Source organism: Bubalus bubalis, chromosome 12, assembly GCF_019923935.1.
Source record: "Bubalus bubalis isolate 160015118507 breed Murrah chromosome 12, NDDB_SH_1, whole genome shotgun sequence".
In the NCBI taxonomy this organism is placed as follows: Eukaryota; Metazoa; Chordata; class Mammalia; order Artiodactyla; family Bovidae; genus Bubalus; species Bubalus bubalis.
The window spans coordinates 77,812,113-77,882,862 of record NC_059168.1 but is presented as its reverse complement, the minus strand read 5'-3'; the positions used below and the strand labels follow the sequence as shown (position 1 = coordinate 77,882,862).

Sequence of the window (70,750 nt, the reverse complement as noted above, 5' to 3'; positions counted from 1 at the left end):
CCTCTCTTGAAACACTCTCACAGAACACACCAAGGATATTTAAAAATACTAGAAAACTTAAATGTCTTAGAATTTTCTCACAGAAAATAATTAGAAATTCAAACAAAAAATTATGGACAAAGATGGTCAGTAAAAAGAATGCTGAATAGCAATACTTGGAAGCTCAGATGCTCCAATATATTACAATATAGCTATTCAATGACACAACCCTTCAAAATGGTATTTTTGAAGCATGTTTATATTTATACACAGGAAAAAACTATAAGATAGCAGGTTGTTTGTTTTTTTTTAAGTGAAAAAAGTAGGCTGCAAAGCAATTTGCAATTTTAAAAGGCTTATGTACATAGAGGAATGACATGGCCATATGTAAACAACCATCAGCCGTGTACAACCATGGCAGGGAGAGGGAGTCATGATGCTTTGCAGTCAGATACAGTCTCTAAAGCATGAAGGCTGGCACTATCTATTGCCCTCCAGAGGATGGCAAGCATGTCATGAAACCACTGTTTCAGAGGATGGAGGTGGGGCTGGGGAGTGGGAGGAGCTTGAGGAAAGTTCCAGGGCCAGAGAGGGCCTCGAAAGCAAGATGTTTGGGTGTCATCAGTGATGGTGATCCTGGTCCCATGGTAGGGCAAAAAATGTCAGGGACAGTGGACCAAGGGCTGGTGGATCAAGAGTAGGACCATTTTGAGGGGCATGATCCAGGAGGCCAAGAGCCATGGAGAGGCTGACCACTGAGCCCAGAACAAGCCTGGTCACCCCAAGATGTTCCCACCCCAATGCCCAGGAAATAGGACACCTCAGGGTGGGAGGCAGTCTTGCATTAGTCCTTGGGGGTTAGATTAAACATGAGGGCACCCCAAGCTGGTGACCAAAGGAAATGGACATGTCTCTCCCACATGTTTAAAAAGAGAGAGAGACCAAAATATAGCTATAATAGACCAAAATATAGCTTTAATAGGTGATAGGATGAAAAGTGAGAATAATTTTCTATGTGCTTTTCCATATTTTCAAAAATTTCTATATCAAGTACTTCTATAATCAGAAAAATGATAAAGGCTACTTTAAAAATACTTTTAAAAAAACTTGTAATTTTATTATGTATTTATTTATTCTATTTTTTGACTGCACTGCACAGCATGTGGGATCTTAGTTGCCCAACCAGGGATCGAACCCACGCCCCCTGCAGTGGAAGCACAGTGTCTTGACCACTGGATGGTTAGAGAAGTCCTTTAAAAATACTTTTTAAATAATATGCTTTCTTTTATTTTTTGCCAAAGGAAAATACTGCCTGAGTTATTCCAAATCAATTTTTCTACTGCCAGCTGACAAGGCCCAAGGGTCCCAGCTCCCTCCTGAGAGTGCAGCACGACCACGTAGGGGCTCAGCGCTTCTGCCCCTCCTCTCTGGTAGGTCTTCTTGCCCTCCAAAGATGGGCACATGGGCAAGGGCACAGACCTCTCTCCTAAGAGGGTCTGCCCAGGGTTCCCTTGGCGCTGGTGCCTGTCTCCAAGGTTTCAGGCCCCAGCAGGCCCTGCATTCTGAGAACTTGACTTCTCTAGTGTGAGGGCTGCCAGATGGAGAAAGGCCAGGATGTCCATCTTGTGACCTCCCTGGGGGACCAGATGCTGTCAACCGAGGCAAGGGAACTGAGACCAAAGCCACTGTGACCCAGTGCCCTTCTCTCCATCCACCAGGCTCTAAGCACTCTCCTTATGGCTGCCTCTCCAGCCCTAACTCCATCCTGGGGCCACAGAATAAGACCCCTGCCCCTTCCAGAGGGAGTCGTCATTTGCAGACGTTGAGCACAATTAGAGCCTTCTCTTCTCTAGTCAACACATCCAGTACCTCCAGCCCTTCTTCAGCAGCCCCTGAGGGTCTTCATCGTCATGCTTGTTCTCATCAGAACACACTGCAAGGTTTGACCTGTGGGGTAGATGTCCCACATGGCAGCTCAAACCATCCCCTGAGGAGGCTTGAGTCCACAAGGAATAGTCTCTGGAGCTTAACTGATCCTGGTGCCTCCACCCACCTGGACACCCTCGAGCTGGGGGTTTGGTGGACAGCAGGCTCATCAGAGGGAACGCATGAGGGGCCTCTGGGAATGCTCACTATTTAGGTCCTATTCGGTGGGTGGTTTGCTTTTATTTTTGTTGTGGTGGTTGGGATATAATTGCTTTGCAATGTTGTGTTAGTTTCTGCTGTACAACAGCATGAATCAGCTATATGTATACATACATCCTCTCTCGGACCTCCCCCCACTCCCATCCTGCCCCCCTCTAGGTCACCAACAAAGCATCAAGTTGAGCTCCCTGTGCTACACAGCAGCTTCTCATTAGCTCTCTATTTTACAGTGGGTGTTTAATGTCCAGAACAAGGAGGATAGAGCCTGGCTCTACCCCACAAGTCAGAATTTGAAGTTTGGGGATCTGAAAGAGATCTTCAAGACAACATACAAGGCACTAGGAATGAGGAGAGAAGTCGGTCTTTTTATTTGCCTCCATGTCACCACGCGATCCTGCGGAGACCCTGAGCTTCTCTGGCCTCTACCTGCTCATCGCTAACATGGGGCCTTAGTTCTCCCCCTGCCTGTCTGTGGTGGGGACCTTAAGCAGGCTGTATAGATAGGTTCAGGGGTCTATAGGATCCAGGGGAGATTCTGAGCTGACCCCAGGACTTAATAACCAGGGGCTCCTCCCAAGCCGGCTGTTCCCTGAGCCCCAGGCTGTCTCTTCTGGACCCACCAACGCTTTCTGCCTGACCACAGGGTTCCCAACACTCTTGTTGGGTCCTCAGCTGTTTCATGTGAAAAGCTTGCCTTTCCAATTATATTATGGCATAAATGTCTGCTAATGACATCTCCCTTCTCTATGCCCTGAGTTCTGTGTGGGGGTTACTGGGAACAGGGAAACATTTCAGAAGGCTTTTTTTGGAGGGTGTGAGCGCCTCTCTTTAGAGTGACCTGGCAGGGTCTCATGCAACTGTCTGGTTACTCTGCTGTAGCGCCCCCTGGAGGTAAGGGCGAGCACTGCCACAGGCTACCAATGAGCCTGTCTTGGTTTTTCCAGTGGTCATGTATGGATGTGAGAACTGGACTATAAAGAAAGCTGACCGCCGAAGAATTGATGCTTTTGAACTGTGGTGTTGGGGAAGACTCTTGAGAGTCCCTTGGACTGCAAGGAGATTTAATCAGTCCATCCTAAAGGAAATCAGTCCTGAATATTCATTGGAAGGACTGATGCTAAAGCTGAACTCCAATACTTTGGCCACCTGATATGAAGAACTGACTCATTAGAAAAGACCCTGATGCAGGGAAAGATTGAAGGCGGGAGGATAAGGGGACTACAGCGGATGAAATGGTTGGATGGCATCACCAACTTGATGGACATGAGTTTGAATAAGCTCTAGGAGTTGGTGATGGACAGGGAAGCTTGGCATGCTTCGGTCCATGGGAGAGTTGGACATGACTGAGCAGCTGAACTGAACTGAAGAGACCAGACCTGGCATCAGGTGACCCTGGCCACCGACTGAGGACCGGGGGCCTTTGACTGTGGGAAGCAGGTGGGGGAATGTGTTCAGAAGCCAGGAAGTGAGGCTGTTCAATTTCCAGGTGCCACAATGGGCCATGTATGTTGTCTCGAAGACCTCTTCCAGATCCCAAAGCATCAAGTTCTAGAATCACAAGCACCTTCGAGATTTAAAAGATGGAGAATTCTAAGTGCTGTAAACCCTGAGTTTCAGAGACATTATTTTCCGAGGCAACATTCACCCTCCACAGAAAACATAGTCCATTCAAATCCAGGAGAACTCTGCTTCCCTTTGACTGAAGCCAGCCACGTTTACCCCAAGGGGTGCACAGCAACCCTGTCACCGTGATACCAGGGTGGGCCCTCCAAAGGGGGGGTGAAGATTAGTCACCCCAAACCAGGGCCTGTGCCCACTGTACACAAGGCTGGAGAGCCTCAGCAGTTGTGTTTGGAGTGGCCCTACCCAGTCTCAGACATTTGCTGCCCTTGGGCAGGGTCGCTGGGAAGATTGGAAGCTGAAGTTGGCCTTGCCCTAGGGTCAGGCCCTGTTTTTGTGAAGGAGACACTTCTGTGGGTCCCAGAGTTTTAACTGCCTTTGTCATGATGCTGAGAAGGACAGGGAAGGCCACCAGGTATGTCTCTGCATCTCTGTAGCTGAGGCAGCCTTTGCGGAGAGGCTCAGGTTCACCCTGATGGAGGGGCTTTGGGGCTGGGGGTGGGAGAGAGAGCCCTGCATGCTCTGCCCAGCCTCCGGAAGGTGTGGCTGCAGGAAGGATGAAGGCCAAGCCTGACTGCAGCCCAGGCTCTGGACATGGTGGGAGGTGGCTCCTGGCCCTGGTGGACATTGCCCTCTGACCGATGGGCAGCCCAGAACATTTCCAAGGTTGCAGAGCCCTCAGGCCCATCCCTCCATCCCCACCCCCTTCCTGGTACAGCAGCTCAGAGCTGCCTGGAGCAGGGCTCTATCTGCAGAGTGTGGGGCTGGGGGGCGGGGGAACCAGAATGGGGAGTTGTTTTCACCATGAGGTTAACATGAATGTGAAACTCTCTGAGCTCAGCATTCAAGGATCCACAGGTGACTTTACCACCTTCTCCAAAGTAACCTTCCACTGCCCTGGAACCCTCATCGAGCCCCATCCAAGTCCAGATACTTCTACTTAACCCCACAGTTCTGTTCAGCACCGAGCTAGGGGCAGAAGCTAATCCTCTCCCAGTCCTAGCACAGATGCCAGCTGCCAGGAAGCAGTCCTGAGGCTAAACCCCACTGCAGATGGGGAGGAACATCCCTGGGTCCGGGAGGTCTGGATGTGATCACTGCGGGGCCAGGGGCAATGGCTGCTCTTTTATGAGCAGAGAGCCCAGTGTGAAGCTGGATCCAGCCTCACACACCAAATCCCTTAGCTGCTGGAGACCAGGGCTTCAGAGCTGGATGCTTGGGTCCCATCAGTGAAAGTGGTCCTGTGATGGGCCCAGAGGATGACAACTGGGGAGTGCCGGGGGACCAGAGAACTGGTGACCAAGTGCTGCGACAGGCTCTGTCCCGAGAGGAAGAAGGGACTTGCTTGAGCTGAAGGCGCTCCCTCCAGCCACGTGGTCACTGGGCGAGGGGGCTTATGTTAGGCTCACCTAGAGTCTTCCCATCAGATCACTCACCTACCCAGTAAATGTGCCCAATTGTTCAGTCTGACTCTCTGTGGCCCCATGGACTGTAGCCCACCAGGCTCCTCTGCCCATGGAATTTTCTAGGCAAGAATACCAGAGAGAGTTGCCATTTCCTTCTCCAACCCAGTACATGGCCTCCCTGCAGGACAGGAGGAGTTCTGACAGCTGGGCACTTTGGGCCTCTGCCAGCCTTCAGAGTCATGCTCTTCACAGCTGGGAGGGGGAATTAAGGGGGTGAGTGCTTTTGTGGATTTCACACCCCAGCTATATTGGGAAAAAGATGACTGAGGGTCCTGTGGATGCTGAAGCCCTCAACAGCTCCAACTGGATCAGTGGGTCCCAGGGACTCAGTTCACTGCTGTGTTCCAGGTGCCTGGTACAGAGCTGACACTTGGCGGATGAATGAAGCAATGAATAAAGAGAAGGCGTCAGAGGCTATCCTGGTCTCAGCCATTCTGAGGATGCTCTTACATGAACCCCTCCGCCTTCCTACAGGATACTATGCTCAACCTGAGACAGCGCCTGAGAGCTGGCAAGTGTGGCAGCTCCTAGCAGGGGCGAGCCCGAGGCAGGATGGTCATGCGGGGGGCCTGGAGCTGACAAGCCAGGCTCTGATAGTTTACTGTTCTCCCAATGCAGGGGGCAGAATCCGAGCCCGCCCCCACCACTGAAGAGGGACATCTCCATCTGTCTCCGAGTCCATGTGATGCCACCAATCCCTCCCTCCAAGGGAACTGCCAAGGGAAGAGAAAGCTTCGTCATCTTCTCAGGATGAGACACAGCCCTCCTGTGGCATACTCTCTCCTGCTTTATGGAAAAAGGGCCGAGTCTGGCTTGAAGCCACCCACCACCAGGTTACAGAGAGCCTCAAAGGTGACGGTGGCCACTGGCCCCCAGAGAGCCACGGCCACTCAGAATCTGGGAGCCCCGAGAACCAGAAGCTGCCCCAAGATTTAAGGCTAGAGTGTCTGTTGTCAGACTTCTGCCAGGCCACATGTGTGGCCTGCTGCCATCTGGCCCCTTGGAGCCTCAGATGGTCCAAGGGCAGCGTAATCCTGGCACAGAAGCCGCACTCCCTCTGGAGGCTCTAGGGAAGACTCTTTCCCCACTTCTGTGGCTCCTGGTGTTCCTTGGCTTGTGGCAGCATCACTCCAGTCTCCGCCTCTGTGTTCCCATGGCCTTCGCCTCTGTGTCTGTCCTCTGTGGTCTCTTAAAAGGAGACATTGAATGTAGGCTCCCCTTGGATAATCTTGAACGATTTTATCTCAAAATAAAGACCCCATTTCCAAATAAGGTTATATCCATAGGTTCTGGGGATCTGGGGATTAGGATGTAGACTATCTTCTGTGGGGGCACAACTCAACCCATGAGCCAGTAATAACACACCCCAAGTCTTCACACTGACCAGTGAGGCTCTACAGGATCTGACCCCTATATCCAACCTCGGCATCTCCCATCTCACTCTGCAGCTCTCAGGCTTCAGCCCACCATGCTCCACCCTTTGGCCCTCTCTTCTCCCACCCCAGGGCTCCTGCTCCTCCTCTAGCACACCAGCCTCATGCCTGCCCAGGCTTCATAGATGCTCGTCCCTCCATCTAGGATGTTCTTTCCCCAGAGATCCACAGGACTTTCTCCATCACTTTCTGCAGGTTCAGTCAATGGTCTGTTACGACGGGACCTTCCCTGGCCACCTGGTCTGAACAGTGACCCTCTCTGGAACACTTCCTGTCTCTCTTCTGCTTTTTCTTTGCCAGAACTTGTCACCATTAAACACACACGCATTTCACTCATTGGTTGTCTGACCCCTTTACTAGATGGGGTCTTCACTGGACCCCTCTGACTCATCTCTAATCCTGGGCACTCAGCACATCAGAGGGGACTAAAATAGTTGCCTCTTATCTACTAACTCCAATAGCTCTGTTGTGACTGCCTAGAGCACTGTGCTGAGGAGGGTTCAGAGATTCAGTCCAGGCTTAAAAGGTAAAGAAGAGCTGTGATTAATCAGTGATGTCTGCCATGGAGGCAAGGGAGAAGAGTGAGTGCCAAGGCGTGCGAAAGCTCAATGAGATGATTTGGGAGGATGCTCCTTGCTCAGATCTATGTGCGTCTAAGGAGGTCTGTGTACAGAGAAAACCCTGGAGAGGTAAATGGGCCAGAAAAGAACAGCTGGTGGCACCAACAACGCTTGCTGAATGCAAATGGTGACTAGGAGGCAGCTGGTGTGGGCTTCCTGCCTGGAAGCCTCGGTGACCCTGTGGAGAGACAGCTTCTTCCCTAGGCTGGGCTGGGTCAGCTGAGAGCCGTGCTCTTCAAGGCGGTTCCTATGTGGCCATGGTGCTTGGCGGCAGAGGCTGGTCTCTGGCTCGGCACTTGGATCAACAAGACCGGGGGAGAGAGGATACTTCCCTGTTAGTCCAATGGCTAACACTCCTCACTCCCAACGCAAGGGGCCTGGGTTGGGAAACTGGATTCCACATTTTGCAACTAAAAGTTTGCATGCTATAACTGAAAAATATCCTGCATGCTGTAACTAAGACCCAGTACAGACAAATAAATAAATAAATAAATATGTATATGTATATAAGACCTGGGGCACTGGCTGGGCCTGGCTGGGTGCCATCCATAGCTGCTGGGAATAAGGCTACCCCAGGACAGCAGTGGACCCCAGCATGACCCTTCCCACAGCATAATGAGCCTCACTTTCCTACCCTTGAGGTAGAGATCATACTGGCCATCAACTTTTCAGGGAGACACCTGTAGTTGTGTTTTGCAGTAAGGCAGTGACTGACAGAGCAAGTAGGGGTCACTCACCCTGGGACAGAGCCATACACTCCCAGAGAAAGGGGTGCCTTTTTCTAATTTTCACAAAAGTGCCCCATGAGCCAGTGACAGCTCTGGAGTTCCACATCATGCAGAGCCATCCTCATCATCATTGCAATTATTCATGCAGGTAGGTCCAGTAAGAGCGGGTTGTTCCCACACCACACCAGGAGGGCTGCCTGGAGGAGGTGGGATTTGAGCTTTGCCTCACAGGGCCTGTAACAACCAGGGATCACATCCAAGCCTGTGTCTGGCAAGTGATTCAACCAAAGGATCCCGATCTGCTCTGTACTGTTGCCCTTTCCATGACTGTTTTCTTTTCTATATCTATTTTTTGGTTCCCACTGACTTCTGTGACATAAATGCAAATGACACAACAGTCACACCAGCTTCAAAGCAAAGGGAGCCAGCAGCTGAAGTCATTTCCGCGGGACCCTGCTGGGCAGGGAAGGTGGGTGGGGTGATGGTCGCCTCTGTTCATCTTGCCCGGCCTCCAGGGCTCTGCCAGGTGAGGAGGTGGGGCCCTGAGTCCTCTGAGCGGCCACCTAGAAACGGTGGCCAGGAGACAGAGCCCTGGACTAATCGACAGGAGCTTCTAGCATGGCTTACAACTGATACCTCGGGTTGTGTTTTTAATCACTGGGATCTTAGTTCAGAGCTTTTCCTGTGTGGAGGTCCACAGTAAAAAGTACAAGAAGAAGACCTGGGAAGACCCAGGTCTTCCCTATCCACTGCGTCAGGGCCCCAAAGCACTTCCACCAAACTCAGGGCTCCAGGGGTTTGATGAGACCTAAATGTCCACAGTTCTTCATGACTTTCCTCTCCATCCCGCAACACCCCTCTAACTCCACCTCTGGTCATAGTAGATTCTCCCTGTTCCTGTCCTGGCCCTCATATGTTTTGAAACTCTCTGCTTTGTCATCTTGGAATGCCCAGTCTCTCTCCTCTCCTTCCCCTCTTCCCTCTCATTCTTCTCCTGGAAAACTCCTAGTCATCCTTCAAGACCTCAGCTCCTCTGAGAAGCTTACCTTGATCTCCCTCCTCCCTGCTGCCCACACAGGCAAAGTGGTCCCTTCTTCCTCTTTCTCTACTCCATCGTGTCTTTTCATCACTGTGCTCCTTGGCTAGGTCCTCAAAGTACCCCACTGGCAACTGCTTATTGTAGACTAGAGGCAGTCACCAGGGACCTCAGCAAACTGGATGGACCCTGGGTGGGATTTGGGCCACTTGCGTGTATCTGGGGTCCAGCTAAGGGCCCCCCTCATAGCCATAGAAAGTGGCTGAGCCTGCATCACTGCTAATCTCCACCTGAAGGGGGAAGCCCAGAAGAGCTTCGAGAACATGCCACTCAGAGGTGCCTCATTGTCCATCCCAGGGCCCCTGGTCTCCCTCTATGTTCATGGTGTGGCCTAAAAACATGGGATCCACTGGCCACAGGCAGCACAAGGCCCTCAGCCTTAGCCCTGGCCATTTTCCCCAGTCCAGCAGGAAATAAGCATCGGTTTTAGGAGTCTGGAGCAAAGGGTCACTTTCTGGGCTGGGGTAACCACAGCAACGTCATCTCTCCCTACCCTCCTCCCCGAGCCCTTCTCCAGCAGCCTCGGACTAGTGAAGGGTCCTCCTAAGCTCAGATTTTGTCCATATTACTTTCCTTCCTTCAGGCTGAGGAAGGTCTTGTGCTGGTTTTTCTAGTGCTGGCCAGGAGTCTGGGGCAATCTTGGATCTGCCGCTGATTTGCTGGGAGCTCCAGCAAGGCCCCGAGCGTCTTTTCTCCATTTTCTCAGCTGCAAGAGGAGGAAGTTGATTCTGATGAGTGGTAATCAAAACTGGACTATGGGAATGTTAGGGATCCCCAAGACACGCGAGCACTTTTGCCAAGCAAAATACTTTGCCTGGAGGAAATTTCTCTGATTGATTTTTTTTATGGGCAAGATTTTTTTTGCTTGAGAAAAAAAAGATAAAGATGTTCATTGATTAAAAAAATAAAATTCCTGAGGACCTCCCTAATGGTCCAGGGGTTAAGAATCCACCTTGCGATGCAGGGGATGAGGATTCAATCCCTGGTTGAGGAGCTAATGTTGCACATGCAGCAGAGCAACTAAGTCTGGTCCCTGCAACTAAGACCTCATACAGCCAGATAAAGAAATATATTTTTTAAATTTATTTTAAAAATTCCTGAAAACTACTGGATTTGATTCTATGAGACATGGTTTTGATCCTTGAGTCGCGAAGATCCCCTGGAAAAGGAAATGGCACCCCACTCCAGTATTCTTGCCTGGAGAAACCCATGGACAGAGGAGCCTGGTGGGCTACTGCCCATGGGGTTTCAAAGAGTTGGACACGACTGAAGTGACTTGGCACGCACTCACGCACTTAGAAATCTAAACAGTAAGCACCGTGGTAGGTTCTCAAGGACTCGGACTGAGAGAATTCAAGGGAAGAGAGAGGCTTTCTGTTTTCCATCCCATAAACTTGTTGTTTTCATTCTTATTATCTTTTCCACGTGTGGCTAGAGGTAGTGGCATCCTCCTTATCAGTGGCTTCATTGCCTTGATGCCTGGAGCAAGGCTCAGCCCCAGGTGGTTAAGGAGACAAAACTGGGGACCCCAAGGTCCTCCCACTTGGTGTGAGGTAAGTATGCCAGGAAGGCCTCTTTCCCCCCTGAACTTGTCTTCAATGTTGGAATTTCTCTCATATGAGTCGAACTTCTTTGAGTATGTGCGTGTGTGCTAAGTGGCTTCAGTTGTGTCTGACTCTTTGAGACCCCATGGACTGTAGCCCACCAAGCTCCTCTGTCCATGGGATTCTCCAGGCAAGAATACTGGAGTGGGTTGCCATTTCCTCCTCCAGGGGATCTTCCTGACCCAGGGACTGAACCCTCATCTTCTGCATTGCCGGCGGATTCTTCACCACTGAGCCACTGGGGATGTCCCCAACTTCTTTGAATATATCTCTGTGCAATTTAAATTCTTCTTTTAAACCTCTTCTTCCTTATCCAGGGGGCACTGAGAGGGTCAGCTGAGCTTCTCCCTGGCAGGAGGTCCTGAAGGCCTGGGAGGGAGGGGACTGACGCTGGGGAGGTTGGGTTGGGGGTGGGGATTGATGGGAAAGGGTAGAGGGTGGAAATCTGAGACAGACACAGGAACCCAAAGTCTGAGCTCCGTCCCCTGGGATGAGCAGCCTGCTGGAGAGATTGCTAAATGCTGGTGGAAAACTTTATGTTTTTCAGCTTAGACTTCTGGCATCCAGTCCAGGCCAGCAGCAGAGGCTGCTGGGATTCCGAAGCAGGAAATGGGGCAAGAAGATGGAGGAGCTCTCACAGCCCAGGGCCGAGTGAGGACACCAGAGTGCCAACGTGTAGCACACTCGCTGCTGCCCTGGGGCCAAGGAAGTGCATCCTGTGTGGGCAGTCCTGCCAGCCACAGCGAGCCCCCTGGATTCATGCCCAGTTAGGGACATGGGTCTGGATCACCCCAGCTGTCCTGGCCACCCAAGTCAAGTAAATGAGATTTGGGTAATTTAAAATCAGATTTGGATGCCTACTAAACCAAGATTCTGTCTCAGGGGATAGAACTAGGGCCGGAGGCAAGAGACCAAATGAGGCTTTGTGCCTCCTCTGCAATGTCCCATCTTATTTTTTATTTTCTCAAGAAAAATGTATTAATGGGTAAGAATAAATACATTGGGTATGTATTCATACCCAACTACTTGGGTAGTAATAAAAAGAAACTTAAAAAAAAAAAAGATCAGACCTTAAAAACTTCCTATAAAAATACCAATTGTCTAAGAAGGGACTCCAGGGTTCCTTTTCAGAGCTGGAGGTGGGCACTGCCTGGTTGAGACAGTGCTCCTGACTTGCTGAATGGTTTGGCATCAGCTCTGGTCCTTGGGCTTCAGTTTCCCCATCTGTACCAAGGGGAGGTGAACCCAATAGTCTCTGAGAGTCTTTGGCCCTGACATCAGGTAACGAGACGCTTCACTGTCTATTTGGGTTATGCGGGGCCTTCTCTGTGCTGTGAGGATTCCCTTCAGAAGCAGAGGCTTGGGCCTTGGTTTGGGAGTGGGTGCCGCCCACCCAGGTCTGTGGGTGACAGCAGAGCAGCCTGGGCTCTGTGGGCAGACCAGCTGAGCTGCCCTCCTGGGGCAGGGGGAGCTCTGCCAGGCCCTCAGAGTTCCCAGGCCTTGGGACAGTCAGGCCAAATGCTGGCGTTGCAGCGGGGTTGACTGTGTCTCTCTCTGGGTTTGGGATTGAACAGCCGTGACCTATGTGTGTCATTAAGACAGAGATGGTCTGGTTAGGGACATCGGCCCAGCGACCCTGCCCCCCAGCACCGATCACTATGGCAACAGCTCAATAGGGTCCCAAGGGCCCAAGAATCCGGCTTCTACTGAGAGCGAGGTTGGCTGAGGTCAGACAAAGAGGGATTAATGGAGCCCTGTTCTCATTAAGCCACAAAGCACTATTATTACCAGTCGCAATGGTCCTACCAGGAGATGCATCAAGCTTTCAAGTCACAGAGAGCCCAGTACACTGAAGAGAATGGTTCCAGCCTCAGCCTCAGAATCACCCCACTCCCAGAATCAGAGGAAGAGGAGAAAAACCAGAAAGAAACCCAAATGTCTCACAGACAGGCGAATGATAGCAGATTGCACTCATTCAGATGACAGTGTCAGTTATACTTATTACATTAAAGTCTCTGTGGTTCACAGAAACAAGGCCACAAGACTGTCAATAAGATGGTTTAAAAAAAAAAAAGGATACGTATGTATCCAGTAAAAATATAGAAGAAAATATTTCAAAGTGCTAGCAGTGATTACCTTTGGAAAGTGAGATCGTGGGTAATTTTCTTTTCTTTAGTCTATCTGCGTTTTCTCTAATGAACATACAGTTCTCTTGCATTTCTAAAAACTTTATTTTTTAAAAAATTGATTCAGAGAATTAGAGGGTGCTCTTCCTTTCCCTCTGTAATCAAATTTCAGTTAATAAAACTCAGGAGAGGGCTTTGTTTTAGAAAACCAAGTTTTCTTTATAACTAGTAATTTATTAATTCAAGAACAAATATTTTTTAAATGTTATGTCAAAACGTATATAAGAAAATCATTCTAAACAACACCATATCCTCATGCCTTCTTACAACAGAGTACCATGAAAAGAACTTATCATTAACTTTATCATTGCAAAGGATCCAAATTCCAACTTTTTATATAATAGGCTGATCTTCTGGGCTGTTGGATGAGCAGAAATATTTGTGCCTGCATTAAATGGCTTTAGATTACTCAGTTTATTGTGTATTTAAATTTGCCTTCTATAATTTATCAGTCTCTTCCACTGTGGATAAACTGACAATCTGTGTCCCACCTATAACAACTCTTGTACACTGTTTTAAATTTGGTGCTTTTAATCTAATGTCATCTTGGGAAATAAAGCATGCACTTATCAGAAGTGTGAGTAAACTAAGAGAATGTCGGTCTGAGTGGGGGCTTCAGGGTGGAGGCACTGATAAGCTGAAACCCAGAATGGGGAAGGGTTCAGAATTCATGACTGTTATATGCTGGGGTTAAATTATATCCTATCACGTAAGTCATGTTAAAGATTGTGAACTTTATCCTGAAGGCAATCAGGAGCTACTGAAGGATTTCAAGAAGGGAAGTGAGATTCTCATACTTGGGTTTTTAAAAGATGACTGCAACAGGGACAGTTTCATACGTGGGAAAGCTGTCAGCAGGAAGAGATGTGGGTCTGGAAACAGAAAGGGAAGGGACTTGGGCTGGGGAGAGATAGCTTATCGGGGATGTTATACATGTGCTCTTTTCTAGCCAATAAACTCAAACATATCCTCCCTTTAAGAGAGCCATAGGCCTCTGTGCCAGGAAACGCAATGCCTCCCCTAAGATATAGACATAGTTCTTAATCTCTTGGGCCTGTGACTCTTATAAATAATCACATTTTCTCTTTGCTTTGGTCACTAGGAAGCTCTACTGTATATAATTCAACACTGACTTTCTCCTTGGCTTCATTGCAGATATATGTTTTCCTTTTGTCTAGAATTTTTAATTTATGGTACACTTTTTGTATCATTTGAATTTTCATAAGTGGCGTACATTTTTTTGCATGTATACACACTGCTTTATTTTATTTCTTAATATTTATCTTTGGCTGCCCTGGGTTTTTGTTGCGGCATGTGGGTTTTCTCTAGTTGTGGAGAGCAGGGGCTACTCTCTAATTGCGGTGCACGGGCGTCTCATTGTGGCGGTTTCTCTTGTGGTGCAACACAGGCTCTCGGCACACAGGCTTCAGTGGCCGTGGCACAGGGTCTCATTAGCTGTGGCTCACAGGCCCTAGAGCGTGCAGACTTCAGTAGTTACAGCACGTGGGCTCAGTGGTTGCAGCTCAAGGCTTCTAGAGCAATGGTTCAGTAGCTGTAGCACACAGGCTCAGTTGCTCCACGGCATGTGGGATCTTCCCGGATCAGGGATCAAACCCATGTCCCCTGCATTGGCAGTGGATTCTTATCTACTGTGCCACCAGAGAAGTCCTGGCATCATATTATTTTTGGAATGGAGTACAATAAATGAGAATTCTTTAAAAGTCTGAGCTTGAAAAAACAGAAAAAGAATCAATACCTCTTGCTATTTTGTTATGGGCATATTTCTCTGTGTTAAATATTGCTTTAAAAAACTTGAAAGTCTGTGACACCAAAAGCATAAACTGCCAAAGAGAAGCTAGATAAGTAGGATTTCTTAAAATTTAACATTTTTATGTTTTAAAGGACATCATCAAGGAAGAGATAGCCTACAAAATGAAAGAAAATATTTGCAAATTATATATCTAGTAATGGGCTTGTATCTAGAATACATAAAGAAATCTTAGAATTCGATAATAAAAAACATAACCCCATAAAAATGGGCAAGTGATCTGAATAGACAGGTATTGAAATAAGATATGAAATGATTAATAATCACATGAAAAGATGCTTGGTGTCATTAGCCATCAGCAAAATGTAACTCAAAACTATGAGGTATCACTTCATATTCTAGCATTTGATAGAAGCAAAAAGATATATTAATAAGTATTGGGGAGGCTATGGAGAAATCAGACCCTTCATATACCACTGGTGAGATTGTAAAATGGTGTGTCTACTTTGGAAAACAGACTTGGTAGTTCCTCAAAAAATTAAATATGGAACTACCCAATGATCCAGCAATTCTACTCCTAAGAGAAGTATCTACCAAAGAAGCATACTCCCAAGGTATATACCCAAGAGAAATAAAAGCATATGTCTGCACAAAAACTTGTACATGAATATTCACAACAACATTATTCAGAATGGGCTTCCCTGATGGCACAGTTGATAAAGAATCCGCCTACAATGCAGGAGACCTGCATTCTGTCCCTGGGTTGGGAAGATCCCCTGGAGAAGGGAAAGCCTACCCACTCCAGTATTCTGGCCTGGAGAAGCCAATGGACTGTATAGTCCATGGAGTCGTAAAGAGTCAGGCACGACTGAGCAACTTTTACTTTCACTTTTCACTTTCATTATTCAGAATAGCCAAAAGGTAGAAACAACCCAAATGTCCATTAACTGGTGAATGGGAGATGAAATGTGGTCTAATCACACGGTGGAATATTATTTGGCCATAAAAATGAGTGAAGTACTGATATATGCTATAACCTGCTGAGAATTGAAAACAGCATGCTAGTTGAAAGAAGCAAGCAATAAAAAGTGATATACATTCATCCCACTTGTATTAAAAGCCAAGAATAGGCAAATATAGAGAAAGAAAATGGATTAATGATGGCTTAGGGCTGAAGGAGCTGGGGGAATTGGACTATGACAGCTAAGAGTTGTGGGTTTCTTAGATGATGAAAATGTTCTAAAATAGATTGAGCCACTTTGTGAATGTAATGAAAACCACTGAATTGTACTCTTTAAATGGGTGAAATGTACAGTGTGTAAATTGTGTCTCAATAAAGCTGTTTTTTTTAAAATAAACTGTGAAGTCACCATGCTTGGCCCAATCTGTAGGCTGGGTATTAATGGGAACCCAAGTCTACATGGCAGCACAGAGGTGGGTTCCAACTCCAGCTTAGCCACTTCCCAGCCATGCAACCTCCTCAGAGAAATAGTTTCAGCTCCCTAAAATGGAAACAGTGGTATGTGGTGCAAGGTGGGCTTGTGCTGGGTGTAAGGGTCCTGGCGACTCAGTAGGAACTGAATACATTGCTCCCCAGAGGGCGCTCCAAGGCAATCACCCTTGGAAAGTGCAGGACTTCCTAAATGGGTGGGACCTGCAGACTGTCTTCATGAGAATTGACTACCTCTGGCCTTGTTGATGTTTCAATATTTTAAGTGATTCATCAGGCTTTACAGCTCCAAGAAACTCAGGGAAGGTGCTAGAAGGCAGGAATGTAGCTGGGATCATTTTTTCTATCTCTGCTCCCTGGGAACATGGCCCAGAGTGGGACTGGGTTTTGTTATCTTGGGAATCGTCTGAGAGGCAGCCTAGTGCCCTCAGTGGTCATTCAGCTGTTTGACGCTCAGCTTTTCAGTCAATGCCCTGCACCCTGCTTCTCTCAGCTCATGTACAAGCCACCCTCCTTTTAAACAAGCCCCAGGGACAGCCCTGGATCTGGAGTTCTCAGTCATAAAAGTAACGGTCAGTTCCAGGCCCCCTCATGTTCATTTGGGAGACTGGGCACAGAGGTGACTCTCCAGCCCAGTTCTCTGGAGGATTTGGAAGCATTTTCCTTGACCCTCCAGTGTGCTCCACTCTGCGCCGCCTCACTTCATCCCAACAACCAACCTGTGATGTAGATATTACTTCTCCCTTAAACAGACGTGAACACAGAGAGTAAAGTCAAGGTCACATAGAGAGTAAACAAGCTGGATTCAAGCCCAGCTAGTCAGCAGCAGTCTGATGCCAAAACCCCTGCTCGTTCCCCTAGACTGCTTCCCCAATTTCTCCATTTCAGAAGTTAAGAAGATCTCAGAGAAGAGGGGTCTCCTCTACTCCCCCCACCCCAAGAGGGACTCTGCTCCCGGACTCCAGATTCTCAGGACCTTCTGGGGCCTCAGCTGCTAGTGCTGCCTGCCCTCATTTGCTCACTTCTCTCCCCTAACACTGGATTCTCTGTAGCTCAGCCTCCTCTGGTCTGACCCTCTCTAAACACGAGCTTGGGAACGTCCACTGAAACTCCCATGGGAGAAAAGGAGAAAGAAGTATGGATGCTCCCAGTTGCAAGCCTGGGTCTATTTCTCAGGATGCCTTTTGTTGCCAAAGAAAATGAAACAGATGTCTTGGCAATAGTTTCAAATGCTTCCTGCCAAACCAGGGGAGAGCCTGTCTTCAGTTTAGATGCAGCCAAGGAAGACAAGTCCCAGCCCTTAGCATTCCCAGGAAACATGCAAACACACAAAACCTGGGAGGCCTATACTCCCAGTGGCCTTTCTTACCAGGATTCAGCATCGGCTGTAAAAACATGCTGCCTCCCTCTGCCTTTACTGGCTTCACAGCTTCCATCCTCCATAACCCCCCAGATTTCACATCATCCCCCTGGTCCCCATCATCGGATGACTCCTGGGCCTCATGGCCAGGCAGGGCAAGGCTACCTTCCTCACTGGGCTTGTTCCTCCATCAGGTCCTAGAAACACTTACGTGTGTCTGTGTTAAAATATATACGACACAGAGTTTACCACTTGAACCATTTTAAAGTGTACCATTCTGTGGTATTTAATACTTTCACAATGCTGTATAATTATTACACCATCTACTTCCAGAACATTTCATCACCCCCAAAGGAAAGCCTACACTCATTAAGAGAAAGTTTTCAGTCTTCCACAATGTACTCTCTTATTGGCTCACCTCCCCACTCTGTTCAGGCTGCCTGTCTCCTACCCTCACCCACTGCTCCCCCAAGGAAAACCACTCTTCAGTCTTGGCTACATCCTGCACTACCCGCCTCTTGCCCTCTGCAATCAAGTAAAGTTCCCCATCCTTCAAATCTAGAGTTTTTTTGAGGAGTTTTCTGAACCTTACCCCCGTGGCCCCAAATAGGCAGTGTCTCTCCTCCCTAATGGAGAAGGCAGTGGCACCCCACTCTAGCCCTCTTGCCTGGAGAATCCCATGGACGGAGAAGCCTGGTGGTTACAGTCCATGGGGTCAAGAGTCGGACACGACTGAGCGACTTCACTTTCACTTTTCACTTTCATGCTTTGGAGAAGGACATGGCGACCCACTCCAGTCTTCTTGCCTGGAGAATCCCAGAGACGGGCGAGGCTGGTGGGCTGCCATCTATGGGGTCACACAGAGTCGGACACGACTGACGCGACTTAGCAGCAGCACCAGCTCCTCCCTAGTACTCTCATTCGGTCCTGACCATAAAGGGGACAGGAATGAATCGCATAAATGCTGAAGTCTTGAAAAGCACCTGTTTTTCGGAAGTCTGAGAGGTCAGGCTTGCTGAAAAGAACTATGCTGGGACTTGTCTGACCACAGGAAAAACAAATCACCAGTTCTTGCTGGCCTGATTGACAGGAGCCCAGAGAGAACCGATTGCCATCCAAGAGACACAGGTGTTCCAGGGCACCTGTTCCATGGCAGGTGGAGCCTGCCAACTTGGCATTAAAAGCTTGCGGGCTGGACCCTTTGCTGTTTTCCCTCCTGGTTGAAGGGGAGTACTATCAGTGCCCACCCTGATACCCATGCCCCTGAGGCCAGGCACCTCTGTGAAGACATTGGCTCGAATCACACACACAATAAAAAGCAGGCTTGGAGCATAAGTCCTGAGACAGGAGCCAGGTGAGCCCAGGACCATGAGCTCCTTCAGTTAACGTGAGGTCATCTCCTCATGGGAGCCCTCAGCATCTCTCTGAGACCACAACCAACACTGTGCCTCAACCACAGCTGACACTGACCGATTCCCAGGAGGACTGGAGAAAGCCATCCTGACAGCGGGATGGTTAGGGCCAAGTGCACCCAGAGGAAACAAGGAAACGGAATTCTAAAAAATATAATCAATACTTTCAAGATTATATATATGTATATATGTTCTACAAATAGAACATATATTTTAAAATATCTATGGAACATTTGAAATTTGGCTACAATCTAGATCCCCAAAACGATTTTTTTTTTTTTTTTGGTGGCTGTGCTGCATGGCATGTGGGATCTTATTTCCCTGACCAGGGATGGAACTCTCATCCCCTGCATTGGAAGCACAGAGACTTAACCACTGGACTGGAAGTCCCAAGAAAGATTTTTGAATGCAGAAAGTCGCAGTCATACAGATTTGCATTTTGAGGCCATAATGCAATAAGGCTAGAAATAAATTACAAAGAGATAATAAAAATTGTGCTGAAACCTTGGAAACAAAAGTACGAACATACCAACACTACTAAGTACTTAAAATAGCTTTTCAGTTTTAAATAGGAAATAAAAACCACACATAAAAACTTCTTGGAAATTAATGAAAACAAGAACATTATGTGATAAAATCTATGGGATGGAGCCAAAACTCTGATAGAGGAAATTTTGTAGCCTTGTTTTAAAAATTAAAAACAGAAAAGGAAAATAAAAATGTGACTAAAAAAACCTAAAAGGAGAAAAAGATAAAGCTAAAATAGAAATGAACGAATTAGATGGGGAAAAAAGTAGTAAAGCAGATCTTTAAAACCCAAGACTGGTTCTTTGAAAAAATGAAAAGGATAAATTTCAGATGAATATAACCAATTAAAAAAAGAGAGAGAACACCACTAGAAAAGAAAATTGGACCATAACCACAAACATGATGATAATTTTTAGAGTCTTAAAAGAGAGTATGTTATGTATTTGAAATCTGGATGAAGTATACAATTTTCTAGGAAAATGTAAAGGATCAAAATTAGCTTGAAAAAAAGTAGAAAAACTTGAGCAGATTAATGTTCATGGAAGAAATAGAAATAATTATCAGTGAGCTAAGTCCCTCCTAAGACCAGGCCCAGGAAGGAGTACCTTTGAGTGGCAGGTGAAGATGAAGCCCCCAAGGGGGAGGAGAGGAAGGGGTCCGCTTGGGGAGCTGGATGGAAAGTTTAACCCCTAGCTCTGTCTTTTTTAACTCTTGGTCTACTGTCCTATTCTCCACATGAGCCAGGAGACTCCTTGGATTCAGTCTCTGTTGGCCTGCCCTAGTGGCTCAGAATCCGCCTGCAATGCAAGAGACCAGGGTTTGATTCCTGGGTCAGGAAGATCCCTGGAGAAGAGCATGGCAACCCACTCCAGTATTCTTGCCTGGAGAAGTCCATGGACAGAGGAACCTTGTGAGCTGCAGTCCACAGGGTTGCAAGTGACTAACACACCACACACACACACGCTTCACTCTTCTCCCTCAACTAAACTTGGAACCTTTGAGCCTCAGGTCTAAAGGGGTCCTCCTCAAGCTGAGCCCAAAGGCACCAATGTCAAGAGAAAAAATGACTTCAAGAACAGGTGGGTGCATCAGCTGAACTGCTTCTTACTAGTTAGTAATAATAACACTTTCGGCTTAGATTAAGGGAAAATGAGGTGCTGTGTGTAAAGCTGCTGGCCTGTAACCATGCAGTGTGTCCATGCTTATGTGACCATGGGACAGCACACAACACCTTCCCCCTCTTTGATCAAAGCCTGCAGCAGGAAGAGCCACCCCCACCCCCGGGACCTTACCTACTGCTCTATGAGAGGCTCGGTAAGCAGTCTTCTCCTCTCTGGCCCTTGAGAACTCTGCCAAAGCACTTCCATGACCCCAGCAAGCAAGGTTCCGTGAATTTCCCAACCCAAAGGGAGAGCTGGTGGACACCTCTGGCAGCACTGAGACCTGAAAACTGCTCCGGGGGTCCAGGTGGACCACTGCGTCTTCTCCCAGGAAGGCTCATTCTCATCGAGGCCCTTGCAGGCCAAGCCCCTGGGGTTTGATGGGGCCCTTGGGAGCAGCCCGGGCGTGTCTTTCTGATCCTGAGGCCCTCAGCCTCATTCCACAAGGGGAGGGAATCCACGGATTTGCTCAGGCCATCTCACCTACCTCCGAAAGGTGGTGAACTGCCTTGTAATAAGTTCTCCACATCTGCCTGCCCCGGACAACACAGGGCTACAGGAAAGAAAAAGGGAAGTTGGAGGAGGAGAGAGAGCCTTTGATGAACTATGCCAGTCGGCGCCCAGGGCTTCCAGGCCTCGAGGATTTGGGCCTCTCATTTCCTCAGAGGACTCTGGGGCAGGTCCTCCCCTTCATCACGTGCCCCCAGCTTCTGCCCTCCATTTTGCACGTCTGCTGAACCACAAGCCCCTTTCACCACCAAATGTTCACTGAGCCTCAGTTGGAGCCCAGGGCACCTGGAGGCTGTGGCAAAGCTCACTGAAGGTAGGGCATGGTCTGGGGAGACAGAGCTGGTCTCCGAGACTGCTGAGTGTCTTCTGGACTAAAGAACTTTCTCACTGTGGCTCATTTTTTAAAAAACAAAAATCGATTTTTATATGTTATAAAAACAGTAAAATTGAACAAAAAATGCAGAGTCCCATGTTTTGAGATCCATCTGCAATCATTATATTGTATCTGCTAGTAGTCTCTTCCCCATTGCTGAGTAATGTTGCACCGTAGGGTGCTTCCCAGGTGGTGCTAGTGGTAAAGAACCCCTGTGCCAGTGCAGGACATAAAAGAGACTTGGGTTCGATCTCTGGGTCAGAAAGATCCCTTGGAGGAGGGCATGGCAACCCACTCCAGTAGTCTTGCCTAGAGAATCCCATGGACAGAGGAGCCTGGTGGACTACAGTCCATGGGGTCACAAAGAGTTGGACACAACTAAAGCAACTTAGCAGGCACCCACACACATTATACTGTATGGATAGACCTGGTAAGTCTATCGATTGCCTTGTTGATGGATATTTGGGTTGTTTCTGTTGGTTGCGGGCGGGGTTGTTTTGAATAACTGCTGCCATGGACATCTGTGTGTAAGCCTTTGTGGGCGTGGCTTTTCAAAGGGGTTGCTGGATACCCTCTGCCCAACGGTTGAACTGAGTGAACGAGGGATGATGAGGAAGTTGGCAGCGTAGGCTCCAGGCGAAAAGAGGAAGGGGTGTCAGTGCTGAGGCCCCTCACGCCCTCCTCACAGTTCAATCAGGCCGCAAGACTGCCAGAAAACGTTCCTTGACCTTCCGTTTCTAGTCCTGCCCCGCCAGTTGCTCTGAACAATAGGTCGGGGGTCGGGAGAGGGAAGTGTGATGTTTATTTCCTTGTCTCCATGGTGAGGGGAGGGCTGCACCAGGTCTGGAGTGTGGGGGTTGTAGGGATGAGTTCCTGGGGTTATTAGGAATCTGCATCAGAATGACATCTTTTAGCAGCTCACTTCCAGCATGTTCCATCTACTGTGCTTCCTTGGCCTTCCAAGGCCCATCCAGATCTAGGCTCCTGCTTACCTCCCAGAGCCTGCAGACACCAGGCACCTCAGCACCAGGGCCCCTTAGTGGGCCTCTGATGGCATCACTAACTCGATGGACATGAGTTTGAGCAAACTCCAGGAGATAGTAGAGGACAGGGAAGCCTGGCGTGCTGTAGTTCATGGTGTCGCAACGAGTCGGACACAACTTAGCAACTGAACAACAACAACAGCAAATAGTTTTGCATGTGGTTCTCTCATGATCCCGACCCTGTGAGACAGCAGGAAGAGACTGTCTCAGCACTCTAGGCATATGGGCAGATAGCGGTTCAGAGAAGCTGAGAACTTGGCATAGATTGACCCAGCCTCTCCTCTCTCCTACACCCATCCTAATACACAAGCCCCCGACAGCGTCCCTTTCTACCCAAAGGTCTGGCTCTCATTCCGAAGTCAAGAGAGGAATCCTAGAATTCCTTATAGCACAAAAAACAACCAACAACTCAATGTAATTTTGACTATTCACATAAAGTGTGTACTGATCAAAGTGAAAAGTGAAGTTGCTCAGTCATGTCCAACTCTTTGCAACCCCTTGGACTGTAGCCTACCCAGTTTCCTCCATCCATGGAATTTTCCAGGCAAGAATACTGGAGTGGGTTGCCATTTCCTTCTCCAGGAGATCTTCCCGACCCAGGGATTGAACCTGGGTCTCCTGCATTGTAGGCAGACACTTTACCGTCTGAGCCACTGATCAAAGAAGTTCACAAATATTCATTAACTTTCTCTCTAAAACTACCCTAATGAAGCAGGTACAATTATTATCCCCATTTTACAGGTGAAGAAACTGAGGCACAGAGAGTGTAACTAACTGACCCAGGACCACACAGAGAGGCCGCTGGAGAACCAGGAGCTGGCCCACACTTTCAGCCACTGCCCTCTGCTGCCCATGGATTTTTTTTTTTTCTCATTTGTTTCATTTTCTAGTCATTAATTTTCTTTATGGTTTTACTGAGGTAGAAATTACTGGTATAATTTAAAATTCACTCCCGTAGAATGTACAATTAAAGGATTTCAATAAATTTAGAGAATTGTGTAACTATTACAACAAACCAATTTTAAACATTTCCCAACCCCCTCCCCAGCCCCCCACAAGATCCTTTGTGTCCTTTGGGCACTGTTTCAACCCCCAGGCAAAGGCAACTACTAATCTTTCTGTCTCTATAGATTTGTCATCTGGAAGTTTCTCATGTAATAGACGGGCTTCCGAGCGTGACTTCTTTACCTCAGTAATGTTACTGAGGTTGATCCGTGTTGTAGTATGCCGTTCCTTTCTGTTGCTGAGTAATATTCCATTGTGTGCCTGGCCCACATTTCATTTATCCATTCACTAGCTGATGGACTTTGTGAGTGGTTCCACTCTGGCTGCTGTATTTGCGCACAAGTCTTTGTGTGGACGTATATTTCCCTTTGTCTTCGGGTATATTCCTAGAAGGGGGAATGATGGGCTCTGTTGTAAATCTATGCTCAGCTTTTTAAAAACCTGCCAAACTTCTCCCCCATTCCCGCCAAGGTGGTGCAACATTTTCCATCCCTATGTCTGTAGATTGTATATAGTCTGTGAGGCCAGGGTTCCAGTCTTATGCCCACCCTAGGGTCACCCATGCAACCTGACCGAGCCTCATTAGAGCCTCAGGCAGGAGAAGGAGGCCCTCAGGCCAGAGGTCGAGCTGAGCCTCCGCTGCTCCTGGTGGTCCGAGAGACAGGTGGGCAAGAAGTTAGCTGTTCTGAGCTTATGGCTGCAGGGGGGAAAGTTGGGGGGAGGGATAGTTAAGGAGTCTGGGACGGACATGTACACACTGCTGTATTTAAAATGGATAACCAACAAGGACCTACTGTATAGCACAGGAAACTCTGCTCAATGTTATGTGGCAGCCTGGATGGAAAGGGAATTTGGGGGAGAATGGATGCATATATAGCTGAGTCCTTCGCTGTTCACCTGAAACTATCAGAACATTGTTTGTTAACCCCAATACAAAATAAAAAAATTAAAAAAATAAACTAGCTGTTACACTAAAAAAAAAAAAAAAAAATTGTCCTCTGGGACTGAGAGCCCTTCTTAGGAAGAAATGAGCCAAGTGGCTATTAGACCAAAAGGAAAAACGGAAACATACATGTGGATAAGCCAAGAGCAACCTCGTCAAGGGAAGAAAACCACCTTGAGAAACCGAGGCTGAGGCAGACCTCTCGGGCGCCTGCGAGCTGGCCAGCAGCAGCTCTCAGGCTCTGGAAGCTGGTCCCGCTACCTGCTTTGTCGAGACTCCTCCATCTTCCTCAGGGGCCCAGAGGGAGGGTGGTGGGTGCTGAAGGGAGGGCAGACACCCAGGCAAGCCATCAGGAGGCTCTGGAGCCAGGGCTCCAAGCAGGAGGCACAGCGGGTCCCCAGGAAAGGCCCTCAGAGCCAGGCGACCCTCTGGGGAGGGAGTCCCAGCCCGTGGTGAGCGAGGACGATGGCTCTGAGCGCTGCTCAGTCTCCATGTTGTCTCACATGGTGCTCTAGAGAGTCATTCTTACTAAGATTTGAGGAAGTTTCGACATTTCTGGTGGCAGCCACAAACGAGAGAAATCTAACCCTGGCACCAGGAACGTGTGCAACAGAGGTTCCTCCCTTCTGGCTCCCTCCCCGACCTGCCCATCCCCTCCTCAGACAGAGTGGGAGGTGGGACAGGGGTGGGAGTGATGCTGGGCACAGCTGAAATGCAGCACCAACAGGGCCATCACAGAGGCCACGGCCTGGACAGGACAAGGTGGGATGCTGCCTGTCTCAGCTCACTCCTGAAAGGTATCCACTCAGAGAAGAGGTCATCAGACCCACTGGGGGGCCTGCCATTGCCCTGGAGAAGGAGCATGATGGCCCAGGGGGTCAGGCCCTGGGTTCCATAAGTCACATGCTCAGTGCATCCTGCTCCCACCACTGGACCCAAGCAATGTACACAGACCCAGGACCGTTGTTAGTGGTGGGGAGATTTCCCCAAATTTGGTGTGATAAAAAGGCCCCAAGCCCACATGGTACCAGATAGGACCCCATAAGCCTGGAAGCTGATACAGGAGATAAGAATGTCCTCACTTCTGCACTCAGGTAATTCAGCCTCCTGAAAGGTACCAGACCATTTGGGACTGAAATGGGTGGAAGAGTGTTCCCCTTAAAACTGCTGTCCACACGGAACCTTGTGAATGCGAACTTATTTGGAAATGGGGGATTTGTAGAGGTAACTAAGGGGAAATGAGGTGATGCTGGATTTGGTGGCCCTGATCCAGTGACTGACTGACTTATAAGAACAGGGAAAATTCAGACACAGAAAGGATGCGGAGGAGACCACGATGTGAAGACAGAGACACACGGGGAGGAGGCCATGTGAAGACAGAGACTGCAATGATGTAGCCACAAGCCAAGGATTGCCAGCAACCTCCAGAAGCTGGAAGAAGCAAGGAAGGATTCTCCCTAGATAGCACAGCCCTGCCAACATCTTGATTTTAGACTTCTGGCCTCCAGAACTGAGAGGAAATAAATTGCTGCTGTTTAAACCCACCCACTTTGTGGTACTTGCCACCGCCACCCTAGGAAACAAACACAGTGACCAAGGACTAGGGTCATGTGGCATGTAAAACTGTATGTGCTGGACCAGCAGCGGGTGGGGGGCAGGCAAAGAGGGCTGCATGGGAGGAAGTGAGTTGCAGTTGTGTCTGCTGTTTGGGCAGGTGGCCCAGAGAACAGAACAGAACCTCCGGCTCAATGTGGCTCATGGTGGATTTGGCTTTGATGGCTCATGTTTTCTCATTTTTGCATCCTCCATCGTGCCTGGAACAGGAACTGCAGGAAACGTTCTCTGGCTGGGCTGCCCTGATCTCTCTTACCCTGTGTCCCTGGAGCACCAAGGTCTGCACAGTCTTTGCCTCCTTCTGCTTCGTGCTGCAGCGTTTCGTGCACTTTTCTCGCTCCCTGCATTTGCTTATTCACCAAACTGACTGGTGCCCAACACGATGGGGAGCTTCTAGATTGGAAGGGCTGACCTGCATCTCCCCTGTCCCTCAACCCACCTGATTCCCCAGGTGCCCCAGGCCATAGTGCCTGCACACAGTAGGTGCCATTAAATGCTTAGTGTTTTTGGATAACACTTGGCATGTGAAGAAACAGATGTGGCTGGCTAGCTGCGCTGGAGAAAGCTAACACAGCTTTCCTTAAAAAGGAATTTGGAAGCTGCTGCTACGAATATTTGCTGAATTAGCAAAGAAGCATCGGCACCTCTGAAAGTTGTCACCAGGAATTCTTGCTTACCGAGGCTATGTGCTGAGCACATTGATCCCCGCTCCAGAAATGCGGCTCTACCCTGAGTGCGACCTGAGAAATGAAGCCCCTTGACTGTCACTGGTGGCCAGAGCTGTGTTAAACCAGAACCAGAGGCCAGCCGGCAGAGGCATGAGCACTGTGCTCCATGGTGTACGCACCAGGTTGTACACCTGGGTCCACTTTGCCACAGAATGCACAGCAAGATGTCTGGATGTCCACGTCAGTGCCTGAGGCTGGAGGCAAGGCTGAGCTGAGGCTTGTCAGTGCCTCTGACCACACAACCTCAGCCTTTCATGTCCACTATACCCATCTCGTCCTGGGCAGGGGGCCCTCTGGGATGAACTGGAGTGACCAGACACAAACAGGACGTTTGTTACAGTCTACCTGGCCCAAGGAAGTCTCTTCACTGAGCACTGTGTGGTGAGGGGACGTCATATAGCTGTGCTGAACGTAAATCCCTCCAGGCCCGTGAAGCCTGGCCTTTTGGTCAGCTGCCCCCAACTGTGAGGCCTCAGGGAAGGATTTGGAGTGATCAGAGTTTGCACTGAACGGCACCATCCATAACTTAACACTAAGAGGTCAATCACTCAAGGGGGCTCTGAGCGTTGACCATACCTGCTCTGGGCGGCCGTCAGCCCAGAGACGCAGCAGTGCTGGGAGGCGCCTGTTGTCCAGCCAGGGCCACTGGCCAGAAGGCAGTTCTGCTTCCTTTCTCTTGTCCACAGGTGATGCTCCGCTGGACAGCTGGTGAACTGGAGAGCTGAGCGTGACTTTCACACGAGGTTTCCCTGGAGACAAAGCCTAACACCAAAGGTTGAAGCCACCGCACGGAGTGTATCAACACCACCAAGCTGGCCGTTGGGCACGAGGGCCACGGAGCCCTGAGAGGCACCTGGACTTCTGCTGGCTCCTCTGAGTCTCGTGGGAGAGCTCAAGCCTCGGGGCCGCCCCAGGGCACAAGGAGGTGGGCTCCGGAGTGTTATGGGAGTCTGTCGTGCCCCCGTGGAGCTTGACTCCCAGTCCAGCGGGGTCAGGCATTACGATGGGGACTTTCCAGGAGAACAGGCCGGAGTTCCTGGCTTCCTGAGAGGAACAATGGGGGACAGGAGCGGGGAGCCCCCACAGCAGCCGGTACGTCCTGTCCACAGGGCTCACACGGCTTCTAAACGCTGCCCTCCATGGTGTTCCCTTTCCTTCTATGGTGAGCTTTCCACTGCAGGCTCATGGGCTCTGCGTTCCTTCTCAGAACAGCCCCTCTGCTGGTCCCTCGGAACCACGAAATCCCTACTCGAAGCTTAGCTGCAAGATCCAAAGCTAAGTAGTGGGGGGAGTCCAGGCGGGCTCATGGATTGCCCTGCCTGGAGCTCCCGGGCTCCCAGGGACCCATTTCTAGGTCTCCAGAGGGCTGTCTGCTCAGAACCTCTGGATCCCAGGCAGGAAATGGCATGTTACAATCTGACTCCGGGAGGAGAGCAGAGTCCAGGGCAGGTCTGGATACGGAGGAATATGTGTATTTGGCAGGGCTGTCTGGTGTCAGAGCCAAAAGCGCCTCAGAACAGCCTGGTCAAGCCCAGACCAGTCCCCACACTGAGAAGAGGGGTATGAGGTCTGGAGAAGGGAAAAGTCCTCTTTCCAAGCCAGTGTTAGCTGAGCAGTTACTGACTGATGACCCCACCTGGCCTGGGGCTCTGGCCCCTCTGCCTACGTTTATACATGGGAATCCTCACTCTGCCTGCCCCCTCCCTGTCCAGCAGCAGCCTGGAAGCCTCAACATACCCCAGGTCCTTCTGGGGAAGCTCCCCTTGTTGAGCCCACTGTTGTAACGACAGCCCCCACGTGGTCCTCCTTCTGGGCACAGAAAAGATCGCCACTGACAAACAGAGGATGAGCCCTGACACGGACTTTTTATTGGATGACCGGGTCCTGGGTTGGCTGGTAGGTCACAGAGCATCCATATCCTGAGGCACGCATTTCTGCTGAGGGGGTCCCAGTGGCAGGCCACCTGGGTCCTCCAGGGCCAGGCTCACAGTGGACGAAGCCACCCCAGAGTGGTGGGTTCTGCCTGTGACCCCCACTCAGCGCTCACCGCACCGGGCTCCTGCCAGCAACACCCTCTGTTCCTATGTCACATGGGGGCGGGGCGCAGTGGATGGGAGGGAGCCAGGGTGGGACGGGCCCAGAGGAGAGAACAGGGAGGGGAAAGAGCCCGAGGCAACCCCTCACCCAGCACTGTGCCTTCCTTTGGGGGCCCTCCTGCAGTCAGACAAGTGCAGACCCCAGGGCAGGGTGGGGGTGTCCACCTGTGCTTGAGGGATGGGGCTGTGAAGGCCTGGCGGTGAGAGGGAAGAGGGGTGGCATGTGCTGGGGGTCCCTGGGGAGAGCACCCTCAGGACAAGGTAAGGCAGGGAGAGGGGGCCCCCAGAGCCACCTGTTTCTTCTCACTCTGGCACACATAGGGGGAGCCGATGGCCTTTTCACAAGGGTGCATGAGATGCAGGACAGATTGAGGGCTCCCACTTGCCTGTGGGTCCTGGCACAGGGCAGTGGGTGCTACAGACAGAGACTCTAACACCAGCCCTGGTCGGTGGGGGGACTCCCTCAGGGTTGGCTGTTGGTCCTGATCAGGAAGGGCCTGGGGTCCTAGCCCCAAGCCCCACTTTCCAATCCTCTTGTCAAGCAGCACAACCCCAGGGACGACAATGGTTGCATTTCCTTAAAAACCTGTGTTTCCTTAAAAACTAACTCTGAATGGGAAGAATGTATCAAAAAAGGCATTCTTTCCTCCATTAAACATCACTCATTAACGGAAGATTTCCTGAGTGCCGCAGCATGCCCTGACCCCTATGCTGGGGCATGGGTCTCGGGGAGAAGTCTAAGGCACTGACTGGTTCTGCAGGGCCCAGGGCTCCTGCTTCTTGGAAGGGGGCTCCCACGGGTGGAAGGCAAGCGAGCAAGTCCAGGCTCCAAGGATGGGGGGAGGCCTGACAGACAAATCCACCGCCAGACAGAGGGAGCCTTCAAGAGCAGCCCGAGAGCAGCCAGCCCAGGCCTGCCGTGAAAGGGAGGGGCAACTGGGCTGCAGGTGGACCTGGAGGACGTGGGGCCCACTCTGCTTGAAGCCGCAATGGTGGACACTGGTCCTATGGCCAGAGGCCCAAGAAGGCCGTGGTCTGGCCAGGGCTGCCCTAGGAAAGGAAGGGGGAGGAGACGGAGAGCTTTGTCAGGCCATCCATATCCTGGGGTCAGGGCAGGGCCGGGCCTGACGTCTCCCTCGAGCTTTGGCACACGGGAAGGAAGGCATCCTGCTCAGCGCATTGGTAAGCAGAGGTGGCTTAGGGCCAGCCATCCCAGCCAGGCCCTTCCAGGCCCCGACTCAGTATCGCTCTCCTGGGGACCTTCCCAGGGCCTGCGGGCCTCCAGGGGCTGTGCTGACAGGAAACTGCAGGTGCCTTGGCGTGCAGACTCCTACCCCAACCCCAAGTTGGCCAGGGCACCTCCCTCCTGTGCTAGGGCTGCCAGACTCAGTGGGCACGAGTGGGCAGAAAAGTTTCCCTGCCCTTAGTGGAGCCTCCCTGCCCTCCACCACAGTCGCACGACATCCTGGGGGTTTGGGCTCCTGGTGAACAAGCCTCTCCACATGTCGCCCCCTCCCATCCACGCGGCTGAGACAACCAAGGCTCCAGTTCCTCTGGTGACCTTGCTCTCTGCATTGTGCAGGGTTCTATGACCCCACAGGCCCTGAGAACAAGGAAGAAGGCAGTACAGGGGTCATCTGACCTGGGCTTCCACCCTCCCTCCCTTGAGAATAGGTTGGTTCCGGCCCTGCAGGGCCAAGCCTGCCCCTCACCAGGCACCCCTCCACGGGAGAGGGTCTGCTGGCCCAGGAACAGCCTGGGGGCTGGGGGGTGGTCAGAAGAGGCTGGGGGCAGTCTGGCCAGGCGTGTCGTGGTCCCGGATGTACTGCAAGATGTCCATCTCATCCATGGCTTGGATCTGCTGCTGCTGCTGCTGCTTCCGCTGCTGTGTGGCCGCAGCCTCAGGTGGACCCGCTCTGGGGGGCATGGCTGGCTTCCTGGGCAGCGCTGGCTTGGCGGCCACTGGAGGCTTGGACTTGGGCCGGGGCTTGGGCTGGGGTTTGGGCTCAGCCCCCAGGTTCAGAATCTGGTCCAAGTCCTCTTCAACTCTAGAGAAGCGGAGGGAGAAGTCCTTGGGCAGAGCCTGCTACAATACGAACAAGGTTCCCCGGCCACTGCAGGGCCCTGCAGGGCACTGTGCCCACTCCCTCCTGCTACATACCCACCCTGCCAGCCTGGCCCTCCCGCTTGCCCCATCCCTGGGGAGGAACGGAAGGGCAGGCCTCTCCTTCCGTGCAGCCCTGCAGCCTGGAATAAAGAGAGCCGGCCCCTCAGCATCCTCTGCAGAATGGCTTCTCAGGGGGACCCCCACCCTAGATGAGCCAGCTTCCTCAGGTGACTTTTCCTTCAGCCCCTCAAGAAGTTAACAGCTGCCACATTCGGAGCTCCTGCTCTGGGCCAAGGAGCTTGTTTCATCCCCTGACAACCCCTGGGGACGTTCAGCCCCATCTTGGCCCGGCAGAGGTGGATGCTCAAGTCCCAGGAAGCTGAGCCACCTGCCTGAGGTGACAGCATGTGATGGGCCCCAAGTTGGAACCAGGAGGGCTGACGTCAGGAGCTGAGCTCTCATCCAGACCCAAGTTCGGCCAGAGAAAAAATGAATGAGGGGCTCTGAGCAGTGGTGGGGTGGGGTCTGCCTGCCCACGGTGTCGCCTGGTGGGCCACCTGTGTGCTGGACAGGCCCCCACCCCCAACCCCAAAGTTGGGGACCTGGACCGGACAGCCCATTGGTGAGTGGGACTGAAGGTCAAGGCAGGGTGACAGTCACACGGGACCAGCCCAAGTCCTGAATGGCAGGAAAGAAAGTCACCCTGCTCTGCACTCTGTCCAAGGGAACGCCTGCTGTCAGTGCTACCATATATCCCAGCCATCTCCCACCCATTAATTCATCTAGTAATTAAAGACCCTGATGCTGGGAAAGATTGCAGGCAAAAGGAGAAGAGGGCAGCAGTGGATGATATGGTTCCGTTCAGTTCAGTCGCTCAGTCGTGTCCGACTCTTTGCAACCCCATGAATCGCAGCACGCCAGGCCTCCCTGTCCATTACCAACTCCCAGAGTCTACTCAAACTCATGTCCATTGAGTCGGTGATGCCATCCAGCCATCTCATCCTCTGTCGTCCCCTTCTCCTCCTGCCCCCAATCCCTCCCAGCATCAGGGTCTTTTCCAATGAGTCAACTCTTCGCATGAGGTGGCCAAAGTATTGGGGTTTCAGCTTTAGCATCAGTAATTCCAATGAACACCCAGGACTGATCTCCTTTAGGATGGACTGGTTGGACCTCCTTGCAGTCCAAGGGACTCTCAAGAGTCTTCTCCAACACCACAGTTCAAAAGCATCAATTCTTCGGCACTCAGCTTTCTTCACAGTCCAACTCTCACATCCATACATGACCACTGGAAAAACCATAGCCTTGACTAGACAGACCTTTGTTGGCAAAGTAATGTCTCTGCCTTTTAATATGCTGTCTAGGTTGGTCATAACTTATCTGATGGTTAGATAGCATCAATAGCATCAATGGTTAGATGACTCAATGGACAGGAATCTGAGCCAACTCTGGGAGATGGTGAAGGACGGGGAGCCGGCCTTGCTGCAGTCCACAAGGGTGGCAAAGAATCAAATACGACTCAGCAACTGAACAACAACAATCACGAGACGCTGTCTGGTAGCAGATATTAGCTCCATTTTGCAGATGTGAAAACCAGGGGCACAGAAAGACGAATGGCCTGGCTGGGGGCCCACAGCCAGCTGGGGACGAGGGAGGGAGGGCACAGGCACTGAAGGCAGAAGACCAGGGGGCCTCACACAGGCCACATGGCCTCTCCAAGCTTTGGTTCCCCATCTGGCAAATGAGAACAGGCAGCATCACCCCCACGGGGCTGTCATTCCACATGCAAGACACACAGTCCAGCAGGCAGAGTGCAGTTCCCTTCCTCATCCTGCCACTCCCCCATGCCTGGCGCTTCATCTCCCCATCTGTGAACCACATCCAGCTCTGACACCGGCTGGGCTGAGTAAAGGCAGGAGCAGAGGGGCAGGGCCTCTGGTCAGAACAACTCCTGGCTACACAGGGCCTGGCAGAGGCCTGCACGAGTGTGGAGGTGCCCTTCCTGGGAGGGGCTGCCTGCCAGGTACCAGCTACTGAAGGAGCTGTCACCTGCCCACTTCCCGGGTCAACCTCCCGTGATGGGTCACAGACCCACCAGGAGAGTGCAGAGCTTCCTATGGAGGGCAGAGAGTGAGCAAAAAGGGGTCCCTCAGACCCAGAGTGACCAGCCCACGCCAGGCCTTGAAGGAGTACTTCCAGGCAATCCCTGAAGGTATTACTGGCAGACAGGTTGCTCCTGGCGAGCTCAGCTCAGCTGTCCCGGCTCCCTCCAAGTGCCTGCCCTTTCTCAAGCTCCCCTGGACAGGTGTTGGCTCATCCTGCATCCTCCACTGGAGGCTGGGTGCCCAGGAAAATCTTTGAGGGGCTGAACTACCTTCAAACAGGGAAACAGTGGAAGCTAAAAGCTTGCATCAGAATTCAGGATTTACACTCCCTGGCATAGCAGTGATGCTCTATACCTAGCCAGAATCTGGATTTGCTGAGTTGGGAGATGGGGCGGCTGCACTGGGGATCCAAGTGGCCACCCACCAGCCCTCACCAAGCACCCCATTTCCAACTGGGCTCCCTGAAAGTGAAAGTGTTAATCGCTCAGTCGTGTCCAACTCTTTGTGACCCCATGGACTGTAACTGACCAGGCTCCTCTGTCCATGGGATTTTCCAGGCAAGAATACTGGAGTGGGTTGCCATTTCCTTCTCCAGGGGATCTTCCCAACCCAAGGACCGAACCCAGGTCTCCCTCACTGCAGGCAGTTTCTTTACCACTGAGCCACCAGGGAAGCCTGGGTTCCCGGAGTCATGGCTAGAAACAGCTCCCACTGATGCAAGGTTCAGCTCCCCTCTCTTTCAGGCCCTGAAGGCGTGAGACCAACCACTGAGGGGCTGGAGAGAGGTCTGAAGACCCCTGGCCCACTCCTCCTCCCTAAATCCCTGCAGAGGAAAGAGCTCGACTGAAGACCAAAGCTGGGGCCCCATGGCAAGAAGGAATGGGGGCGTCTCAGACTCCAAACCCTGTTCAAATGCTCCCCCCACCAATGCTGCTTGGGAGGGCTGATGCCAGCTGTGGAATGAATGGGTGAGGAAAGCATTGGAGAATGAAAGAATATGAGAAAGTTCATCATAAAGACACCTGATCACCACCTGGAGAGTCTCAGGATGCACACAAAGAAAAACAAAATATGGTTCCTGCTCTCAAGAGGGTAATTCCTTCTTTACCAGATGTCTGACAGAGTGAAGGCAGGGCCATGGGACTCACATTCTCTAAAGCAGTGACTCCCAGAGTGGCCTGGGCGATGTAGGAGGCGTTACTCACGAGAGAGTCTCAGGGACCAACTGGAACGTGAAATGTCACGTGGTCTTCCCCTCGAGCCACGTGTGCCCACACAGTACAGGTGCAGAAAGTCCTGCTTAGTCCTGGTGTTGCCCCAGCCCTCTGGCCACAGAAAGCCTTTGAAGGTGATACCTTTCAACACCCCCAACCCAGCATTCTGCAGGATGCGGGTCTGAAAGTGTGTGTGCATCCGTGTGCTGAGGTCTCACTGTGGTATGTCTGTGTGTGTCTGTGTGTGTGTTTGTGCAGGCTGAGGTCGTACTGGGGTATGTGTGAATGTGTGTGTGTGCGTGTGCGTGTACACTGAGGTCACACGGGGATGTGTGTCTGTGTCTGTGTGCTGAGGTCGCACTGTGGTATGTGTGTGTGTGTGTTTGTGCTGAGGTCACACTGGGATGTATGTGTGTCTGTGTGTCTGTGTCTGTGTGCTGAGGTCGCACTGCAGTATGTGTCTGTCTGTGTCTGTGTACTGAGGTCACACTGCAGTGTGTGTGTGTGTGTGTGTGTGTGCACGCTGAGGTCACACTGGGATGTATGTGTGTCTGTATATGCGTGTCTGTATGCTGAGGTCGCCCTGGGGTATGTGTCTGTGTGTGTGTTTGTACTGAGGTCACACTGGGATGTATGTGTGTCTGTGTATGCGTGTCTGTATGCTGAGGTCGCCCTGGGGTATGTGTCTGTGTGTGTGTTTGTACTGAGGTCACACTGGGATGTATGTGTAATGGATTTAATATTGATACAAACGAGGCCCAAAGGTCCCACTGGCTCCGCCCCTCTGGGACACGCTGCGTCCTCAGGACAGCAGCGGCTCCCGGGGCTGACCTTCCCTGGGCCTCAGAGTCACCCGAAATGCAGAACAACAGTCCCAGCTTCTTCCAGGGAGGACCGCTTCCAGGACTTCAGCGGCGAGGACGCAAGGATGAGAGCGAACAGCTGCCAGGGGCCTCAGGGACGTGTAATGACAAGGAGCCGTCGCGGTGACTCAGGCCCCGCAGGCACTCAGGGGGGCTAACAGCCCATGGCTGCTAACGAGGGTGTGGATGACAGTCTCCAAGGACCTCAGGCCAGCGCCACGTAACTGTTCCTGGAAAGAGATGGCTCAGCGTCCTGTAATCGCCAGGCTCAGTCTGCATCCCGGGGACGTGGATGACATGATGATGAGAGGCAGAGACGCACGGTGCTGAGGGTGCTGAGAAGGCAGCCCCACGAGCCCAGGAAGAGCCTGCCAGGCCCAAGGTGGGAGGCGGTCTGCCAGCCTCTCCTCCTCTGAGCACTCAGGGTTCCGGCAAGGTGGGAGGACCGGACTCAGGCAGGCTGACCCAGGTCCGCATCCTGTTACTTGGGACCTATGGCCTTGGGCCAGTTACCTCTCCCACCCCCCATTTTCTGTAAAAAGGAGATAATAGCACCTACGTGGGGGGTGGGGGATGGGGGTGGGAAGAGGATGCTCTTATGAGGATTAAATAAGATAACACGTAAAGAGCCTGGCAAACTCGTCTGAGGCACAGTATGTACCCTGTGGCAAACAGTCTTGCACATTTTGTCAGTCAACCTCCCTGTAACAGATTAAGTCTCATTCTCCCTTCTGTAAGATCCCCTGGAGAAGGAAATGGCAACCCACTCCAGTATTCCTGCCTGGAGAATCCCATGGACAGAGGAGCCTGGCAGGCTACAGTCCATGGGGTCGCAGAGTTAGACATGACTGAGTGACTAACACTTTCCCCGCTGTAAAATCTGTTGATGGGCCCCTGCTGCTGTCCAGAACATCAGAACTTTGTTCCCTGCGGGTGAGCTGTATGCAACCACGAGTCATTTTTGTTTTCAAATCTATTTATGCCAGTTATACTTATTCTTGGAATTACATAATTTAATTATTTTTTGTATAAACTGCTTGCATAAATGAAGTTCTTTCTAGAACTTGCTGAGTGGCTAACACTTCCTTGACCCCTCCCTCCAGCCTTTTCACTGAATCCCCTTCACTGCCTCCTGATCAATCAGCTCTCACCCACAGGCTCCCACCTTTTAAAAAAAATTATTTATTCATTTTGCTGCAACAGGTCTTAGCTGCAGCATGTGAGATCTAGCTGTCTAACCAGGGAACAAACCTGGGTTCCTTGCATTGGGAGCTTGGAGTCTTAGCCACTGGGCCACCAGGGAAGTCCTGGGCTCCCATCTTTGATGGGTCAGGATTTCCTCCCTCGGAGCCCAAGGATGCTAAAGTGCTACCACCCGGGGAAGAGTCTGTGGTTCCATGGTGCACACCCCGATCTGGGGAAGCATCACTGGAGACAAGTGGTACCTGAACAGCTCCTCGGAGGCCTCCCTGTGGCCTTCACGGGGTGTGGCTCCTCCACTTTGGGGGGCAGCTGGCAGCAGTAAGGGGTCACCCAGGGGGACAGCTCCACCGAGGTCAGGATCGTCAAACAGCTTCAGGGCTGCAGAGAAGGGAGTGGCAGAGTGGTCAGAGGACGTGCTAGCCTGTGCTAGCCTGTCCTCGGCTGCCTGGGGGGTGCAGGGTGGAGACTATCTGGCCCAAACTCCTGGCCCAGCCGAGAGAAAGGGAGTAAAGTTGTCCCTTCAGTCTGCAAGGCAGAGTGTAGAAGAACCAGGCACTTATGGGGGCCTGGTGCACCTGTGTGCCTAGCCCCGACCCTACCTCCCTGCACACTGGGCCAAAAGCCACGTGGAGGCACCTCCCTGGCTTCAAGTCCTCATGGCCTCCCCACTGCTTTGAGGAAGAACCTGACTCCTCAGCTCACTGCCCCCGGCTCCCCAAGCACCCCTCCATCTCTTAGCTCAGCCCCCAGGGCTTGGCCCTGTTTTCCTACAAGCACTCACTGAGTCCCAACCACCAGCTCTGGAAGTCGAGGTCTGCTCCCCATCCCCTCCCAGTCTCAATGCTCAACGCTGCCCTTTGTGACAAGCAACTGCAGCCTCTTTGCCTGGAATCGGCTTTGTCAGAAGCTGTGGCAAACTCCGCTGACCCCTTGGGATACAGTTCCTCTATCCATCCCTTACCCGAGAAGCCCCTCAGCCTGGGGGTCCCCACAGGCACTGACATTCTGCTCGGACCTGTTACAGGCCCAGGCCACCCCATAATGGTCAGGAGATGTCCTGTCTATCCCATGAGAGACGCCGAGGCCGGGACTGCGTCTCCCTCTTCCAGATGTTCTTGGGCCCCCGCACAGAGCCTGGCCCTCAGCGGGTGCCTGGTACCAACTGAATTAATAGGTGACATCAATTCCCTGCCCTGGATGCAGACCTGGGAGCTGGGGGGACAGGTCAGACCCAGGGCTGAGTGCAGAAGTGCCAGGCCTTCCCAGCTCCAGCTCCACACTGGACCCTCTCATGGGGTCTCTGCAGGGGAGACACGGAGTCTCCTGTTACAATCCAAGCCACGCAGAGCCCCAGCACCCCCTCTCTATCTGGTGCCCACATCTGGCTATGGAGGTAACAAAGATACTTTCACACCAGTCACAACCCACACTTTTCAAAGCAACAAAGAAAACTACCCTTTGCTTCCGAGGGATGACTAGCATAAACATACAGCCCCGGAATGTTCCAGGCTGTGGGGACACAAGGTGCCAGACTAGATTTCTCCAGCAGAAAATTCCCACCAGCTGAGTCTGTATCGTATCAAGACTGGCATCCTGCTCGTGTGTGGTGGGCCTGACGCCCTTCACAGAGGTTGGTGGGTCACCCGGGAGACACTGAGAGCGAAGGGACACCCTGGGGATCTACTTACGGTCCCTGGGGGGTGAGTCCTCTGCCTGGCTCCGGGGAGAGGGCTTCCTGCCTGGGCCGAAGAGCCCCTCATCAGGATCAACCTCCTCATCAAAGATGGTGAGCCGGGGCGCGGCTTTTGGCTTCACGGCCACTTCGGGACGTTTCTTGGGCTTCTTGGAGCTGGAGAATCACAGACAGAACTCGAGGTAAGGCCCTCTCATGAGAGCCCTGCCAGCCGAGGGGCACCCTGGTCAGACTCACACAGGCACGGGGCAGGCTGGCGCTTTTGTCAAGAAGGACCTTGCCAAGAACCTGACAACGAGAGGCTGAGACGCTGCTGTGGAAGCAGCACAGCCCTGTGCCCAGGGAACGGCTGCGGTGGAGATGCATGCAGAGATCAGGTGGGCGTCTGCACCGCACAACCGGCTGCAGACAACTCCCAGCCCGGAAGGACCAGCAGGACGGGTCACAGCTCAAAGGACATGGCCTCCTTGCGGGGCGCCCAACCTCGGCACTCCCTGGGGCCAAACTCAGAGTCACTGCACAGACGCTCGGACACAGGGCTGAGTACACAGGAGGCTACCAACCTTAGGGCCTGGGCCCAGGGGAGAACAGAAGGCAGCCTTGGTCAGTGCTCCGTTTTTCCCGCAAAAATCCACCTCTTTGGTGGAACCTCTATCATTCTAGAAAACATTTCAGTCCCACTGAGCAACATTCCCCCCACCTCCTTCAGGAAACCCCTCTGGCTCCTCAAAAACCCAATCGGCTCTGCACCCCTCAGGTCCCTTTATGTCTCATTCATCAGCTGGCCAAGGTCCTGCTCTGGGCTGGACACTGCCGCGGGAAACCAGGAGGGGGCTCGAGGGAAGTTTCTGGGCCCTGGGAGGGCTTTACTTCCTGCTTGGGTGGACACGTCAACCTTCAGGGACCCAAAAGCTGCAGACCTACACATGTCACTGGAAGTTATTCCGCCAGTAAATAAACAAACTCAGTTTTATTTTAACAAGATGATCCAGTCCCTGTTGGTGATGCCTAAATTAGCCATTTTAAGGTTCCTGCGAAGAACAGAAATAAGCTTTTAACTGGAAGTGGGATTTCCGTGGGCCAATCTGCCTGCAGGGCAGTTCCCCTGGACCGAGGTCACCGTCTGAGCTCATGCTGGTGATAACTGTGCAGTTGAACTGCGCTGATAGCACGGTAAACAAGGGCACAGATTAACCAGCAGCAGATAAAAATAGCAGCGGGGCGGCCCTGGGTGCTGGAAGGCAGGGTGTTCAGAGGCGGCCATTCCCATGGTCTGGATTTAGATGTCTGGGAGAATTTGGGGGTCCTGGCGGAGATGGGGAGAAGCTGGGAAAGGTGGCGTGTACCTGCTTGAGGCTGCAGGACCCACATAGCTCCACACTCAGGGCCGAGACCCCAGTGGGAAGGTCTCTGTGGGTAGATGAAGAAACAGTGGTTCAGAGAAGCTGGGTGTCTGCTCAAGGCCACACAGCAGGTAGGGCCAGAGACTCACCAGCCGCACCCAGTCCCCGCTCTTTCTTCATCCCGGGCACAAGGCAGACAGGCTCCAGCCCCAGGCCACGCCTCTGCCATGAGGCCAGCTGCCGGCCCTGTCCGTGATGCTAGGCGAGATGAAAGGGGCCTGGGCTCCTCCAGAAACCTCATCTCTACTTCCTCACTCACCTTAAGGAGTCGGGGTATCCTACTCTTCCTGGGATGCTTTCCCCTTCTGTTTCACAGACCAGGCAGAGCCAGGGCAGCACGAATGACCCCTGAGAAGTGGGCACCGGGGAGGCCCTGGCCTTCAGGGCAGGCCTGCTGGAGACGGTCACAGCCAGCCGAGACCCACTGAGTCAGAACCCCAGCGGCAGGCCCTGGGCACTGCTTGTGTCCCTGTGGGCTCTAGTGACCAGCTGTATTCGGGAGCCACTGGACCAGGCTTTGCCCCATGGCTGACCCTCAATTACCCATTGCCGCCGCCCTTTTCTTGGCCCTGCTCCTGGATTCAGCAGGGGCTGCAGCAGTGAAGTGTGGAGATCCCCTGGCATCCCCCCAGCCGGGGTGCAGCCCCCAAGGAGGCAGGGTCGGGCCTGGCCACTCCACAGCCACCATCCGCAGATCCATCTCACTCTGAACCACCAGCTCTGAGGCCTCACGTTCGCAGCCTCCCCAGCAGACGGGCACCCGGGGCCAGGGCTGGGAGCTTCCCACTGACCAGAAACCAGAGGGAGCACAGAGAGGCAGGAGGGTCTGAGGAACAAAGGAAGAGAGTAAACAGGCATGATTGATTATCGCGGGAGAAGCCGCGCGGAGACAGTGATGACTTCCCTTCCTGCACCTACTTCTGGTTCGGAGAGCACAAATGAGGCCTGGCTTTCCCGCTATGTAAGTTTTCCTCTCAAATTGTTCTTGTTTTTCTCCCTGGAGACATTTTTTAATCTTCTGTTGTCTTGAATTGAAATAAGCCAACTCTAACGGCACATGGGGCTGCTCTGTCAGGCACCATCTGAGCCCCACCCCGTTCCACCCGGGCCATCCCGGAGGAGACAAAGAACAAGAAGAGATACGGAGCTCTGACGGGTGAAAGCCCCGGGGTCCTGTCCTGGCTGGCCCCAGACTCAGTACCTAGACACTCAGTAGTGTGCCTGGTACAGAGGAGATGCTCAATAAATATTAGGGGAAGGGATGGATGAATGGAGGGGTGGCGGAAGGATGGACACACGGACAAACAGATAGGTGGATGGACAGGTGACAGTACACCTCTAATTCAGACTTATTTCTACCTCGTCCCCCAGGGAGGCGGGGAATGGGAGGGAAGAGAGAGGGGATGCCAGCAGACAGAGACCCTCTGTTCCATGGCTCCTCCTCTCACCACCCCAGCTGGTCTCTCCAGCAGCCCCTTGCCCTTCTGTAGGGAGCTCATCCTTTCACTCCGAGTGCCTTCTATGGCCCAGTGCTCAGTAAGTGCCTCCCAAGGGCAAGAACCTGTGCTGGGTGATGAGACCTGGCACTGTCCTCGGAAGCTCAGAGCCGAGCAGAGTCACAGACATATACCTGTCATCGCCACATGGGGCAACTGGACAGCTGGAGCCCAGAGGAAGGAGTCAACCCAGCCCAAGGGCTTCTGAGAGGAGGTGGCGGAGGGGTGAGCTGAGATCTCAGGGGCTGAGGGCAGAAGACTGACACAGGCAGAGAGGCCCTCAGTCTGGGAGAGGCTGCGGCAGGTATGACTCAGGCATGATCGGGTCCCCCGTGGAAGCTCTGCTCCTGGTCTCGGGAGAAATGATCAGGCCCCAAATGGGGCAGACAAAAGCAGGGAGAACGTCAGCAGGCAAACGGCCGGTAAATGCGGACAGCCGAAGTGACCCGAGGGTAGACGGGACAAGTGAGGATGGTGCTCAATTTCGATTCAACGATAGGATGGGCGTTTCACATAAGGTGTCACTCCGACTCCAGGCCTGTTCCTGCCCCTCGCTCCCAGGCCGTGTGAGCATAGACTGGGGCTGCACACATGAGCCACAGTCCTGGCATGCCCTCCATTCCCCTCTCAGCTCCACCTGCGTCCACCCATCTGTCCACAGGACATACTACCCAGCTCTGCTGAGCCAGTCACTGGCCATAAAGGGTCTCCCTCACCACCCTCTCTCTCCTCTAAAGGAAGGCGGGTAGATTAGACCTGTTACCAGGGATGGGGCAACTGAGCATCAAACAGAGGGGTCCGCAGTGGACAGAATCGCAGCTCCTGATCCTGGGAGGGTTGTGGGAGGTGGTGGTGGTGGTTGGGGGCAGTCCCTGGATGGGTACAGGCACGTGGAAGTGTGCTCCTGCAGTACACATGTGTGCACACGGACAGATGTCAGCTTTCCTGCCGTGTGTGCCTGATCGAAGACAGATGTCCCGGGCAGGCTGCATCCTGAGCTTGAGTGAGAGGCGGCAGGTGCCGCGGTTGACAGCTCTGACGGCCCGAGGAGCAGCCCTGCTCCACGGGGCTCAGGCGACCCCGTGACAGTGATTGACACCACTGCGTCCTCCCCTCTGGCCACCCAGGGGGCTTGTGTCACTGTTCCCGGGCGCACCTGCCCCCGTGGTAGACCCCTGGGGGGACCAAGAGCCCCAGGACCCGTGGGTATCGAGCGACAGAGGCATCTCTTAGACTACACGGAAGATGGCGGATACTTCTAAGCAAAGGCTCACACACAACATGACTGTTAACTTTCAAAGTCAGGGTGATGCTAAACCACACACAGAAATCGACCTCTTTTCCAAGCATGTAACTTTCCTGCTTCAAAATAAGGCACTTTTCATCTTAAATTTAGTTTTTTGGGTTTTTTTCAATTAGAGAAAATTCTCAGCGTGCCGATAAATGAACCTGTGAAGTTCATTCCAGGACAATGTTATCCTCAGCAGCCCTGGGCAATGGGCTTCCATGGTGGTTGGATCAGAGGAGTTGTGAAAATCCTGGAGGAAAGGCATTGATGCTGTGCACCAACGTGGGCCTCGCTGGGACAGGGGTTCAGGGACACAGTGGACAGAGGGATGGGCAAGAGCCCTGTGAAAACACTGAGGTGGGAAGGGCTTGGCACGTCCAAGTGCCCAATAGCTGGATGGCAGGTACATGGAGGGAGGAGGGGGAGGGTCTGAGGGGAAGTCAGGGCCAGGAGAGGCGGAGGGGGACCCTGATCGTTCCTGAGAGACGATCCCTGGGAAGGGATTCAGAACCTGTGTGTGACCCCGGGTTGGTCATTTCACTCTCTGAATGTTTCCTTATCTGTCTGGTGGGAATAAGGGATGCTCCAGAAACTGCAAAGTGGACCCCGGATGCCATCTTGCATCTTGCCATCTTGCATCCGAGGTCCACTTGCCATCTTGCATAGACCCCGGAGGCCAATGATCACAGGAGGACGTCTAACTCACACTGTGTTTCAACCCAGCAGACTTCGCCCTGGGCCTGAAGAAGTAAGCTGGCCAGACCACGTGGCTACCCTGGACACCCATCATTTGCTGTTTTCCCAGAGTCACCCTCTCAGCAGCCCCAGCCTGCCTCTCCAGAACCTCAGAGACCTCTCTCTCTTATCACTCGTGGAGGATGCCATTTCTCTCTCTCTGCACAGGGGTCAAATGCTGTCCCTCACCTGGCCCAGCAGCAGCACCACCAAGAAACCAGGGCGCCCTGGCTCTGCCACCCCATTGCTCGAAAGCAAAGCACCCCTCACTGGTCACCCCCACAATGGCCCTAAGAGACTGAATCCAGATACAAAACAGAACTCAGCCCCCAACCTGCAGCAACTGGCCCAGGAAGCCTCACTCCAACCTCCGCAGCGAGTGACCCCAGTGGCCAGGTGATTAATAGCTGCCCTCTTCTCTAGTCTTTCCTAGGGCTTCCCTGGTGGCTCAGATGATAAAGCGTCTCCCTGCAATGCAGGAGACACGGGTTCAATCCCTGGGTCAGGAAGATCCCTTGGAGAAGGAAATGGCAACCCTCTCCAGTACTCTTGCCTGGAAAATTCCATGGACTGAGGAGCCTAGTAGGCTATAGTCCATGGGGGTCACAAAGAGTGGAACACGACTGAGAGACTTCACTTTCTTTCTTTCTTTTCCTAGTCTTTACCCTGCTTCTCACTTTCTAGGCCCACGACAAAGCCAAATATGCTCACATGACCAATTGCACAGGACACCCCACTTCCGGTTAGGCCTCTGGTTTCCCCATGTCAACAGCCTCCAATAGGGCAGACTTGAGTCTTCCCGTTTGCCACCAGTCATCTCTCCCACTCCCCGCCTGTCTATGAGTCTCTATAAAAGGGTGGCTGAACTCCTCCCTTGCCACGGCCCACCATGAATAAACAGCCTTTGCTGATTCTTATATGGGTGGTCTTTGTTTATTCAAACACCCCCCACAGCACTCCAGATGCTGGTATGACTAGTGGATGCTGGCACTCCCCGCAGTGGAGAATAGCCACCCCCACATCATCCACCATGGAGAGGAAATGGACCGGGTGAAGTTGGCACCCAGCACAGGTTGGGGCTCAGTAGGCGGTGACAGGGTAAGTCCTGGCCAGTAGGCAGGAGGCCGAGGCTCCTGCCTGGATGGTGCCCCAGACTGCGTAATTTTGGGAAGGTTCCTCTATTGCAACCACAAAGATGCTGGAAATCAATCCTGTATATACACTGGAAGGACTGATGCTGAAGCTGAAGCTCCAATACTGTGGCCACCTGACGTGAAGAGCCAACTCAATGGAAAAGAAGACCCTGGTGCTGGGAAAGATTGAAGGCAGAAGAAGAGGGGGATAGAGGATGAGATGGTTGGGTGGCATCACTGATTCAATGGATATCAACTTGGGAAAACTCTGGGAGATGGTGAGGGACAGGGAGGCCTGGCGTGCTGCAGTCCATGGGGTCACAAAGAGTGGGACAGGACTTGGCGACTCAACAACAACAAAGATAGGGAGGTGAAGGCCTTTGTGAGCACAACTCCCAGGGCTGATATTTACATAACAACAGGAAGTGGAAAAGCTGCCTTTTTCATTTTAATTGTTTAAACACCCAAAGGCTTCTGGCTTCTTCAGAGCAAAGGAAACTTGAAGTAGTGATAATATCATACAAAGGAAATTTCCCGTATTTCATCCCATTTTATCTTTACAGCCACTAGGCCTGGACTTCACCTCTAATTTACAAAGAGAGAAACTGGAGGCTCTGGAAAGTCCAGCAACCCGCCCAGTGTCCACCGGCTGCTCACTGACAGAGCTGGAACTTGAACCTAGGACGGTCAGCCTCCAACCCTGCTCTAGACTGACTGTACACTCTAGGTTTTCCAGCTTGTGAAGTGGCTTTCAAACCACACTCAGGGGCCCTGGCCTCCTGCAAAACTGCCCACGGCCACCAGAGAGGTGGGCCGAGGCTGAGGGGATAGAGATCCAGAGCCAGCAGCTCCTGTCCCAACCCGGGCCAATGCTACTCCCTGTGTTTTTTTATCCATCAGGGTCCTGTACGCAATTTCTCTTGCACCAAAGCGTCTGCTACTCAATGAAAGCAGTGGAAGGCGCTGTTTCCTGTGTTGTCCCTGACAGCGTTCATTCAGGCCAGACTCTGCACTGCTGCGGATGGAGAAACACAGCTGGTGCAGCACGCCTGGGTGGGGGTGGGGGGTGCTGTGGTCACCCCAACGGCAGCTGTTGCTGCAATCACCGTGACGGCTCTAGGGTGAGTCGAGGGTGCCCACCGTGCCGCCTGCACCCTCACTGTTTGGTCCCAGGACAGAGCAAGGGTAAGTGCTGTCTGTGGAGGTACAGTGCGACGCCACCAGCCCTGGGCCACAGCCCCAGCAGCGATCAGGAAGAACGGACCTCTAGCAGGTGACCAGAGAGGGAAACCGGGGGCTCAGAGTAACAGGAAGGCCTCCCTGAGCCTGCCTCCTGGAAGCCTCTGAAGGCAGCAGAGCCTGGCGGCTGGCGGGGCTGCTCTCTGCTGCGTGCCCTCCTGCTTCTCCAATACTTTTGTTAGGCTCGGTTCTGGGGGCCCCTCAGACATGATTTTGCCTGCAGAGCACGTCAGGAGCTTGTGAAAACACAGGTTCTGAGGCTCCACCCAGGTTCCAGGGGGGGCTGTGAATCTGCATTTCTAACCAGCTCCAGGGTGGTGGAGAATTCCCAGCTGGGCTCCGCTACCCTAGGCAGAGCTGGAATACTACAGGGCCCTAAGCCCAAAGGCGACAAATGCACTATTTAGAAAGAGGCCTCCAAGGAGAAGTGGCCATGCTCCTGTCCTTAGGGGCTGTCTCACTTCTAAATCTTGGAAATAGTATTAATAGTTAGGTGAGGTGATAGGTGTCAGCTGACCTTAGCATGGTGATCATTTCGCATTGTAGGTGTATCAACATTGTATCCCTTAACCTTACACAATGCCATAGGGCAACTTCATCTCAATAAAGCTGGTGGTGTTGGTCATTCAGTCATGTCTGACTCTTGCAACCCCTTGGACTGTAGCCCATCAGGCTCCTCTGTCCACGGAAATCTCCAGGCAAGAATACTAGAATGGGTTGCCATTTCTCTTTTCGAGGGGATCTTCCTGACCCAGGGATTGAACCCAGGTCTCCTGCACTGCAGGCAGATTCTTTACCATCTGAGCCACCAGGGAAGCCCCTAATAAAGTTGGGGTAGGGGAGGGTGGTTGGATGAATAAACCTTGGTTAACAGATCTGGAGGTACCTTGGCAATGTGCCAGAAGCTTTCAAAACCACACAATCATCCCAGAGCAGAAACTTCATCCAAATATAGGAAGCAAGACATTTTTATGCTAAAAAGCATAGGGTCATTTTACGAAAGATAAAACAACATTTGGATAAATAATTAGGACAAAACACACGATTCACATCCCAAAGAAATGTCCAGCCTCACCACTCGAGGCCATGGCCCAGGGCCTGGGTACTTGCTCCCCATCTTCTGAGCGGACAAGTCCGGACAGCGGGAAGCCCAGTCTCAGGACAGCGTGTTCATGCAGGAACCAGCCTGTCTTTCGGGAAGCTGAGAGTCCTCAGGGACCTGGAGCATGGAGGGGGGCTCCCTGAGCACTGGGGGAAGAGGAGGAGGCAGCGGGTCTTGCAGATGGGTAGGCTTTGGAAAAGCAGAGAGGACATCCCAACACAGGGGAAATTAAGTCCCTAAAGACCCCTTCACTGGACAGGCACAACCAAGATCCCCACCACAGAAGCTTTTGGGACCTTGCTCTGGGGCAGGCAGCTGGGGGAAAAGCTCAACAGAATAAACACTCCATACACAAACAAGTTCATCATTGCCTGTAACTGCAAAAACCTACAGAAAACACCACAATGTCCCCAATGCCATTTACAGCATATCAGTCTGATGCACTAGCATCAAGTTAGGAAGGTAGAAGCCTATTTATTGATACGGAAAGACCTAGCTGAAAAAGAAAGCAAATTATGGAATGGTGCATATTAACACAATCGCATTTTGTTAATACAACATGAGGTTCGTGACATTGTACAGGAGGCAGGGAGCAAGACCACCCCCAAGAAAAAGAAATGCAAAAAGGCAAAATGGCTGTCTGAGGAGGCCTTACAAATAGCTGTGAAAAGAAGAGAAGTGAAAAGCAAAGGAGAAAAGGAAAGATATACCCATTTGAATGGAGAGTTCCAAAGAATAGCAAGGAGAGAAAGGAAAGCCTTCTTCAGCGATCAATGCAAAGAAATAGAGGAAAACAACAGAATGGGAAAGACTAGGGATCTCTTCAAGAAAATCAGAGATACCAAGGGAACATTTCCTGCAAAGATGGGCTCAATAAAGGACAGAAATGGTACAGACCTAACAGAAGCAGAAGATATTAAGAAGAGGTGCCAAGAATACACAGAACTATACAAAAAAGATCTTCACGACCCAGATAATCACTCACACTCACCTAGAGCCGGATATCCTGGAATGTGAAGTCAGGTGGGCCTTAGAAAGCATCACTATGAACAAAGCTAGTGGAGGTGATGGAATTCCAGTTGAGCTATTTCAAATCCTAAAAGATGATGCTGTGAAAGTGCTGCACTCAATATGCCAGCACATTTGGAAAACTCAGCAGTGGCCTGGACTGGAAAAGGTCAGATTTCATTCCAATCCCAAAGAAAGGCAATGCCAAAGAATGCTCAAACTACCGCACAATTGCAGTCATCTCACACGCTAGTAAAGTAATGCTCAAAATTCTCCAAGCCAGGCTTTAGCAATATGTGAACTGTGAACTTCCAGATGTTCAAGCTGGTTTTAGAAAAGGCAGAGGAACCAGAGATCAAATTGCCAACATCCACTAGATCATTGAAAAAGCAAGAGAATTCCAGAAAAACGTTTATTTCTGCTTTATTGACTATGCCAAAGCCTTTGACTGTGTGGATCACAATAAACTGTGGAAAATTCTGAAAGATATAGGAATACCAGGCCACCTGACCTGCCTCTTGAGAAACCTGTGTGCAGGTCAGGAAGCAACAGTTAGAACTGGACATGGAACAACAGACTGGTTCAAAATAGGAAAAGGAGTACGTCAAGGCTGTATATTGTCACCCTGCTTATTTAACTTATATGCAGAGTACATCATGAGAAACACTGGGCTGGAGGAAGCACAAGCTGGAATTAGGATTGCCGGGAGATATCAGTAATCACAGATATGTAGATGACACCACCCTTATGGCAGAAAGTGAAGAAGAACTAAAGAGCCTTTTTATGAAAGTGAAAGAGGAGAGTGAAAAAGTTGGCTTAAAGCTCAACATTCAGAAAACTAATTATGGCATCCGGTCCCATCACTTCATGACAAATTGATGGGGAAACAGTGGAAACAGTGGCTGACTTTATTTTTCTAGGCTCCAAAATCACTGCGGATGGTGATTGTAGCCATGAAATTAAAAGACACTTGCTCCTTGGAAGAAAAGTTACGACTAACCTGGACAGCATATTAAAAAACAGAGACATTACTTTGCCAACAAATGTCCGTCTAGTCAAGGCTATGGTTTTTCCAGTAGTCATGTATGGATGTGAGAGTTGGACTGTGAAGAAAGCTTAGTGCCAAAGAATTGATGCTTTTGAACTGTGGTGTTGGAGAAGACTCTTGAGAGTCCCTTGGACTACAAGGAGATCCAATCAGTCCATCCTAAAGGAGATTAATCCTGGGTGTTCATTGGTGGGACTGATACTGAAGCTGAAACTCCAATACTTTGGCCACCTGATACGGAGAGCTGTTTCATTTGAAAAGACCGATACTGGGAAAGATTGAGCGCCGGAGGAGAAGGGGATGACAGAGGATGAGATGGCTGGATGGCATCACCAACTCGATGGACATGAGTTTGGGTAAACTCTGGGAGTTGGTGATGGACAGGGAGGCCTGGCGTGCTGCGGTTCATGGGGTTGCAAAGAGTCAGACACGACTGAGTGACTGAACTGAACTGAACTGAACCAGAAGCATATACCTTCATGATAAAAAGGCTTTTAAATGTGCTTTTAATTTTTCTACGCTAATTGTATATTATTTGAGTTACAGTTATCCTAGCAGAGTATTTCTAGCCGAAGGCAGAACTATTATGGGAGAACTTCACCTTTCTTAGAACTGAAATCTCTAAAACAGAAAGTTAAATATGAAAACTGTGTTCCACATGGAAAGCGATGGTGAGGACATTAAGTGAAAAAGCAGAGTATAAAAGGCATGTGTGCTATGTTTGCAGTTATGTGGATCAGCCTGGGACAGGGATGCAAAAAAAAAAAAAATCTGCAAACAGGAGAGTGGCTGGGTGGTGAGGGTTTTTTTTCTATCTTAAGGCACTTTCTAATGGTGTAGTAACGCCTCTTTCCCTAATCAAAACCAGGTTTAACAGACAAAGGAAAACCAGGCTTTGTGCCATGGCGCGCACCCTCCCAGCAGCCCTGCAGTGGAGCAACAGCGCCCCACAGTGGCCATAGCAGGAAGGGCCGACACCTGTCGCCTGGAAACGGAGCGTCAGAGCCTGGCCCAGATGGGCGCTCAGGGTGGGGTGGCTGGGAAAGCAGAGATGCTGCATCCACAGAGGAACTGAGAGCACAGGATGGAGAAATAAGCACGCAGAGCATATCATTCCTGCAAAGATCAGAGTGTTCCTCACCGCAGGGTGGGGTGGGCCGCACTGCACCAAGAGGGTTAACAGGCCCACCTGGGGGTCCCAGGAGAGGCCGAGAGGAAACCTGACTTCAAGGCAGGGCTCTGGCCAAGCACCCTCTCAGCTCTGTCCTCTATGTTCCCATCTGTGAAAGAGGGGGATAATCCTAGGGCCCTGCTTGGAAGACTGGATCAAGAGCCAAGGCAGGGAGGTGGCATCAAGTCCTAACTCTGCCATTTGGGGCTGGATGAATGTGAATGAATCACCAGACCCCAAACATCAGCCTCTTCATACACAGAATGGGCCTGATGCCAGGGCCAGCTTCCTAGGGCACCATTTCCCAAGCCAGATCCACAACAGATCCAGAAAGCAATGTGGTGAGTCATGACCTTTAAAAAAAAAGATAGAATAGAAAATATCTATCCATGTAAAGGCTAATCAATTCCTGGTATTTAATACATTCTCCAAAAAAATGTTAGTTGTTATTATTCCCAATGGAGGCAATAGCACTGACTATTGTCACATTGGTTAAGAAAAGACTGACAGAAGGTCAAAAGGCTCCGGGATTTCTTTCAGGGGCTCAGCTCTCCTCGGATTCAAGGAGGCCCCTGAGTGCAGAGCTGGGGATGGCACTGGGGCCGAAGTGGGGGTCCCTGGACAATCAGTACCTTGCCTGACAATCTGCTACTGAAGTAAAAGCAGGAAATTAAAGGCAGCCCTTGCCAACCCCAAAGAGCATTTTCCTACCCAAAAAAGGAGCAGCTTTGCTAAGCACGTCCTTCAGCCAAAGGCTGGCACAAACCACGCAAGCCGACCTCAGTCTGACGGCGAGTAATACGCAGTTACTCAGAACAACAGACAGGATGAGTTCAAACAAATACAGCCCAATATGGCCCTCGGGCTGCGCAAGGCTGATAATGAACTTCTCCCAACATGATCTCACTGTCGCTCCCACAGGGACACTGACCTCCTCCCAGGTCAAGGCCAGCATGGGGGGCTGGGAGGAGCCTGACTCCTGGGCACCAAGGGCTGCAGGGCCTCTGGCTCTTGTCTCCCATCTCCCTGAGCACCTGGAATCTTTCTCAAGTCTGGCTCCTTGGCCCCTCTAGGCTGGCCTCATGGTGACGCTGTGACCACATGTCCCCATGTATCCACCCTCACCATCACACAGGAGAGGAAGCCCTGTGGGCAGTGGGCAGAGCTCTCTGGACTGCACTTTTCATGCTGTTCAAGTTGAACTTGCCTCTGCCTCATCTCTCTTTGGCTCTAATTTCTTTCTGGAACAGGACTGGCCAGATGGGCAGAGACAACGTCACCCTGGGTCTGCAGTCCAACTCTGCGGAGGTGGAGAGGCAGAAAGACGTGGCCGTGACATCTAAGCCACTTACCCTACATGAGAGCCCAAAGAGACCGGTTGCCATCACTACCCTGAGCTTCCACTGCAGAAAACTGGAGGAGAGGGATAAACTGCCAGGCCTCCAGCCCAGGCAGTTGGCTCCGAGGTCCCGGACAGGATTCTGAGCTCCATTTGTATCCCAGCACCATTGTTCCCCCGCCCTCTGACAGCGGGCAAGGCATCTGGCCCCTGAAGATGTCAGTCTCTTTAACGTGTCAAGTGACGTGACAACGCCTGTTTGCGGGGCGGGCTGTCAATGAGATCCGGGAGACAAAGGGCACAGTACATCACCTGGTGCATAGTAGGTGCTCAAAACCAACAGTTCCCAGCTTGCTTCTTGCTCCTTTGGGCCAAGAAGTGAGGGTCCTGGGGGTGCGGGGGTGGTGATGGTGCTGAGTCTGTCTGGCTCCCCTATCTCCTTCTGGTTGGGAGGTCCTGCCCACTGCTTCAGCCGGTGCCCGCTGGAGGGGCCTGGGAAGCTGATGTCTTGCTCTCTGGTCTCATCTAGCCTGCAGCCCCTCCCCCAGCTCAGGGGGCTCACCATGGGGACTCACGGGCCGCTCACTGATTAGCTGAAGGCAGTCAGAGGGCCAGGAAAGGAGATGGAACAGGAGGGTGCCAGAATCAGGACACCAAGGGGCCTTCAAGACCACAGCTAGATGTCTCTTCTTCCCCCGTGCACGTGCGTGTGCACGTGCAACGTGCACACAGAGGGAACCACAGTCTACACAGGGCTTACTCTACCTCCTTCCATCACTCTCAGCACCTTAGGGGTCATCAGTCCCCTCCAGCCTTACCTGGAGGCAGGGCCAAGGTAAACAGCCCCACCTTCAGGGCAGCGGGACCCCGGCCACGCGAAGCAAGTCACAGGCTCCATGATGAACTGGACAGAGAACCCAGGCCTCCTGGGCCGGGTTCAGGATGCCTGGGCTGCTGAAGTGTCAGGGTTGGGGTGGCAGCCTGCCAGGCCTCAGTGCAGAATGCTGGGGGGCCACCCTGTGACCAGGGAGGGGCAGGCGATACCTGGGCCCAGCCCCGAAGACCCAGGAGATGTTGAGGATGAACAGAGAGCCGGTCCCCCTGAGTACCGGGCCCCCTCGGGGTGATATTCTAGGGAGATGGGTTTTCTCTGACTCCCAGGAGAGAGGGAGGAGCCTGGAGCAAGCCAGATGGGGCCACCCCACCCAGAAGGGGAGACGTACCGCATGATGCCCAGAGGGTCCAGGGCCTCCTCCTCCTCCGAGGATTTCCCTGCATCCCCGTCCTGGTGGCCCAGCGTGGGGAGACCCTCATCTTCCACTCGGTCCTGCTGCTGGAAGAAGTCCAAAGCATCTTCGTCCCCTGCTTGGCTGTCTGTGTCCAGGACCGAGACATCCCTGCCGCTGAGATCCGCGGCCCCGGGGGACCTGGTGCCTGTGGAGGGAGACGGAGATGGTGCCTGGCACCTCCCGGCACCAGCACGCAAGCTCCTGCACCAGCACCCGGGGCTGGAGGCCTCCTTCCGCGTCCTGGGACTAGGATGGCAGGTCTGTGTGGGTGAGTGTAGAGAGGGAGGCCAGCAAAGCGTGGGGTGCAGCAGTTACAAGCGGGAGCCTCAGAAGAGAGATAGCAGTTCCTCAACCTCTGCAGCCCGGGGCCCGTCAGGACTATAGACTACAGTCCACGGGCTGATGGGAGACCAGACAGTGTCTGGGGTCCTCACAGAACAGCTCTGGAAACGACGTGCATGTGGTGGGGCACATCGGGGAGCTCTGCCTAGCCAACCACTGATGAGACCTGCTCTGAGGGTCTAGACTATGAACTCCATGAGGCACAGTGAGCAGGTGGAAGATTCCAGGACAAACTGGGACGGCATCACCACAAACTGGCTTACGTAAGCGCTTCTCAAAGTGTGGTCCACCGGCGGGTGTCCACAATGAGGCAACTACAGAAAGGGGGAGCAAGATCCAGAAACTTCCATAGCACCTTGGGATGCTTGTCTGTGACAGATGGGGAATAAAAATAGTTAGCCCTTCCCCCACCGATGGTTTGAGACGCATGGGTTTAGAATGCTTGTTTCACTCTATCCAGTTACTGAACAGCATATTTTTGAAAGCAGTGAACTTCTAAGATATATCACCCTGTGGGTAAAGAACCCATCACCATGCCACAGAGTGCCTGGCACACAGGATGTAACGTGTACACTGATATGACATGTGGAACTAAGTGGTATTGATTATGTTGTATTACGTTATGCTTTGTTATTTTATTAAGACAAATGTAAAGTCCCTTGCAAAATCTCATGAACCTTCCATTTCATGGGGTAAGCATCACACAAAGAACATTTTTACAGGTATGCTCAGTTGCTCAGTCGCATCCAACTCTTTGCGACCCCGTGGACTGTAGCCCACCCAGCTCCTCTGTTCATGGAACTTTACGACAAGAATACTGGAGTGGGTTGCCATTTGATAGGTATAAATTCCTTTAAATATTGAAAAAATCTCATGTGAGAGATCCTAATTGTACCTTTATTTTAGAAATAAGGAAGCCAAGGCACAGCGAGGCTAGGAAAGTCAGACCACCTGATCCTGCTTCTCCATAAGTGTGTGTGCATGTGCACGTGTGTGTATGTGTGTATGTATGTGTGAAGGGGAGCTCTGGATGGGGCTGGCCAGGAGGGGAAAGGGAGGGGTCAGACTATGGAGAAGGCCCCTGGGTGAGCCCGGTCCAGCACCCAAGCAGTCTGTCCTCCGGGGCTGGGTCCCAGGCCCCTTCCACCCACCACCCACAACCCCGGCCCAAGCATGGCAGTGAATGAAGCCCACATGCCTCAACAGCTTGGCTGAGGTCTCTGGACTGCAGAAGGTGCTGTGGACCACACCCCGCCCCCTCCCCCCAAGCCAGGGCAGTGAGGCCTAGTTCTGGGCCAGGGGCCTGTAGGGATTTGGGACAGGGCCTCAGGTACCTAAAAATTCCAGCAGCTCGGGGCTGCCTGCCAGCTCAGCATCCTTGGAGACGCAGCGCAGAATCTCATCGAACAGGGCCCTCCGCTCCCGGATGTCACCCTCCCCAACAAACAGGACCTTCCTGGGGAGCGGGGGCAGGCTGGCCGTCGGGTAACGACTGCAAAGTTTCTGGTAAAACTCCTCAATGTCGCTGTACTTTTTGGAGACCTGGAATGAGAGGAACAGGTGGTTTCCTGAGTGAAGAGGGAAAACAGAGAGGGCTGTGCCCTGCCCCCCAACCCCAACAGAGGTCCCCACGAGGGCTGGGCTCCTTGGTGGGCCCTCCTCCAGGCCCAGATGGAGATGCCTCCCACCCGACTCTCTGCCCCATGCCCTAAGCCTCCTGATCAACACTGGGCACAAGCCCCGCAGTCCCAGAGGCCCAAAGGAAGGATGCAATCGTGGTGGATTCAGGGCCCTGTCACGGGTCTGGGTAGAAGCACTTGATACAGGGACTTGGTCTGCAGGTGACTGTGACCTACACCTCCATTCTGGGCTTCTGTGCATTAGCAGGGTGACCTCACGGTCTGGCCAGCTGTTAGGTCCTCTTCCGGCAACAAGTCACCTTTTCTCTGGGTCATTCTCCTGTGAACTAGCAAGAGCCTTCAACAAAGCCGGTCCTTACAGTGCTTAGATGGTGGAGAACAGATATTGCAAGGCTGGTTTCTGTTCTGGGGCCAGCCAGGACCCCTCTGCACACCGAAACCTCAGGGAGGCAGGCCAGAGCTCCTCCTGGTTGTTAGAAGGTGGTCCTCGGCAGTCAGAGTCACCCCGGGTCACTCGGCTTTCTGCGGAGCTGGGAGGTGACTGCTACCGCCTCTTGGCCTCTCCCCGGAACTCCCACTACAGCTAAGGGCTCGTCCACTCATCAGGCTCTTGCTGTGTGTTTACTCTGTATGGGGACATCCAGTGTGGTCTCTGTCCCAGAGGCTCCAGGTTTCCAGTTAAGGGATTGGTGCCATCGCTGTGGTCTGTGTAAGCCAATGCAGGCACTCAGAGAAGTCATCCTCTCCACGCCACACCCAACAACAGCCCAGTGTCCTCCCTTGTCCTGGACTCTTCTGTGCTCTCCCCACACGTTGGGCATGTCCCCTCAACTCCTTGGGAGCATTAGGGATGAACACAGATATTCCCGCTTCTGCTCCCAGACCAGGGCTGTGCGCCCAGCACACACTGAAACGCTGCCATGGCTGATGGGCTGTGGGGCGTCTGGAGGCATTCAGACAAGGGACACCCAGCAGTCCGGTCGCTCAGCTCTGTTGGAGCACACGCTGTTGAGCATGGGCATCAGAGCCCCCAGGCTGGGAGAGTTCCAGATGCTGGCAGGTGACTGGGGCACTGGAGACTTCAGGAGCCCCAGCGGGGAGTCATCTGCGACAGGGGACTGTGGCCTGCAGTTGTCATCACAGAGCTTGACTCGGGAGCTTTGCTGACAACAGCTTTCAAGGAAGGCTTTCGAGGAAAGGTAAGAGCATCCTTTCACAAAAGTGACACAGGCTCCGACTCCTGGTTGTTCCCAAAACCTGACTCCACCAGGTGGGGGGGGCAGAGCGCCCTCTGCAGGCCTGACTGCTCCATGCAGGCCAGGCCACCAGGCCCACCAGGACCCAGGTTCTGGGAGCCAGCTGTGGGTCTCCAGGGCGCTGGTAGTATGGACAGCCTAGGGTACCACCCTCTCCCGGGCCCACACTCATCAGTGCTCCAAAGCGAGGGCTGCCACTCCTTTTGAGGAACAGAAAGCAAAATGCTCATTCTTTTTTAAAGTTAAATCATGAAACTTCAAAGAAAGTTCAGGTTTGGGGTTACACCCCCAGATCTCATAGGGTGTCAATGCGTGCTTGACTCCCACAGGTGGTTCAAAATGTTTGAGAGGCAACTCCCTGAATGGGCACCCTTGCACACAGCTACCCACAGGGCAAAGGTATCACTGGTCAGGAGAAAGTGGCACACACACCGTGGCTGGGAAGGCCAGCCAGGACCCAGCGTGTCGGCCGGGGCCTCTCATGGGCCCCCGAGTGCTGCCTCTCCATCTTGCCCAGGGCCTTGGGTCTCAGATATCTCTTCTTTGCTTCATCTCTGAAAAACATGGGTGCACTAAGCTCCACTGGGGTCAAATCAGATTTGAACCCACCCAGTGGAACAAAGCAGTTCCTACCTGCTATCACGTTGCATCTTGGTTCTCACCAAGAGTCTGTTTAAGAAGCCAATGAAAAAATCACACTCTTCAGACACTTTCCAGGATGTGCTGAATGTCTCTTAATCAAAAAAACTGTGCCATAACTTATCTCTTAGAATCTTGTATGTGAAGTGTTAGTTGCTCAGTCGTGTCTGATTCTTTGCAGCCCCACAGACTATATAGCCTTCCAGGCTTCTCTGCCCATGGCATTTTCCAGGCAAGAATACTGGAGTAGGGTGTCATTTCCTCCTCCAGGGGATCTTCCAGACCCAGGGATCGAATCCGCATCTCTTGCGTCTCCTGCTTTGGCAGGCAGATTCTTTACCACTAGCAACACCTTTTTGCGCTGAGGCAATCGGGTGTTCTTTTGGCTTCATGGACTTGTACACGCAATTCCTTTCCCCGGTTTGAGAGATGCTCTCCACTATCATTTCTTTAAATAAACTCTCTGCTCACTTCTCTCTCTCTCCTGCTTCTGGGACACCCAATATCCTAAGGTTGCCCTTCCTAAAAGATGTGGATAGTTCTTGTAGAATTTTCTCTCTGTTATTTTGAATCTTAATTCCCTTTCCTCTTCTAACTGTATCATTTCTAGATTTTTATCTTTAAAAATGGTCTTCTCTACTTCTAATCCTTTTCTAAAGTATGTATTCTTCATCTCACTTACTGAGTCCTTCAGATCCAGAATTTCTGTTTGGTTCCTTTTTAGAGTTTCAGTCTCTTTGGGAAACCATATCTTCTGCTCATTAACTTCATCCCTGAGTTTTCTTGTCGCTTGTTGAGCTCCTTCATGACAGTCGTTTTGAATTCTCTATTAGGCTGCACTGTTCTGGGACTTTAAATTTGGTTTCTAGAGAATCATCATTTTCTTTTGTGCCAGTGTTACTGTGATTCTTCATGGTGCTTGATGAGTTCTTCCTCTTCTGGGAAATGTGAAGCATGAAACACCTTTCTTCTTTAGATAAAGCTTTTTCATTTTTTAAAATTTGATTTCTAACAAGTCAACAGGTGAGAGGCTTTTCTTTTTTTTCCAGCAGGTGGCGCCACAGCACAAGTTTTTGGTTTTCTGGGCTCCCAAAGCATTGCAGATGGTTGACTGTGGCCATGAGATTAAGACTCTTGCTCCTTGAAAGAAAAGCTATGAGAAACATAGACAGCATATTAAAAAGCAGAGACATTACTTTGCTGACAAAGGTCCATCTGGTCAAAGCTATGGTTTTTCCAGTAGTCATGTATGGATGTGAGAGTTGAACCATAAAGAAGCCAGAGTGCCCGAAGAACTGATGGTTTTGAACTGTGCTGTTGGAGAAGACTCTTGAGAGCCCCTTGAACTGCAAGGATATCCAATCAGTCCATTCTAAAGGAAATCAGTCCTGAAATATTCACTGGAAGGACTGATGCTGAAGCTGAAGCTCCAATCCTTTGGCCATCTGATGTGAAGAACCGACTCATTGGAAAAGACCATGATGCTGGGAAAGATTGAAGGCAGGAGGAGAAGGGGACGACAGAGGATGAGATGGTTGGATGGCATCACCGACTCAATGGATGTGAGTTTGGGTAAGCTCTGGGAGTTGGTGATGGACAGGGAGGCCTGGCGTGCTGCAGTCCATGGGGTCACAAAGAGTCGGACACGACTGAGTGGCTGAACTGCACGCACTGCCTCTAGTTATACTAGAAGACTGGCACTCTCCAGCCGCCAATGCCCCTGCTGGAGGTGTGGCCCGGTGCCCCTGTTGTCACTGCTTGTGCCTCCATGGTTGCTGGTGCCTTGCTGCCATCACTGCCTAGGACATGGGGGTGATGGGCCCTTCCGCTGTGTCACAGGCTCGGCCTCCCATGGGAGTGGGTTGGGCTGAGGTCACCTGCACTTACGCCGTGTCTGGGGTTGTCAGGTTTAGGGATGCCCCCACTGTGGATGGGGAGTAGGGAGGCTGGAGCTGTGGGCCAGCCCTGCACCTGGAGGGACAGGGCTGCAGGCCCTGCTGCCCAGTTCCTGTGGCTGCAGGCGGCTGATGAGGCCAGGAGGCTGGAGGTGTGTGTGCCGCCCCCCTGATGCCACTGGGTACCGGGGGCTGTGGGCTTGGTCCCCAGGGCTGGGGATCCATGACTGCATGCATTGCGTCTACTATGCCCCCAGCTCCACCTCTGTGTGTTCCAATCGGCCTACCTCTAGACGGACAGATGTGCATGACTGCTGTGGGTGTTTACTGGCTCTAGATTGAAGGGGAGAGACCAAGGGAAAGTCGCATCTGCCCTAATGCGGATGGCTCCACCCGCTCTTCACATCACAGCTCAGCTCTGACCTCTCTCCGAACCCTTCCCCTAGGATGGCTTAGGTGCCCCCTCTCGACACCCCCACAGCCCCCGCCCTCTCCCCACCCCAGGCTCCTGTCTCTTCACAGATCTGTCTCCCCACAGACGGTCAGCATCTGATTCACTGGTGTCTTTAAGGCCAACGCACTCTGGCATCCTCCGACTGAGGGCTGGCTGGAGCACTGCTCACACTCTGCTGCTACCTGAGCCCTGGTGGGAGGCGTGTGTGTCTCCTTTGGCCTCTGGACCCTGGGAGCACCTTGCCAGAGCCCCTAGCTCACCAAGAACTGGACGACGTCCTCGGGCCTGTGCTTGGCCGACTTGAATGCAGGCAGCCGGGTGACCACCAGGATCTGGTACTCCACGTGCCCCGACATCATCTTGCCCCGCACCTCTTGGTGCTGCGGCACGCTCAGGTCCAGGCCCGTGTGGACATTCTGAACTCGCCTGCCAGAAGGAGAGAAGGCAGAGGAAGGTCAGGTTGAAGTCAGCAGGCTTCTCGAGTGAAATGCTGCTAAGTCCTCAGGGGGTCCCGCAGGCCTGGGTGCAAGGCTTCTCCACTGGGCAAGTCCTCAGGCGTCCAACTCCAGGCTACCCACCCCACCACATGCCAGCCCCTCCTGAAGCCTGACTTCCCAGGCCAGGGCCCTACCTGTGGGTCCCTCAAGAATGAAGGCCTGTTTCCTGTTTCAGCAGGAAAACAGCAGAGAAAATGGGGCTGTGGAAACAGCAAATTCTTTGCTCTGATGGTAAAGAATCTGCCTGCAATGCAGGAGACCTGAGTTTGATCCCTGGATCGGGAAGATGCCCTAGAGAAGGAAATGGCAACTCACTCCAGTATTCTTGTCTTTGAAATCCCATGAACAGAAGAGTCTGGCAGGCATTCGTCCATGGGGTTGCAAAGATTCGGACACGACTGAATGATTAACGCAGGCTTTGAGTGGATACTTGGCAAAACGTTACAGCTCTTTGAGAATTTTTAAATGCTACACAAACGCAATGAATTGCACAGTGAGCAAAGAAGTTATGAAATGTTTTCCCTGAGGTGAGAAGAAAGCTAAATATATTCCTCTTTCTGGGTGAGGGTATCATGGAGACCTGAGCACATAAACATAAACCACACAAACATCTATGACAGGATGCACTGGGCACCCTGTTATCAGGGTCCAGACCTACCCTCTGCAGGGCAGGACTTCCAGAAGACAAGAAAGGGGAGGGCCCAAAGGGTTGGGCTGCCAGGGCGACAGCTGGGACATGGCCCTTCCCACCCCGGAACTCTGTCCCAATCCAACACATGACACCCTGCCCCCTGCACTCCTTCCACACAGGTCCCCCCCTTTCCACACCGGGCAAGTGACACCATACCATGATGCCATTTGTTACCAGCTGGGAGGACAACCCACCACACAGCCACCTACTACCAAATGTAGCAACCTCTACACCCATGAACATTCTCACCGGGCAGAAGGCAGGGGTCCCCAACCCTGGACCACAGATGGTTACTGGTCCAGGTTAGAGACCTGCCCACACAACAGGAGGTGAGCAGCCTGCAAGTGAGGGAAGCTTCAACTGTATTTACAGCCATTCCCCGTGGCTTGCATTACTGCCTGAGCTCTGGCTCCTGGTGGATAGGGGGCAGCATAATAAATGTAATGAGACCAAATCATCCCCAAACCATCCCCACCCACCCCCACCCCAAATCCCTGGAAAAACTGTCTTCCACAAAACCGGTCCCTGGTGCCAAAAAGGCTGGGGGCTGCTGGTATAGTGAAAGAAAGTGAAAGCATGAATCACTGAGAAAGGCTCGGGCGAACCGCCCTTCAGGTGAGTGTTAAGTAAGTTCAGCATTCACGAGCCACTTGGAAAAACAAATGATCAGCCCTCCTTTCCTTTCGCTAATGACAAGACGAGCGTCCTAGCCTTTCCACTGGGCGCTAAGACCCTCTGCTCCTGGTGCTGTGCGTGGTGTCCCTGCGTGACAGTGTGACGGGCACAGGACAGCAGAGGGGACGAAAGGCAAGAGGCACCTCTGCAGGCTCTGCTGTGGGGATCTCGCCTGTCTAAGGTGCTCCCGCAGCCCTACAGAGGGACACCACCGCTGAGACCCGCTTCAAGTCACGGGGTGTTCTGATCACTGAGTCATGTCTGACTCTTTGCGACCCCATGGACTATACAGTCCATGGAATTCTCCAGGCCAGAATACTGGAGTGGGCAGCCTTTCCCTTCTCCAGGGGATCTTCCCAACCCAGGGATCAAACCTGGGTCTCCCACACTGCAGGCAGATTCTTTACCAGCTGAGCTATCGGGGAAGCCCAAAGTCAGGGAGTGTGTTAGTTGCTCCGTTGTGTCCCACTTTTTGCAACCCCACGGGCTGCAGCCTGCCAGGCTCCTCTGTCTATGGGATTCTCCAGGCAAGAATACTGGAGTAGATTGTCATTTCCTTCTCCAGAGGATCTTCCCGACCCAGGGATTGAACCCTGGTCTCCTGCATTGCAGGCAGATTCTTTACGGTTTGAGCTACAGGGAAGCAGACGCAAAAAGGGAGTCACCTGTACTGGGCTCAGCGGGTCAGAGGTGGAGTCAGGGTTCACTGCAGGCTGCCCCCTGCCTCCCCGCTGACCCGCATCTCCTAACAGCCCTGCTTACTGTTACTGCTCCGTCTCGGAGCACCACACCCGGCAGTTTCTCCGGGGCTTCTGTGACACACCCCCCCCCCACAATTCCACTGTACCCCTCATCACACCGCCCCAGTTGAGAGGCCCTGCCCCACAGCTGGGATCACAGACTCAGGTCCCCTGCCTGTTCCCCTAAACCCGCCAGTTCTCCAGGTCCTGGGCACCAGAGTCTGGCAGTGGCAGGCCACTGGGATACACACAGACACGTCATCTAAAGCGTGTCTCAGTTGTGTCTGACTCCTTGTGACCCCCATGGACTGTAGCCCGCTAGGCTCCTCTGTCCATGGGATTCTCCAGGCAGGAATACTGGAGGGGGTTGCCACTCCCTTCTCCAGGGGCTCTTCCTGACCCCGGAAACAAACCCCAAGTCTCTTGCACTATGGTTAGATGTGTTGACTGGTCCCACTTGAAATTCATGGCCACAACTGGCAAGCTGCGGTTGGGCCGGGCAAGCCCAGCTTGGTCTCAGTCTAGGGGGTTCTCCAAGTGTGGTCCTCGCTGCATGAGCCCCACCTGGGAGCTTGTGAGAAAGGCAGATCCAGGCTCTGCTGAATCAATCCTCACGTTAACAAGCCCCCCAGGGGACTCTCATGCCCCTGAGCCTCATCTACACTGTTCCCATTCTCCTTGGGCCCCCAGGGAAACTTTTTTTGTGAAGAGCCACATAGCAAATATTTTAGGTTTTGCAGGCCACAGGGTCTCCATTACCACCATACCCAACTCAGCCGCTGTAGAGCGAAAGCGGCCACAGACAGTACATAAACTGATTTAAAAAGTGAGTAGCGGGTAGGCTTTGGCCCATGGGTGTAGTCTGCCCACCTATACCCCAGACCAAATTTCCGGAACTGTGATGTGCCTTCCCAGTTCCCCCGGTGATCTTGTCAACACACAGATGCTGATCCAGCAAGGCCTGAGAGTCTGCATGTCTAACCAGCCACCGGATGATGCAGGCACTGCTCCCAGGACCCTCCCCCACCCTGCCGCACAGAGTCCAAGTTGCCTAAATCCGCGAACCCCCAGGACCTGCTTTCTCCCTACAACCCTGCTTCCTGTGTACTGAGAAACGAGAAGCGGTCGGAGAACTTCCAAGCACATCCCTTTGCATCCACACCTGGCCTGCGTCTGCCTCCCCTGCTGTTAGAGACAAACTGGCTGGCTCCTACCTGAGACAACCCCTCACCTACTCAAGGACGTCAAATCTTCTGTCTTCTCTGCGCCATCAATCTCCGCTCCTTACTGGATCACTCCTACTTCTCTGACAAACCAAAGCTGTCCTTCCACCCAATCTCCCCCTTGAGCTATTGCTCCATTTCTGCTCCCCCTTCAAGCAAAACTTCTCAAGAGAATGGCGTCTCGGGTTCCTCTCTTTGATCTTGAACTTTTTCCAACTTTTTCTTGATCTTCAACTTTTTCTTGAACTTTTTTTGTTCTCATCATGCAACCGAAACAGCCTACGCCCAGGTCACTAGTGACCTCCGTGTTCAGTTCAGTTCAGTCGCTCAGTTGTGTCCGACTCTTTGTGATCCCATGGACTGCAGCACACCAGGCTTCCTTGTCCATCACCAACTCCCGGAGTTTACTCAAACTCATGTCCATTGAGTCGGTGATGCCATCCAACCATCTCCTCCTTTGTCTTCCCCTTCTCCTCCTGTCTTCAATCTTTCCCAGCATCAGGGTCTTTTCCAGTGAGTCAGCTCTTCGCATCAGGTGGCCAAAGTTTTGGAGTTTCAGCTTCAGCATCAGTCCTTCCAACAAATATTCAGGACTGATCTGCTTTAGGATGGACTGGTTGGATCTCTTTGATGTCCAAAGGCTAATTCTCCCTCTCCTCTTACTCCTGAGTTATCTGATGGCCCTTCTCTGCTCTTTGAGGCTCTGGGACCCATGCTCTCTCTCTCTTGATTCTCCAACCTCCCTGGCCACTTCTACTGAGCTTCCCTGGATGGTCTGCAATCCTGCCCCAAGTGCCCGCCTTAGACCTCTTCTCTCACTCACCTTCCCCTGCTGCTGCTGCTGCTACTGCTAAGTTGCTTCAGTCGTGTCCAACTCTGCACGACCCCATGGACTGCAGCCCACCAGGCTCCTCCATCCATGGGATTCTCCAGGCAAGAGTACTGGAGTGGGGTGCCATTGCCTTCTCCACACCTTCCCCAGGGATCTCAAATATGTCCAAGGTTTTAAATCCCATCTATGAACCAGTGGCCCCTCATTCCTCTCTGATCTGGACTCTCCCCTCAAAGCCACACTCCTCCGAACTGCCTGCCGGATGTCTTCACTTGGCTGTCAGAAAGCTTCCTAACGGACATGTCCAGACCAATGGTGATTCTCACCTTCCTAAACCTGCTCCATCCATAGTCTCCTGGGTTGGTGCACTGCAATGCCCCTCTTTCAGGAACTCAAGAGAAGTCTTGTAGTCAATCTTGACTCCTCTTTCTTGCTCTCATGGTCCACATCTAATCATCAGCAACCCCCGAAAGCTCAATCTTCAAAATATAGCTAGAACCCAAATATTTCTAAGCTTTTCTGTCAGCATCAGCTCTCACGTGGATGACTGCCAGAGTCTCCTGAACGGTCTCCTCACTGCACCCTGCTCGCCTCCCTTCTGCTCAGCACAGCGGCCAAAAGACCTTTCTGGAGTCCAGAGCAGGTCCCACCGTGTCCAGAGCCTCACCCCAGCCTGGGGAGCCTGTCCTGACTGTCCCCTGCCTCCAAGCCCCCAGATGTGGTAACACTCTGCACCACATCACCCAGCTCTCTGCTGGCTCACTGCGCTGCAGTCACACTGGCCTCCTGGCTGATGCACAAACATCTCTCTGCCCCAGGACATTGGCTTCTGCTGTCCCCTCTGCCTGGTACCCTTTTTCTTAAGATTTCTCTTTCACTTGTCAGGGATCTACCCAGCTGCCACTCTCTATCAGAAAGACACTCCTGGACCACACCATATAAAACAGCATTCACTTCTCCTAGCATCCCATTTCCCTACCACTTTATTTTCCTTTATACCATTTATCATCCCTGGCGCACTATACATTTACCCATCTGCCCCACGAAAGCTCACAAGAGGGACTGTATGTGGTTCACTATCCTAGAACCGCTCACCTGGCCTTCACCGCCAGCACCTGCATTTGTTAAGAAGCCCTGTTCAGGTGGGGCAGAGAGGGAAGCCCCCTCATACCCTCCCTAGGCTCCCAGCACCAAGGTCACACTCCCACTGGTCTGCCGCTGGCCCTGCTCACACCTGCCAACCTCAAACCTCCTATCCGCATAAAAGGAAACAGGCTCAGGGAGAGGAGGTGATTCACGTGGCACTAGGGAAACCTCTTCTGCCAGCGAGGACACGACCAGCCACCACGGAGAGGAGACCAAGCAGGTTCTGACATCAGAACCTTAAAGAACCATACTTTTCTAGACCTGAAGCCACAAGGATGTTCAAATTACAGCCGGAAAAATTTTACATTCATTTATGTAAGAGACTGATGTCTTAGCCTAAGATTTTGTGTAGGGGGAACAAGGGTGGAGTGTGTGAAAACACTTGCACTGAGTCACTTGACAGATGTGAGAAAGGGGGAGATGGTAAAACCACGCCCACCCCAGCCTTCAGCATCCTTCTTATACCGAATCCCCCAGGCCTGGGTCAGGGTGGGTTCACCCTGACCCAGGGGTCCTCTGCCTTCAGGGACCCTCTGAAGGCCTCTGCGGTAACTGCACTTTTCCTGGGCTACCTGTTAAAGCAGCTGCCACCTGTCCCCTCCCCTTCCCCTGGAGGACCTGGCCTCACGCACCCCCACCTCGCAGAAGCCGGGTTACAACCGGCCCTGTGTTCCCATGGCAACCTGAAGCCGCCCCCGCCCCCCGCCTCGCCCCCCGGTTCAACATCTGTCCTCCGCCAGTTTCCCCTGACCGGCCGAGCCTGATCTGATTCACCCCGTCCCCAGTGCCGTGCCCCGGACCTGGCACACAGTCAGCGCTGCCAGGATGCATAACTAGATCTTGGAAAAGAAAGGAAGGCAGGTCAGCGGGAAAGGGGTGAGGAGAACCCTCTCTTTGACCACCGTGCAGGATCGGCCAATCCAGGCCTTCCACTAGGGTCTTGGATGAGTTCGTTACCCTCTAGGGACCACAGTTTCCCCATCTGTAAAACCCGGAAGGGGGGCGGGCTGCCTCTCCCGCAGGGCCGGGGAGCGGCCGAGCCCAGGTCCACGGCCAGCAGCGCTGGGGACGCCGGCCGCCGGGCGGGATCCTCAGGATCCTCCTCCGCCCGGGACACCTAGGGCCGCGGCTCCGGGCCCTCCCGACTCTCGGCGGCCCGAGATGCGGCCAGGGCGCGGGGTCTGGCTCACCTGGAGGTGACGAGCACCGCCGGGGACTGCATGACGGCGAGGGGCTCCGGGCGGGGCGTGCGATCACGCGACCGCGGGCGCCGGCGTCGCCGCGTCCCCGCCCCGCGCCCCGAGCCCCGCGCCCCGCCCGCCCTGGCTTGGGCTCGGGCTCAGGCTCCTGCCTGGCCCGCCGCCTAGTGGTCGCGGCGCTCGGCCGGACGTGGCCTTGTTTTTCCAGGCCTTTCTGGAATTCTGGGCGTAGATTCAGGGCTGAGGACCGTGCGTGGGCTCGGCGCTGCTGGAGGCCCCGGCCGCGCCGAGCGCGCCCCCGTCCCGCGCCCGAGTGTCCCGAGCCATCCCGAGGCGCGCGCGTCCTGGTTTGGGTCTGATGTCCCGGCGTTGTTAGTGACAGCGCCCCGTTCACTTTTAGGAGTGCCCCAAGCGTCCCGCTTCCGGACGATGAATCATTCCGTTCTGCTTCCTTGGGGAGAGTTTTGGGGAAACAACCCAACCGTGCACAGGGTCCCAAGGATGCTCTGAGAGATGTTTCCAGCGTCAAACGAGGTCAGAGAACCCATCAAACAAGATGAACACTCTGTGCGGGGTGATCTAAAGAAACAGCAGTCTGACACCCCACCCCCCACCCCCGAGGCCTTCCAGGGGCTTTCCTTAAAGAGGCCAACAGGCCCTTCCCAGCAAAAGTTTCTGAGAACTGGATTTCTTCTGCCTCACTAAAGAAATGTTCTGAACCTTGTTAAAACTCTAAGGAAGACTTTATTCAAGGCTGTTGCAACAGGAGTCAAGACTTTCCCAATGGGGACAGAGTTCAGGCTCAGCCCGGAATACAGCAAGGACAGTGGGACTGGAGCCAGGGGGCAGGGGGAGGTCCGTGATGGAGGTACAGGTAGCCAAGGGTGAGGATCCTTGCTGAATCCTAGCCTGAAGGCAGGCTGGGGGCTTAGAAGACACGAACCTGAGAGGTGAGGAACTTGATCAGATACCAAGGGTGATCAGGTATCAAAGGGAGCGAGCCTTTCTCAACTGACTTAGCAGGATTCTTGCTGAGACTGGGCTGGGCAGGCCAGAGACAGGGCAGGCACCAAGGTCAAGGGCTCAGTTGAAAAGAGGGCTCAGAGGAGCCTAAAGTTTGGTCAAGAAGAGGGTCTCTCTCTCCCAAAGTTTCCCTCTCGGAGAGCTGCTAAAACTAACCCCTCGCAGCCCCGCCCCCGCCCCCCCTCCCCCGGCCAAGAGGCGGGGCTTCTGCTGGACTGTATTCTCCCAAAATGCCAGTCTCCTGCCCCTCCTGCACCACCCTGAAACTCTAATCATCAGTGTCCTAGCTCTTTGCAACCACCTGTAAGACGCTCAGGGCCTGGCTCACAGTGACATCAGATCCGTGTGAGTGTTTGTGTTGCTAAGTGCTAAGTTACTTCAGTCGGCTCCGACTCTTTGTGACCCCATGGGCTGTAGCCCACCAGGCTCCTCTGTCCATGGGATTTTCCAGGCAAGAATACTGGAATGGGCTGCCATTTTCTACTCCAGGGGATCTTCATGACACAGGGATGGAATGCAGGTCTCTTACGTCTCCCGCATCGGTAGGTGGGTTCTTTACCACTAGTGCCACCTGGGAAGCCTGTGTTGCTCTAATGTTCAGCAGCTAAAATGACAGGTCTCACTGCTTCTGATACTAGTCAGAGTTCCTCACAAAGCCACTCTCCTCTCTCCCTCATGACCTTTTCATTCATTCATTCAACAGCTATCTACTGGACTGGGCCTCTGCTTGGGGCCCTGTGGAGGCTCCTGAGCTATTCGTGACAAGGACACCATGGCCCAGGGCTCCGTCTGTGGACTTGCTGCCTCCAGCTTCCCCTTTCCTGTCCTCTCTTCAAGGTTCTAGCTCCTTCCTACTGTCTGCTGACTCCCCTTTGTCCACAGAGGGCCACAGCTTGGTGGGTGATGGGTGTCCCTGTCCTGGCTCCCATGGCCGCCTTTGGGTCCACAGCTGGAGATCCTGATAGGCAAGGTCACAAAACTGTTGGAGCCGAGAGTTAGGCTGAACCTGCGGAGAAGGCAGCACAGGAGGGTGCAGAGAAGCACACACGTCCCAGGGCAAGCACAGGTGGGAGCTGCAAAGAATGGGACCCCGCACCCCCACCGGAGCTGGTGGCATGTCGGTCACCTGTGCCTTGCAGGCAAAGGAACCTCACCCCTGGCCCCAGGCTTCCAAGTGTGCACTGAGGGGGGACTTGGCACACCCGGCGCCTGCGGAGAATCCCACTGGTTCCCCATGGAAGAGTGAGCCCATCCGGAGAGCAATCCCATTTTCTGCCTCTGTGGGTCCCACACGCCCCTCTGTGGCTCCAGCGGATAATTGCATACAATGCATGGAATGTGGAATCTAAATCTGATATTTTCTGCTTCCTGCCTGACTCAGGGAGCCCTTTCCATGGCTGAAGCCGTAGTAACGCAAACCACATTGCAGGGAAGCTGACAGTTGCCCCTTCCCACTGCCCTGGGAGGAATGCTTCAGGCCTCAGTCACCCCCTGCCCCAGGGAAGTGGCTGGACCTCAGGGCCAGTGGGGTAAGTTAGAGGCACCACAGCCCACAAGGAGTCTTATCTGAGCTCTGGTCAACCTTGCCCTGGTTTCTGGTGGGGTGGGACTTCTGGGGACCTGCTGATTTGTCTCTGTTCTCTGTAGTGATGCTTTAGCGCTCCAGTGGGGAGATGGATACCCCAAGTCGAGCAAGGCCAACACCTCATCTGCCCTCAGCAAATGCTCCTGGGCACCGCTCTGGGGCTGGGACTTTATACCAGGCCCAGAGGATGCAGAAGACACAGGCCTCCCTGGCAGGGCTCACACGCCACTCAGGGACCCTTGGAGATGCCAACGCAAGTGCAGGCCCACAGAGCGCAGAGAAGGGCACATAGCCAACTCATCCAGGGGTTGGGGCATACAGGAGTTCTTCCAAGAGGAGGCGGTGCCAGACTCAGGACATGAAAAAGTAGGTTTTGTCTCTTTGAGCCTTGGTTTTCTCATTGGTGAAATGGACATGATGGAAATCTTTAATCCATAGCACTGCTGTTACTTAAATGAGCTCACCTGTGACTGAAATGAGAGGGGATGTATGGCAGACACTCTAGGTGAGCTACCCCAAAGCCAGTCATTGCTGTTTGCCTTTTACTACCATAGAGGCTGCAGTCCATGGGGTCGCAAACAGTCGGACACGGCTGAGCGACTGAACAACAACCATAAAGGCTAGACAGGTATAGCATTCATGCTGCTAAGGAACTGCAGTTAGAAGATGCTTTGTGACATAATTCTGGCCATATACATGCAAGTTCCTGCAGAGGGTTTACCTTGCTCGGAGAAAGCTCTTTGTACCTTTCCGGTGCTGAGTCAAAGAATTTCCTGCCTTAAAGTGTTGCGTCTGTCTGGAACTTCCCTGATGGTCCAGTAGCTAAGATTCCACGCTCCCAATGCAAGGGACCCGGGGTTCCATCCCTGATCAGGGATCTAGATCTTGCATACCTCAACTAAGACCTGGTGCAGCCAAATTAAATAAATAAATAAATATATATTTTTAAAAGTGTTGCTGTGTCACAGTGCTCTTGGGAAATTTCCCTGAACTTGAATTCCCACCAAGGGTATATATTAGAATGCCTACTTGTATCTCCTTTCACCAAGAATGCATTTTACGTTCTCGGTTTTACTAGCCTGAGAAGTAAATAAAAATGGTATTGTTTTCATTTGCAATGATTTGCTGGTGACTTTGGGGATTTTGATGTTGTCACCCTATATTTTTCTAACTCTTTGTGTCCCCAGCGATCAGGATAAGCCCTTTGACTAGAGCTCTCCAACTCTTTATTCAAGCCAGAAAAAAAATGCCTGGGAGGACAGGACCCAGCTGGGGCTCTGCCCTAAATTAAGGTATTATTCAGAGGTGGATCAGCTACCTAGGGAAGTGGGAAACACACACAAAGGGGCTGCCGTGGCCTAAGGCCAAGTCCCCAGTTTTGTAGGCAGCCTCACCCTTTGCAGCCTTAGAGCCCAGCCTCCTGAAGAGCTCACAGATGCCTTTGCCATGTGGACCAGAGAACCTGAGACAGGCCATCCAGGCTGAGGACACCAGGTCCCCAGGTCAGCTGTGTGATGTCCAACACTCTGCTATGGGAACACGAGACATTCTGGTCCCAGGGTCCTTATCCTCTGGAGTGTCTGCAAGATCTCACATTCTAGAATTAGGGACACATCTTCTGGATCCTCCAAGCCTGTTCTTGACTTCTGTTAACCCCTATTTTCCGAAGCAAAGAAGACAGTTTGGTTCTCTGTTCATTATGTGACTAGACTAGAAACCAGGGCTCCTACCTGACAAATCGGAGGATCCGGCATTCTGAATCACTGCACATTCTAAGTGCCACCAGTTTTTATTCTAAAAGGAGTTTGTTTTGTTTCAATCTCATGTGTCGACAAAGGTCTCCAAGAAAATCTAATGGAGGCATAGCTTCAGACTATTAATGTTCACGATGGGCCTGAAAGACCACATAGAAGAGACTGGATGGACAGGTTTGATCAGTCTTTGGACGGGTTAAACCAGGACTGACTTAATCAGAAAACTGTAAAAGCCAGCATTTATTGAGCCAGGCACTATGGTAAAGCTTTTACCTACTTTGTTTCCTTTGTCCTTAGGCACACCTGACAGGTAGGAATCTCTGTCTCCATTTAAAGGTGGAGGATAACAAGTTAATTAACTTAAGGTCACAAAACGAGTGCACTATAAAGGTGGTTTGGAAGCCAGTGTTTATCATGACTCCACCCTCTCGTTTCTCTCCTGACCTCAGTGGAGATGTGTGGTCCTTGTCCCCTCAACTCCCAGGATACCTTAGAGCTCCAGGTAAGCTGGTTCAACCTCAGGGTCCCCGTGCAGAGCTTCCTGAGTCTTCTCCTAGACTGGTTTTTGTAAATCTGAGCAGGAATGGGGTTCAGCCACACTGTGGTGCTGTTATAACCAGTGACCAGCAGATGGCACTATCCACCAGCCCTCTGCCATTTGTCCCAACCCTAAAGGAAGGGCCCTGAGAAACCCCTGTGAAATTTCTAGAAGGGACTATTCCACTCCCTTCTTCTCAGCCCCATCTCCTCCCCTCACTGAAGGATGGGGCCATGCCAGTGGCCGGGGACGGGCTGCAGCCCACCCCGGTGTGGATGCCGGAGCTGTTGCCTGGGGTAACCTGGGGGCAGACAAGCTCTG

General features: G+C 52.4%; 1 protein-coding gene across 2 annotated transcripts; it reads right to left on the bottom strand.

The window, feature by feature from the left end:
• Positions 1-28,617: 28,617 nt before the first annotated feature.
• Positions 28,618-65,673, bottom strand: HS1BP3 (HCLS1 binding protein 3). 2 transcript variants are annotated; one of them, XM_006076047.3, is made up of 7 exons: positions 65,521-65,673; positions 58,787-58,952; positions 53,977-54,184; positions 52,235-52,445; positions 38,045-38,205; positions 36,599-36,734; positions 28,618-30,915 (listed from the first exon to the last, which is right to left on the bottom strand). In XM_006076047.3, the coding sequence occupies exons 1-7, from the start codon at positions 65,550-65,552 to the stop codon at positions 30,642-30,644; spliced, it is 1,188 nt and encodes a 395-aa protein (XP_006076109.1). In that variant the 5' UTR covers positions 65,553-65,673; the 3' UTR covers positions 28,618-30,641. The 2 variants fall into 2 exon arrangements, 1 of the variants encoding a protein (XP_006076109.1); XR_003102373.2 differs by lacking the exon at positions 28,618-30,915 and adding an exon at positions 39,996-40,278.
• Between the last annotated feature and the right edge of the window lie 5,077 nt (positions 65,674-70,750).

Excerpts from the sequence above, each read along its gene's own strand:
- HS1BP3 (XM_006076047.3), bottom strand. The coding sequence starts at position 65,552 with ATGCAGTCCCCGGCGGTGCTCGTCACCTCCAG. Across the intron at positions 52,446-53,976 it reads CGAGCTGCTGGAATTTTTAG|GCACCAGGTCCCCCGGGGCC; the intron begins GTACCTGAGGCC and ends CTCCCTCCACAG. Across the intron at positions 38,206-52,234 it reads GACCCTCTGGGCATCATGCG|CTCCAAGAAGCCCAAGAAAC; the intron begins GTACGTCTCCCC and ends GTGATTCTCCAG.